General features: G+C 42.6%; 3 protein-coding genes across 7 annotated transcripts in view; all 3 read right to left on the minus strand.

Annotated features, from left to right (window-relative positions):
• Window positions 1-4,830: 4,830 nt before the first annotated feature.
• On the minus strand, window positions 4,831-29,335 carry CRPPA (CDP-L-ribitol pyrophosphorylase A). Of its 5 annotated transcripts, none has more exons than XR_015057061.1 (11): window positions 29,058-29,334; window positions 24,047-24,311; window positions 23,619-23,768; window positions 23,339-23,443; window positions 22,302-22,347; window positions 20,408-20,586; window positions 19,068-19,133; window positions 18,607-18,702; window positions 15,259-15,384; window positions 10,854-12,389; window positions 4,831-4,951 (listed from the first exon to the last, which is right to left on the minus strand). XR_015057061.1 is itself a non-coding variant. In XM_085876947.1 (10 exons), exons 1-10 carry the CDS (start codon window positions 29,321-29,323, stop codon window positions 12,288-12,290), a joined length of 1,401 nt encoding a protein of 466 aa, XP_085733073.1. In that variant the 5' UTR covers window positions 29,324-29,334; the 3' UTR covers window positions 4,831-12,287. The 5 variants fall into 5 exon arrangements, 3 of the variants coding, with proteins under 3 accessions (XP_085733073.1, XP_085733074.1, XP_085733075.1); XR_015057060.1 differs by having other exon boundaries at window positions 5,264-12,389; XM_085876947.1 differs by having other exon boundaries at window positions 4,831-12,389.
• Window positions 29,336-38,400: 9,065 nt separating this feature from the next.
• Window positions 38,401-39,450, minus strand: SOSTDC1 (sclerostin domain containing 1). The gene is made up of 2 exons (XM_085876477.1): window positions 39,212-39,450; window positions 38,401-38,965 (listed from the first exon to the last, which is right to left on the minus strand). The coding sequence occupies exons 1-2, from the start codon at window positions 39,396-39,398 to the stop codon at window positions 38,625-38,627; spliced, it is 528 nt and encodes a 175-aa protein (XP_085732603.1). The 5' UTR covers window positions 39,399-39,450; the 3' UTR covers window positions 38,401-38,624.
• A 23,549-nt stretch (window positions 39,451-62,999) lies between these two features.
• LOC147027488 (pyruvate dehydrogenase (acetyl-transferring) kinase isozyme 1, mitochondrial-like) overlaps window positions 63,000-72,089 on the minus strand; it is a 31,008-nt gene continuing 21,918 nt past the window's right edge. Inside the window, exons 9-11 of the mRNA XM_085876950.1 lie at window positions 67,394-67,504; window positions 66,838-66,951; window positions 63,000-64,823 (exon numbers count right to left, since the gene is read on the minus strand). Of these exons, the coding sequence (XP_085733076.1) occupies window positions 64,680-64,823; window positions 66,838-66,951; window positions 67,394-67,504 (369 nt within the window). The 3' untranslated portion in view covers window positions 63,000-64,679. The remainder of the gene's footprint in view (window positions 64,824-66,837; window positions 66,952-67,393; window positions 67,505-72,089) is intronic.

Consider the following 72,089-nt stretch of genomic DNA (forward strand, 5'->3'; position numbering starts at 1 on the left):
ACTATTCTATTCAATGCTAAATTCCCAATTAAATTCCTCCATCTACCCCCACAACCGAAACAGGATATAATAAAGCAGGAGTGTGTGTCTGTCTGTCTGTCCATCCAATCCTGAACTACTCTCTTAGTTTTGGGGCTAGCCCCGTCAAACCTTCTGTGGAAAGTTTTGGAGTCCCAGCCGGTGTCCTATGGTGGGTGGGAGGTTTCATAAATATCTCAATTCAATGATTTTGACTTTTGGTCTGAACGAAACTGCTCCCGATCCGGATGTAACGGCAGGATGGTGTTTATCTTCGCTGACCTCACGAGTGTTTGTAACATTGCATTTTGCTATTTTAATGGTATAGTATTAATTTGTCATTGGAAAAAAAATGGAGAGGTTGAGTTTAAAGCAGAATCAGGAAATTATGTGAGGGGTTCCATGGTCGTGGATTCGACATTTGTAGTTTCACCATTTTTTGCTAAAGTCCTTCACAAACCAGCTATCTAGCCCCTCCCATGCACAGTGTGGGTACACACACACACACACACACACACACACACACACACACACACACACACACACACACACACATTGTTGCGAGCCAGGGGTCGGGTGAGAAGACCACCTCTCTCGGGGGAGAAGCTATCTCGGGTTCCCACCAGACTCCCCGGAATTGCAGGCCGTCGCACATGGATAATTCCATGATGCGACGGGTCGCTAAGGCCTAGGTCACATTTGCCACAGCGGCCGTGGGGTCTCCAAAATCTACGGCCACTAGCAATTATACGGCGGCCGCAGTATTTCCACGGTCACACAATGTAGCAGTCACATATGTTTTTATTTTTCGGGGAGCTGCACGGCGTATTTATAAACTGTGGAGACCGAAAAAGTGGGGTTGCCGTACGGTCTTTGATTTGATGTCACATGGTGACCTTAGGGCGTTCCTGCGGCGGCCATAGAATTTTCAAGGCAGACGCAAGGTGCCCACAAGGCGACCGCAGGGGGCCCCGAAGGCGAACGTGCGGCCAGACGGATGGTAACGAATGGCTTATTTTTTTTTTTTTGGCTTGTCAAATTGCTACGGCGAATGTAGAAATGAAAAAAAGTTATAACTCCGCGTTATAATTCCACGGCAACCCTATGGCCTGTAAAATATAGCCAAACGGCGTAGGGCCACCCTGAGGCAACCTCAGAAACTCTGCGGCCGTCGCACGCTTCTGTCAATTCAGAGGGCGTACGGCCGCCGTATCCTCGCCGTAGAACAAATGTGACTTAGGCCTTAGGTCTTAGAAATTGTGGAGACCGAAAACGTGGGGTTGCCGTACGGTCTTTGATTTGATGTCACACGGTGACCTTAATATGGCCCCCGGCGGCCATAGAATTTTCAAGGCAGACGCAAGGTAGCCTCAAGGTGCCCGCAGGGGGCCCTAAGGCGAACGTGCGGCCAGACGGACGGTAACGAGTGGGTCAATTTTTTTTTACCATTTCTTTTGTTTCGGCTTGTCGAATTGCTTCAGCGAACGTAGAAATGAAAAAAGTTATAACTCTGTGTTATAATTCCACGGCGACCTTACGGCCTGTAAAATATAGCCAAATGGCGTAGGGCCACCCTGAGGCCACCGCAGAAACTCTGCGGCCGCCGCACGTTTCTGTCAATTCAGAGGGCGTACGGCCGCCGTATCCTCACCGTAGAGCAAATGTGACTTAGGCCTAACCGACCTTGAACGCCAATAGCTCAACCACGTGACCGAGGGTCCTCTGTCTAATTTATCCGGTTACCTACAAAAATAACCACGTGATGTAACTACCAGGGGACACGCCCTTGGTGTGTCTTGTCTGAACCGGATCAGATGCAGCCGAGCGACACTGCCAAGGACGTACCGGCTAAAAGGAACGGATCGTTGGGAATAAAGTCCCAGCTAGGTTTGGATACGGACCATGCTGGATCAATTGAAGAAAAGACAAAAACGAGCTGGGAACATTTCCAATAATAATTTATTAACAGGCAGGGGAGGAAGGGTATGTGGCACAATGAATATAGCTTTTATTGTTGTGTGTGAGCATGGAAAGGAAGAAAAGTGAGGTGCGGCAATAATACAAGCAACTTACAAAAACAGACACAGAGCAGACTTATCCTGATATAATTCTTGCACAATCTTAACTTAAATGAGGACAGGCACCATGACACACACACACACACACACACACACACACACACACACACACACACACACACACACACACACACACACACACACACACACACACACACACACACACACAATGAAGAGGAGTTAATGAGAAGAAAGAGGAGGAGATGAGGTTAACGGTCTCTCAATACCTTGCACGATTGCCCGATCGCGCCACCAATACGTTTTGGGGGGGATGCACCGCTAGGCGATACCTCCCTGACAGCTTGCACGTCGTCTCCTGCTTCGTGGCACTTGGATCAGCTAAGCGTCGATCCAGGGAATTGGCGTGCCCAACAGGCGTGAAGGAAGTTCTTTGGGCGGAGTCAGAAGCCAGCGGTGGAGGAAGGCGGAGTTCGGAGCAGTGGATGGATGGGTTTGAGTTAGTGGCAAGGAGGTGAAGAAGGGGCAGAGCCAGCAGGAGAATGGGTGGGTTGGCAATCCCAGGCCAGGACGGGCAGGACGAGCCGACAGGAATGAGTAGACAGGAGCGGTGTGCAGGAACGACACTCTCGACCGCCCCGCGACTCATCCTTTTATAGATCCTGTAGTGCGGGCAGGGGTGATGACCCGAAGCGATGTCGTCATCCGAATCGAGTGCTCTGATTGGGCCTCGGCCAGAATAGGGGCCAGCCGCCATGACCGGAAGCTGCTTCACTTTACTTCCGTCCAGATGGTTCCAAGCTGCATAATCGTCTCCGAGCACCATGACGCGAATTGCCCTGCACTGAACTCCCGGGCCATCCACGGTGACTGGCGGTCAGCACTGGTCAATGCACTGCCTGTCTGTAAGCCATGAGGCCCAAGCCATAAAGCGCGCCTCTGCCTGGCTGCAGCCTCGCCTGGTGGAGAGGCGAGAGGACGTTCGCCGTCCGCGGGAGACCGGCCACGGTGGTCAGCAAAGACCGACGGTAAGATGCTATGGTAGAAGATGCGCAGACCTGAACATGATGTGTGCCATTCGTGCCTGCTCCATGTGCGATAATAAATTATCCCGGGACTGCAAGTGGGTCTGCCGCCATTAAGCACGTGGCCAGTTATCAAAGGGGGTGTCAGCCCTGATCTGTGTCAGGGAATTGAGGGAAAAGCTTGGATATAATTATTAGATGGAGATTCGGATTGAGAAGAGGACAGATATAATTATTAATTTCAGAAATGGGTTGAAAAGAGTGCGCCACGCGCGCACTGTAATTTGTTAGCACTTGGTGTGCCACTCCATCTACTTCCTCAGGGCGGCATTCCTGCAGTGCGCTGTTGGGTTGATCATCCTTCCTATCGCAAAGAAACAAAGAGTTCTACACACACAATATGTATTTGGTCATTCTTCCTATCGCCAAGAAACAAAACAAAGAGTTCATATATTTGAATGAAACAAAGAGTGATACAACCATCAATCTTTTTCTACCATGGTTCATATTTATTTATCACCATAATCATCGCTACGGTCCACACATTTCAACCAACATTCAAGTAGTTTTGTGATGCAGCCACGATAAAACTGTGCATTCTGCTGACTTAGCCAGCACTTCACAGGGGGCCTTGACATCAGTTGGAAGAAAAATTTTCTCCATTAAGGTGTTTCTTAAGTTTGGGGAAGAGATGAAAATCTGATGGAGCCAAGTCGGAGCTGGTGACCCTTTGTGGTGGTACTCCATTGATCATCTCTTACTCTCAAGATCGTAATGGTGCACTCACCTCTCATCACAAGTCATCTCATCTCCAGTCAGTCATCCCAACTCTCATCTCCAATGCTTCACATCAATGTTGTTGTTGTGCTGCCCTCTGCCATCTTGATCAACATAGCTCTGAGACATTGAGTGTCAGAATCATGCAACTTCACACCCAGTGGCAGGAAGAACGAATGTGCAAACTACATTTTGGTTTCGTTTGAATATCTTTACCTGGTTTGGAGAAAACGAATAGGAGGCATTACTTTTCAACATGCCCTCGAAATATACAAGGTGCCCACAGTTGCCATAGGACTACACTGAGTGTAAGTAGTCATCGCATGATCTTGTATGACCTCAACCAAGGAAATAAGGCTATTTGGCCCATCATTGTCACGGTGCACTCCCAGGTTAATTTTTGCTCCATCTCGAAACATCAACCTTCTTGATGGTTCACTAAAGTTTAAATAACACGATTTTGATCAGGTGTCCCAACTTGTACTTGTTCAAGCTGCTCAGGGAGGAAAGATTTCCAGCTGCAAAGCAATCGGCCAAATGGAAGGCACATTTAGAGTGTAAAAGGCCGAGTGAAATGCGATGGTGTGCGCGCACCGCAAGAATGCAGCAGCTTGGGGGTAAAATGCCAACAAAACAAGGTATTTTTATTGGCCAGTTGGGGGAGGTGGGGTTTGGAGAATAACAGGTGTTCTGGTCATATATTTACGAAGAGGATCTCATTTCAAAACGAACCGTATCAATCTGCCGTTAACGATACACAAGGGTAACCACAATGCTCTCAGATACACGTGGTAAAGGTAAAAAGCCCTCTTTGTGACTTGTATGCAAATGCTCTCCAATAATGAATGAAAGCTCGTTTAATTAAACATCGTATACATGAATTTCTGAACAAATCTTGCATGCAGGTATTTTAATAGGTAATAATTGTGCTCGTAACATGAGCTGTGCGAATAAGGGGAATGCAGTTTGGCTGCTTGTTTGAAATATTTTAATGAGATTTTTATTTTGGTATTTTTAATACAGCTGCCTTCAGGAAACTTTCACCAAACATGCCAACTTGAAAATGCGCCTTCATGCTCTAACGATGGAGTCGGTCTGTGAAATACACATTCGCGCAAAAAAAATATGAGGGTATGAGCACTTTGATCATGAACCGTGGGAGGCAGGCACTCTTCGTGGCTCCTCACTTGTCATGTTATATCATGAGACCTTTGTTATACAATGGCATAAATCATATTTCAAAGCAAAACTTTTGCAACGTCAAGAAAGTGGAAAATGATAAACACAAAGTTTCAGACTATACTACAACTACTATTACTACAACTACGACTACATTTAACAACCCCAATTATTTATTCCAAGAAAGAAATTGAAAATGTATATTTAGAGTAATTCACATGCACACACATGCCATATTCTCGGTTGGTCGGGGAACGTTTTTGGCCCAAGTCCTTCACGAACAGGCTGGCCAGGCTTAACGCTCCACTGTCGGCAATTTCTGCAGGGACGTTTCAATTATTTTCAGGGCGATACGCCTACTCTTCACGACAGACATCACAGAATCTTTAAAATTGACCAATTAATGTCAACATACCGGAAACCAGGCTAAATGTCCCTCCGAGGTTTGATGCACTTTATGATGCATCTGCCTGCAAAGCACCAATATGACAGTTTATAGATGGGCCAGGAATAAAACTCAAAGGTAAGTGTGTTACCTTTGCCCCAATCCACATTACATTTCAAAATTGAACTTCATTGAATTTGCTTTTCAAACCACTAGACCCCTTAATGGAGGGAAATGCAGTTAAAATACCAGTGGAATCATTTACTGATAGCTTTTATCAACCGAAAGTTGATAATGTAATGCTGTAAAAGGCACATGCCTGGTGTTGGCTTAATGGTTCGGGTGGTGGGCTTGGGATTCTATGATCCTGAGTTCAAAACCAACTCGGCTGTTGAATTTATACCAGGTGGGGTTGACTCTGCCTGTCATCCTTCCGAGGTCGGCAAAATGAGTGTCAGCTTGCTGGTATCCTGTGTCGGAGTGGCGACCCATCCAGGATTGTGTCCAATAGCCGAGGAGTCTGCTTCGGCAGCACCAAAGGCTCCACACAGAGTGTGGTCCTAATGGATGGATGGATGGATGGAACAGGCATGGGAAACGAAGTAAAGCTGACGTTTTGGGTGTTAGTCCTTTGAGGCAGGGCTCTCTTGCTCCAACGAAGGGTTAATGCCCGAAACATCAGCTTTACTTTACTTCCCATGGCAGTTAGCATGACCTTTGTCAACTCTTAGTTGATAAAATCTTTCATCATATTCAGACTGACAGGAGCCTTGACAACATCTACAGTATTTCTCAAAATAATTTAACAACTTCATGTTACACTTATAAAGCAGTTATATACATACGTAGTTACAGAGAACTGAATAATCCCTTTGAGTGAACTATACGTCGTTCTTCTTCATTTGTATGGAGCACAACACTCTAGGGTAGCATCATTAGCTGAGGTTGCGGCTGTGCCATTGATGCAATGCCCTCTTCTGGTTAGGGCAGGAATTTTGGAATTTGTTTATGGTGCTGGCAATAGCTCACCTCCTCTTCACGAAGGACACCATGGGATATTTCATGTCCACCAACTAATGCCGGCAGACGAGACACCAGTTTAACATCTATCCGAGGGACGACACGCACATTGATGAATCACCTTGCCTGTGAAGCACCGGGATGACATTTTATCGCTGGGTCGGGATTCAAACCAAGGCTAGACGGCTTTTAGGCGAGTGTGCGTACTTCTAGGCCATCTTATTAGCCATATACGGAGTTTATGGGATGTAAATGATTGCATTACATGGGTCGTAATTTCCTCTAACATTTATACATGTTAGGATCTCCTGGTATCTCACAAAGAGTCGTTATTGCCGCTCTCAATTAATGTCCACTAGTTATCAAGAATACCATGTAATTTCAATCAGAATTCCAACCATTCAGTAGATTTGCTGGTCACCTTCAAAACCTCCACCATGAATGATGTATATACAGACATTGTACAATATGTGTTTCATTGCTATTATAGATTTTACGTCAAAATTAAGTGTATGATTAGTTTTCGAAAAGCCGAACCCTAACTCGAATGCCTTAGCTATAAATGAGTTGAAGTGAGCTCACGGTTCTTAGCAATACTCTTAATAATACTCGTCATATTTACCTTCGCATTCTGCGAAAGGTTATGTTTTGGTCGGCGTGTATTTATTTATTACCTTCGCATTCTGCGAAAGGTTATGTTTTGGTCGGCGTGTATGTATTTATTTATTTGTAATCTTGTGATTCGTATAACTCAAAAGGTATTAAACCGAATTGCATGAAATTTGGTGGGATGATTGGTTATTAGCCAGGAAGCATTCGATTAGATTTTGGGATCGTTCGGGTCAAAGGTCAAGGTCAAGGTCACGAAAAGGTCAAAATCGTCTTTTTATGATAACACGGTCAATTTTTATTCAATTTGCATGCAACTAACGCCAAAATGTTCAGAATTCAACGCCTCATCTTGTGATATGCAATATGACACAATGACGCCCATACTCTTGTTACCGGTTAGGGGTCAAAGGTCAGGGGGGTCACGACCTTGAAAACGAGATTACCTTCTCTTGTTGAAACGTTGTATTCACCGAGCTTGCGAGTGAAAACTTGCCAAAACGACGTGAGTTGATTGTTGTTTAGTCCGTAGCCCCCGAAAGTCGGGGGGGGGGTCATGACATTATAGATATGTGGTTTGTGTCATAAGACCATTCATATGAAACCAGTTCCCCACACTCATAACAAGAACAAAAAAAGTAGTGGCGGCGAAGGTATGCACTCTATGAGTGCTCGTTCTAGTTTATTTATTTATTTATTTGTAATCTTGTGATTCGTATCACTCAAAAAGTATTAAACTGAATTGCATGAAATTTGGTGGGATGATTGGTTATTAGCCAGGAAGCATTCGATTAGATTTTGGGATCGTTCGGGTCAAAGGTCAAGGTCACGAAAAGGTCAAAATCGTCTTTTTACGATAACACGGTCAATTTTTATTCAATTTGCATGCAACTAACGCAAAATGTTCAGAATTCAACGCCTCATCTTGTGATATGCAATATGACACAATGACGCCCATACTCTTGTTACCGGTTAGGGGTCAAAGGTCAGGGGGGTCACGACCTTGAAAAATATGCAGTTTTTGTCATAACGCGGTCAATTCTTGTCCGCTTCACATGAACCCAGCACCAAAATGTTCAGAATATAATGCCCAATCTTGTAACACAATGACGTCATAACACATGTCACCGGTTGGGGTAAAATGTCGGGGGGGGGGTCACGCCCTTGAAAAATATGCGGTTTTCGGCATAACTCAGTCAATTCTTATTCGATTTGCATGAAACCAGCATCAAACGAGATTACCTTCTCTTGTTGAAACGTTATATTCACCGAGCTTGCGAGTGAAGACTCGCCAAAACGACGTGAGTTGATTGTTGTTTAGTCCGTAGCCCCCGAAAGTCGGGGGGGGGGTCATGACATTATAGATATGTGGTTTGTGTCATAAGACCATTCATATGAAACCAGTTCCCCACACTCATACCAAGAACAAAAAAGTAGTGGCGGCGAAGGTATGCGCTGCTCTATGAGTGCCCGTTCTAGTCTTACATGGAATGAATGGCGCTTTTCCACTGGCACGTGTTTCGTTCATGCTCTAGAACCGTATAACAAAAGATGCAGCGTTCAAGTATCTACTGCAATTTAAATAAAAGAATGATTTTAAAGTTGATAAAAGTTTTTTTTCAGAAGTTTAGCACGATTGAAGCAGTCTAATACATCACCCTTATTTAACCTATCCAAGAACTGCGAAACAGGTTTCTCAAGGTGACAAGGAGGTGACTTGTGTTCTGCAGTGTTCAAGTACATATATAAATCAATTTAAATTAAGTAAAGATTATTAAATAAATAAATAAATATATATATATATATATATATATATTAATTCCAGAATGTACTGTTGTTTTACAACAGTTGATTTGGTGTCTTACACCACCCATTCAAACATGTTAAATTAGTTATTCATGCTTGTTGTTTATGTCCTTTATTGGTTCACGAAAAAATATTTTCACGAAAAAAATAAGTGACCACTATATTCGTTATTGGTGTCTGTCTGTCTGTCTGTCCTGAGCATAGCTCCATGGGTTTTGATCCGATCCTGATGAAATTTTGGTGGGAGGTTTAGATCATGATCTAGTTGTGTTTTCCTGAGAATGGGCATGGTGCGCCCATTATGGGTGGAGCCACGACCCAAAAACGTGTTTTTAGGGGGTAGCCGATTTCAATTTGCATCTTCTCCTCGGGGTGTGTCGAATCTGACAGGGGTTTTGGTATTTGGTTAGCCCAATGGCACCTGCATAGCCCCACGTAGCTCAATTTTTCATTTTTGTCCCAAGGTCAAGGTCACAAGGTCACAAACTTAGAAAATTGCGAATTGTGTTTTTAGGGGGTAGCCGATTTCAATTTGCATCTTCTCCTAGGAGGTTTGTCGAATCTGGCAGGGGTTTCGGTATTTGGTTAGCCCAATGGCACCTGCATAGCCCCACAGAGCTCGATTCTTCATTTTCGTCCCAAGGTCAAGGTCACAAGGTCACGAACTTAGAAAATTGCGAATTTTGACAAAAATCATATGACCGCCCAAACTTTGAGAGCTCGGATGAGAATATTTTTTTATGCATAATCTTGAGGTCATTCCCCACCTAAAGTCTTGAAACCATTTTGCTCTATCTCGAACACCTTGCGCGTGGCGCCCCCTTCAAGTTTGTTTTTACGCTGATTTCATCAAAGTATGGATAATCCGAGGAGTGCGAAATGCCATATAGCCTATATGACGTTGTATTGTTCCTGGAATGTTCCAGAGGAAATTTTGCACCAAAGGTCATAATCCTTGACCTTTGACCTTTAAAGTTCACAAAGGTCAAATTTTCAAAGTTATGGGAATCGAACCGGGTTTTCGACCTTCTTCGACAAACTAATTCCAATAAGCTATAGTACGTATCCTGTTTACTTATTTTAATGTCCACAACATTGTTTTGTGACCTTTAAAGGTTATGCAAAGGTCTAATTTTTAAAGTTGTTGAACGAAACTGGGTTTTCGACATTTTGCAGCTCATAACCTGTCACTTGTACCACATCATGTTGATCATTTTTATAACTTGGTCAAACATTATCACATTGTCTCATCCTTGACTTCTGAAACAATCTACATTGTCAAATACCGCTAGTGAACCATCATCGTCTTCAGACTTGTGTTATCTTTAAAAACAGTAAATTTCCTGTTTGGAATGATTTTCAATTTTGTTTCATTGCCAGGCAGGCAGACAGAGTAAAAAAATGATCTCACCTTCTCTACGCATGTGTGATCAGGATGAATTCAGAGCCAAAGTACTGTTAAACAGCAGACTTGTCTTCCTATTCATGTTCCAAATATAACATATGATTTAAATATGCTGTTCCTCGATTATAAAGTGACGTTTTTAAACAGACAGAACGGACGGACATGAACCATTTGCTTAACCAAGCTGTTCGATTTGCATACGTGGAGTAATGATTTACACCGCTCTATAACTATCACCACCAAAAATACATATGCATTGCTTTCAGTGAGACGAATAAGAAACAAGCTATTTTACTCTAAATATACATTTACAATTTCTTTCTTCGAATAAAGTTTATGGCAAACCCTCACCAATCCCTTCAAAGGGGCTGCGGAGCCACTTGGTCGACAATCGGGCCAGGCGGACCTCAGGCACACACTCGCGCTCCCCGTGATAATCTCAATAACCATTTAAACACATCAAGTCATCGCCATTTTACGGGAAGAGAGCAAAAGACTTGCGGCTCATTCTTCCCAAAGTGATAGCAATGACTTAGGCGGACTGTGACGAGCTCAAATTTCACCATCGCAAGCCGTATTCGACCTTTCCTTACCTGCCGCATGTGATTAGGCACTCCACCTGTCCATCGTCACAGCGAGTGGGCAGGTGTCCGGGTCAGGTGAGGGTTCCTGTTTAGATGAAATTTGGGAACTGGAAATCTGGAAGAACAACGAGACCCGCAGGGATTTGCTCGAGCCCTCAACTGCCCTTACGAGGGCACATGTGTAAAGGCGTTGGGAAAGTGAGGAAAAGTTACAGCCTCAGCAACAAAAAACTTTATCACATTATCCCCTCCCTATCCCCAAAGTGAAAATAATGAATCGCATAATAATGCCAAAATGTGCAAAGACAAATATAGTCGACCAATAAAAAAAACAAAAACACATGAAACCTAAATCATCCATAACATTTGAATTCACGAGCTTCATATAGTTTTACACAACAGCAAGGAAGGGGGTTCACACCCACAGCTGTGTGTCATAAAAAACATTCTTTAAACGCACTTCAATTTTCTCCGAACTGAGAAGAGTATTACAGAAGCAGGTTCGGCAAACTTTCCTGCCACTAACTACCCAACCGGTAACTACCCCTTCAACTAAATGTATCGGTGAGCTGAAGCTGGGAAGAGGAATGATTTTGTACATCCCAGGACCACGATATTGCTCTATGTGGAGATCCACAGATGTGAAACAAACCAGCTTTAGGCTTTCTCAACTACTTGAGGAACTTGGACTCACGATTCAGTCAGGTATATGCAACGCATGGCCATTGGTTGCAGAATTTATCGAAGCGTTGCTGTGTTTCTGATGCAGTGCCCCTCAAAGATTGGGGGAAGGAACTTCAGAATGTAACTGTGGCAGGGTGATACAGTGGCCTACTCTTTTCAAAAAGGCAACCCAGGGATCCTTAACATCCACTGGCAAATGCTAACAGAAGGGACAGCAGAAATAACATCCCCCTCTGAAGGACAGCAACTCAGATATCACTGGGAAATATAATCCTTGTGCTTGACAAGGAGTGAAAACAGAACATTTTATTCACAGGGCTTTTAAAAATAATCTTTACACAAAAGGCAATCCCATTAAGTTCTGCATCGTCATGGTAGAGATTTCCAGAGGGAGGATCGAAGAATACTTAGCAGGTGTTAATCTGTCGAAGTCAAAGGGATTGCTTTACTCAACAGGTTTGCTCACAGAGTGAGCAATAAGCCATTAACAAATCTGACATGCGTGAAAACGGAAGAAGCTGTGGCAAAGAGGGCATTCAACAGGTTAAAATCCAGTGGATCTATAGAGCGTTTGAAAACATGCACCACAGTCGCCAACTCTTCGTTGACGTGAGCTGCAGAAGCCATCATCGGCTCAGGTGGACAAACAAACCGCATGGGCTCCTCGAATCTCACGATTGGGCTTTGGGGAGACGAGTCACTCGGCACCTAGCACCTGCAAAAGGCCTCGGAGCCTGGACCGAGAGCAGAAACATCATCTCATGAACTGAAGAGCTGTCCAACGAGGCGGCTGTCCCTGCTTTCAACCAGCGATTCCACGACTCCCATGGCCCGGCTTACCACTTCCTGCCCCGTCTCACCCTGAGGATGATACGATGGTAAAAATTGATTGACCAATGCCACGCCATTATTTATTTGTGTTGCATTTTACATTGCGATACATCATATATCTATCAGTCATGTTTTAAAATCAAAGCAATAATAAGAGCAGCTTCCAAAAATGAGTGCTCTGTAAATGGGTATGAAGTTACCACTTAGTCCTGAAAAAGTAATTTGATGTTTGAGGTGAATAGTGATACAGTCGTAATGCTCAGCAACTTCACAAATCCCCTCCCACCGCCTTCCCGTATCTCTTTTCCTGACTCTTCGAGGTTGTTGTGTTTTGGAAATCTATCGAGAAATGACTCTTTAGTCACCCTGTTGTACTTGATTTGCTCTGAACAAGCATGTGATCGTGCGTTTTGTAAACTAGGCCTGTCAGGGTTACTGCATTCAAAGACCACCCAGAGGGACTATATGAAGAACATTAAGCAGTGCCTTCCATCCATTTGAACAGACAGAGTGCACGCACGCACTATGTCACAGCTGGGAACCTGCTGGTCTGCTAATTAGGGCACAGAGGAAGGGAGTAAACTCTCAACCCCTGGTGCTACAACACCCCAATTGGAATGGTTCCTCGGTGGCTCAAATAAAAGTACCCACTTGGCCTCAAACTAAATATAACAGCATGAACGGGTAAAGTAGATGATGATGATGATGACGATGACAATGATGATTCCATGGTAGCCTCAGCTCATGAAACAAAATTTTGAATAATTATGAATTTATATACGATGAACTAATGCCAAAAATGGCAACATGGTGTAGCAGCTAGCATGGGCCTCTTTGGAGATTAAATGGGATTAGGAAACAAAAACATTACACAATGACTACAGGAGGGTTGTGTGGGGAAGGGATGTTGGATAAGAGGGAAAAGAGTGATATTTGAGGGATTTGTCGATTCTACATTTGTTGTCAATAAGCTTTTGTGCTGGATCAAGAACATTTGGGAAAAATGGGTCGAGCATGAAGCAGGTTTGCATGAGAGAGAGTTGAAAACATCGGACCGTCTGTCCTGACGCTCACCTGGATCAGGAGCAAGTCACTGACACCCCCCCCCCCCCACAGACCTCCTTAAACCCTGAATTTTTTTTGATGCCATGAACAAACACGGGTGATGAAGGTTGTGGTCAAGTTTCATTGAAATTGTGTGTGTAGTTTGGAGAAGAGAGCAAATACCTATTTGGGGAGGTCAAAAACTCTCCCGTAAACCCCCTTAATGAGTGCAGATTTTGATGCGGTCAATAAACCTTGGTACGTCATGGGTGATGAAGGTTGGAGTCAAGTTTCATTAAAATTGTGCGTGTCGTTTCTGAGAAGAGAGCAAATACTTATTTTGTCAGGTCAATCACCATCCTACCCCACCCTCACCAATAGACAGCTTGGTCAATGAGCGCAGATTTTGATGTGGTTGATAAACTTTGGTACATGATTGGCAATTAAGGTTGTGGTGAAGTTTCATCAAAATGTTGTTTGTTGTTCAGAGAAGAGAGCAAATACCTCTTTTGGTGTGTGTGTGTGGGGGGGGGGGTGGAGTCAAAACATCCCCGTAGACCCCATCAATGAGCAGATGTTGTTGTGTTCGATACACTTTGGTCCATCACAGGTGATGAATGTTGTGGTCAAGTTTAATCAAAATCGTGTGTGTAGTTTTGGAGGAGACAAGAAATACATATTTTGGGGAGGAAAACCGCCCCCCCCACCTGTAGACCCCCTAAATGAGTGCAGATGTTGATGTGGTCGATGATACACTTTGGTCCATCACAGGTGATGAATGTTGTGGTCAAGTTTCATCAAAATTGTGCGTGTAGTTTCGGAGAAGAGAGCAAATACCTATTTTGAGGGGGGGGGGGTCCAAAACCATCTGTTGACCCCCTTCATGAGTGTATATTTTGATGTGGTCAAAACACTTTCATTAGGCATCAGATATGAAGCTTGTAGCTAAGTTTCATAAAAATCATGTAGTTCAAGCGATAATGACTAAAATGTTTACGGACTGACTGACACTGCTCGATCGCATGAGCTCCCTGGATCTACGTTCCAGGTGAGCTAAAAATGAAGCATAGTGAGTTGGAGTCTGTTGGACGCCATCATGTGTGGTCACGTGACTGCAACATACAAATGGTGAGACCCACCCTGAGTGACTCCTATGTGCAAGATTAACCGTAGACCACTTCTGACCAGAATGACTGCACTGTGGTAACAACGTGTGACAAAATCCGGTAACGGGCCGATTCGGAAACGCGCATTTAATGCGCTATTAAAAGATCAACTCGACACTTCTCATCCATGTCAGCCTCCGCCACGGTTTTATCAGAACCACGGTTATATTCGTCGCATGGTCAGGATTGTTTAACCTCAACATGGGGCCGTTCAAAAATTTCGTAACACCATTTTTTTTTTTAGGGAGGAGGGTACCGTGTGTGCTGACAAACAGACGGGGGTAGCCTCCGTCAACCCTCAGTGGTGGAGGTAATAATTGTACACTGAAGACATGTGGAAGCATTCACTCTGATGGGGGCCCCATAATGTTTATGGTACAGCCAGGTATAAATCCTGTGTGTACATGTGTGCTCAATCCCAGAGAATACCTACTTTTCACACACAAGCTTAGTCATGACTACAAACAAAGAGCCAGGGCAAATTTGAAGTACCCTTGCAATTACATCCAATAAGTCGGAGTTCAAAAAGGTCAAACCACAATTTCAGATGCTATTCTAAAATATTGACAATAGCTTCGTTCCTATTAAAGACGTGTTTAAGTCGTGCGAGATCATAGTGAACAAGATATTGACACAGGGCCGCGTTGCCCTCATGAGGAATGCAAGTTGTTATGATCGAGATGACCAACCTCTGAAGAGTTGACCAGCAGGCCGTACACCAGCACGCCCTTCTCTTGAGCAGACAGAGCCAAGCTTCTATCACAGGGGAAGGCCCCGTGCAGTTCGGAAAGCAATGAAGGATGTGCAAACAACACCTGAAACCAATGCCAAAAAGGTATTTCTTCATAATATAAGAGCACACTAAAGATTTGATTGCCAACAATATATGTATATAATGGAGCAAGTGTACCTATTATCCAGCCACCAACGGCACCTTTTATGACGTAATAAACAAACAACGTTTATCCTTGTTGATTGTGTTCCTGTGAGAGCATAATGAAATAAATTGCATCCGTGTTGGTCGTACCCAGGATCAGGTCATGGGCACAACCCCTAAATTAATCAGCAGCAAAAATAATGACTGGTGAGCTGAAAAAGATTAAAAGTTGGACAATTTGGACCCTTAACACCAGCGTAGTGAAGATCTCGAAGAGATCATCTTTGCTGGACTAGCCACACGTCTAAATTATTTTCCGAATCTGGACAGACTGTCTATTAGTCCTTCCTCGAATGAAGATATACCTTCATGTGCGGATCTCAGTTGTTGACTTCCCTCCTTGCACTCAAGGCGATTGTCCATCAACACCTCAGCTATGATTGTTTGTGATATTCTTTGGTTCAGTGCCCTAAATTGATTCTCGATCCACACAACCTCATTAATGTCTTAAGGGGAGAGTGGGGCAAGATGGTCCCTCTTTTGGTTTTGTCCGTTTTGCCGTCAGATGATTTGCCAGCCAAACACCATTCGTTAGTCCATCTATCGCCCCAAGTAACTGCCCAATTTCGAGAATATTAGAGATCATTGAATGTCTATAAAAGCCAATTCAAAATTTGTGGTCAAAATGCTCAACTTGCTCCACCCCTGGGGCAAGTCGATCATCACTATGGGGAAAGATTATCATGGTCCTAAGGAAACACGAGGACAGTCTAAATAAGCGATGTGTTAGAATTTTAATGAACGGAAAAGAATTCTTCATTTATATATATATCCATCGAGGATACCAACATAATATTTCCAAAACATTGTCCCGTACACAACCGGATACGAACGTCCATTTTCATGTCATTTATCTTTGTGTTCCAGTCTTAATGTCTAAATTCGCAACTCCCACTGACCGAGATCAATTTTGAATACCAGTTCCTTTGATTTTCTCTGGCTTCCCTTTAAAAATTTGGGTGGAGCTAGTTTTTTTAACGATGTCCTCCTTGGAAAAAGTCCCATAATCTGTCTCGTCCATGATGAACGTAGGTCGATCGAAGTTCACATGAGAAGGTACTTTGCGGAGAAAGACTCCCTCATATCCAACGTCGTCGATTGCCTCTATACTACACGCGCTATGCACAGAATTGATCGCGCTTTTTTCCCCATCTATTTTTGTAATTACAGTCTCCTTCAATAATATCATTATCCTCAACTGGCTCTGAATTTTCGTCTAGAATCTGGAAATCACCAGCATCAGCATCATCCGATGATTCACTGTCTAACTGTAGGCCTACACGTTTTCGTGATTTCGTTTCCTTGAACAGCTTTTTAGGTTTCGTCTGGGCAGATTTGGCGGCTCTACGGGCCTTGGAATCGCTCTTTTTCTGCTCTAGTTGTTTTCTGGCTTCCATCTCGGCTGCGATTGCATTTCTCACGGGTGTATCCGTGAGAATCCTGGTCATGCCTTTCTTTCTTCCACCTTTCGTTTTCCTGGGAGCTGCTTACGGAAATGGAATAATATCGGATGGCGAGACATACGCATTGTTACCCTGGCTACTGTTTGAACCAGATGCTGTTGGTGTTGGTTCCGACGTTGAAGTTCTGTCTGGAGAATCCTGTACCTCATCGGCTCCAGTGTTTTGTACAGCTGTATTGTCGGTATTCACCGTATCGGTGGGGTTTGGCCTGTCTGTTACGTTCGAAGGTGCAAAATCTATATCAAAGAATAGATTTCGATTGAACGGATATATCCCAGTGCTGGCGATCACCTGATCAACTTGCCCCACAACCAAGTGATCATCGTGCCCCACCGCCGCCATTTTTACAAAATTGTCTGGCATTCATAAATTACAGCAATGAGCAAGGCAAATCATACACGCAATATGGGCATATAAGCTACATATCTACCTATGTACAGATACCATTCCTACTACACTTATTCATAGAGATAATACGTACTCACCGATGATTCGAAAATTTTCTTTTTCAGGAGGAAAATGATGTTTTTCTGATAAAACGAACGCAGCATTTTTTCTCGTCATGCGCCTTCCACAGTGGAATTATAGTTATTCGATCTATCGTTGAGTGGCACCACTGTCCAATGTGAGCTTTATTGGAGTCGTGAGAGGGGGTGATCATCATGCCCCAAGGATCATCTTGCCCCACTCTCCCTCCTACTCGTCTCGTACCACTTGTCCTTTGACCGTCTCACTAGTTCAGGCTCGATGACTTGATTTGAGGACAGAAATAATCGATGGTGTCTCTATCATCTGATTATAATTCACTTGTCATGCACTCGCATATGACCAAGTGCATACACTTCATCAATAAAACAAGGAGAACATCATCAGTGATGTCTCAAGAGGTGTTCGGTTCATGGACCGTGTGAGCATCTCACAAGTACATTTGCTTTTAATTCAAGATGTAGGTTCATGGAAGAGCTCGGTAGGAGAGGATAAAAAGGCAGGACAGGAAGGGAGGGGATCAATGAACAGGAAGAAAATAAAGGAGAGGAAGCACAATAACCCGCAAGCACGAGGATTGGGTTGAATAAGTTTGTGGTTCCTGGAATCACATTTTCTGTGAAACACCAAATCGGTATTTATTCACACTCGGGGAAACGTTTCAAAATGATAATCAGATGGATTCTTATTAACGGCGTTTGTGTTTCGGCTTTTTCAGGTTCGCATCAGTCCTCGCAGGGACATGGCAGTGCCGCTGATGCAGTGCCCCCTGTAGGTTAGAGGAAGAATTCGTAATTAGTTCAGGGTGTCGGCGATAGCTCGTTTCCTCTTCGCGAAGGACACCGTGGGATCTTTAACATCGACCGACTAATACCGGCAGACGGGACGCGGTTTAACGTCCTTTTGAGGTACGGCACAGACATCGATGCCTGCCTTCCCATGCCACACAGCTATCGTGTTACAAACTGGAGAAAGGAGAGAGTGATGGACGGACCATCGATGTGCTAAAAAAACTACACTGGGTTGGGCAGGAGGAACACCGCATTAAATCAATCTGGTTGATCTCATTGGCTTTCGTTGATAGTTTTGGCTTGGATGCTAATACTGCAGGACAGAGCTCACGACGAACAACAAAAAGTTCACTTTCTTACCAATATTAGCACGACTGGAAGATGTCGCCATTGCTTGTGTTCAAGAACCTTGTTCAGCAGGGCAGCACTCTCTAGATCCTGCTTCTGATCAGCAAACTGGTGCAAAGTAGGGATGTAACAGTGACACTAGGACAAGTAGGTATTCAAAAATATATATATATTTTTTTAACATGGTCTACTGGAACATCACGTAAAGACCAGAAATCGTGAAATTGGGACACAAAACAAAATGGCCATTCACCCAAGGTAGTCTTGTTTAAATGATGTGACACACACAGGATTGCATGTTGGTCAACCAGTCAACACTTCTCCTGAAGGACAGTGTAACAAACACTGCTGTATGCACATAATACCTCCAGCATCAGGGATTAAAAGGAATGTTGAAACATAAAGAGTTAGCGTTTGTGAAACATGCCACCGGATCGATGCTGTCATGGCCGATGTACAGAAGATGTACTCACCTGCACGCAAATGAAGTTGAAGATATTGGTCTGTTCGGACATAAAGGTGGAATTTCTGGCTTCATTCTGAAGATGAAAAGACAATCCAAACTAAACTTTAATAAATGCATTGTATTCCACAGGTATTGCCACTTAAGGGTTAATCACGTGCAAACAGAACCAACACTCCGCACCCCCCACCTCATCTCACCCTTTCAGGTTTATCCAGTAACCATCCAAACCCTAAGATCTTTGCTGAATTACATTCCTCAACCCACCATCCGCCCTCACCCCCCAGAAACAACCCAGCAAACTCATCCGCTCATATACCCTCTCCCCAGAACCTCCAGGTTTCCTTTTTCTCTCAATTCCTGTCCATTTGTTTCTCCTCACGTCCATCCGTGCTCCTTGCTTTGTACGTCCAAGACATCTCCATGAACTTTGATTTTGAGTCAAGGTTATTATTTATCGATATGCAGCCTGTGGCTGCTTGGCTGCATCATTTTCTAGGGGCGAGGCTGTGCCGCTGATGCAAGGCCCCCCGTTACCAGCACGCTGGTACTCATTTTGCCGACCTCGGAAGGATGACAGGCTGAGTTAATCCTACCTAGTGTTAATTCAACGGCATGACAGGGGCTTGAACTAAAGTCCCCAAGATCTTAAGCCAAGCACCTTAACCGTGAAGCCAACACCAGGCCTTTTGAGTCAAAGTGAACATTAGAGTACATACACCCAGTTTATTGCTGCTCACACAATGTCAATGGTGGCTCATACAATATATTTCTTACTCTGTACACCATACCTCCTATCCACAGGAATGTGTGCACGCACACACACACACCAACATAATTGACTATAAACGTGTCACAAAGTGTAGTGAATCTATAATAACAAAGCTACTACCCAATGGAAGTTGTACAATCAGTACAATAACGCTGCCATTTCACCACAATGGTGGAATTTCCTTTTTCCTTTAACTTCACGATAAATGGGCCTTCAATTCAATTCTTAATTGACGAAACAAGTTGATAAATCATGTTTTCGTTAAGCTGCCAAATTATTTATTTCACATGAAATGATCAAGTCAAACCAAGGCTCGTGCTGGAGTTCCTTTCAAAATCCGTCTGACTCGTCTGGAAGCATTTACAAAACCTTCAAACCTTGATATGGTTTATATTGGTCTTATCCTTGTGAGTGCTGGCACATGACTGGCATTATGGGAGTAGATATTAATCTTTTAAATCTCTGATTTAAAAAAAAAAAAAATTCTTCTCCACGTTATCATCCTTTCCCTTTTACAGTGTTCTCAAGGCATAAGAAAGAGCCAGTTCTGCTCAGGAGAATTGTGGTGGAAGATGTACCATGTGAAAGTTACACTGCACAGTGCGGTGAGCCGCGGTTATCGGGTCAGCCGAGATGTCAGGAATGGCTTTGAGCCTCACCAGAGCAAAACGTCTTCCCAGAGCACTCTTCAGCTCTGCAGCAGGTCCGCAGAGACGATCCTCTTGGCATAGCCAGCACATGTCCTTAGCAAGGGCATCTGCACGTCGGTAAACCACCGTGTGTGTATCGGTACACAGTACAGTGAAATGAATCGGTAAATTGTTTATGCTCATTCCGTATATAGTAAGCAAGTATTACCTAACCCGTAAGTCAAATACACAATATTCTCAGAAGCATAAAATTTGCAAAATTTTTCTTTCACTTTCATGAGAGGAAGCAGTACATCTTTGTAAGGAAAACACAAACGGCAAACTGTTGTGATAAATCCAACACTGTCTGACTTTCTGCAAAAGGATTTGTTGGTCCAAGTGCAGCACGTTTGTTCACCGGTCTCGCATCGAGCAAAGCTGATACAAACACAAAGCTGCCTTTATTGTCAGTGCGCTCCATTTTTCTGTTTGTCTTCTCTTTCTGTTCCATTATATCTTCGACATCTTGAGAATGGAACATGATATAGCCACAAAACTTGGCAGACAATATGGGGACCCATGGGGAGTGTTATTTGGTGGGGGGAATTGGAGGTTCTTTATATCGGGGTCTGACTGTGAATATCGGTCAGCCCTATGGGGGGGGGCATTGAGGATTTATCGTTAAAAAATTGTCTTTATATTTTATAAAATGTTCAATTGAGGGAGGATTTGGAATAGTGGTGAGGAGAGAATCTCTGTAACAACTTGAGTGAGTGATCACCGCCAAACTTGGTAGGGATAGTGCAGGCCCCAATGGGGTTTAATGATGAAAAAGTGAAATTATTAGCTTTAATCGATTTTGAGATTTATTGGGGAAAGGGGGGGGGCAGGGGTGAGTGGGGAAGAAAGATGGGGGTGGGATTTGGAATAGAGGGAATTTAACAACTTTAATTGGTGGTGAACAAACTTTTCCAGGATAGTGTGGGCCAAATGGGGAGTATAATTATGGGGGGGGGGGGGGATTTGGAAAGGGATAGAGGTTAGTTATGTTTGCTGTCTTGAGAACAGTGGGGGCGTAGCACGTGGACCCCCCTAGTGTTTGGAACTTGTTGATTTCACTTTCCTGGCGCACTGCCATTTTTAACGATACCTCGTCCCTCCTTAATAGTGCTTTTTTATGCAGTAACCCACATATGGGGTCCTTACATACACATCCGAACGTTAAAGAAATCTCTATCCATCTCAATCTTAATCCCTACCCAATACATGATGAATCTTTAACGGCCACAATTATTCCTACATCGTGGGGTTGGTCAGGGAGAGCCCTTGGCCTAAAACTTTCACGAACCAGCTACGCGGCCTGACGTTTGACTGAGTCGGTTGGAACAGGGATTCGGAATTTGTTCAGGGTGCGGGCGACAGATATTCGTGAAAGATTTAACATCCACCAACTGATGGCAGCAGATGGAACGTCCAGTTAAAAATCCATCCTGAGATGGCACACACATTCATGTCTCACCCTGCCTGCGAAACACCGGGATGACAGTTAATAGCTGGATCGACTGGGTCGAGATTCTAACACAGGTGAGTGTGCATACCTCTAGGCTATAGTGTTAGCCGCCTCCCCATACATGTAAATTAAACAGCAACATGTATATCGATTTTGACTCAAAGAAAGCTTCGCTTAAATGTTCTTTTCTTCCTGGAGGTACAATTTCAGGAAAAAGTAACAAGTCATCAATAAACAACAGGTTATGAACAAGGCTGAGCAAGGCATGTGATCCAAATATAAAATACTGCTGTAATGAATTACCCGTTACTTCCGGGAACCCCCCCCCCCCACCTTTCATCAAACCTTCTGCAGCATGCAAATCTTTTTTATATGTAACCTGCGGCACAAAAGAGAATTATTATTCATGAATGAAGAGTTTTAAAAAGTTGGATATTATTACTTATGAGAATAGATTCAGAGAAATCTCCAAAAGCAAAACTGCGAATGTGAACCTGAACTTTATGTCACACACGTAGCTCAAGCGATATTTTTGTACTCGGAAAAATTCACAATCTTCACTAAGATTCAAAAAATTGACCTGACCAATCCTTAGACATTTTTTTTAAAGCATTTAGAGACATCAGGACAAACAGGGGGTGGGGAGAGAGAAGGTAAGTGAGAGGGTTGGGAGGCGGGTTGGGGTTTGGAGTGAGATGGTGGTTGGGGTGAGGGGTGGTGGGAAGCGGGAGTATGTGAAATGACAATATCTCTGTCTTTTGATTAAACCCACAAGCGAAGCGATTGTTGTTATTGTGCAACGCATTCCACACAGACGAGGACGCAAAACATTCAAATTTCACAAACCTTGATGCAACCGAGTTTGAATCAACCTTAGCGAAATCAATCAACTGCGAAAAGTGAAAACAGAATTTAAGTTGAACTTTAGTAAAAAAAAAAAAAACAATTTGAAAACCCCTCCCATTGAGTCAAACGTCAGGGTCGCATGGGCTGAGCAGACCAATCACAGCAATGACATAAGTGTGAGGAGAATGAGGAGGAGAAAACAATTTGAAAAGCCCTCCTATTGACAGAGTCAAACGTCGGGGTAGTAAACTACAGCGAAGTCGATGAGCCGCTATCGCAAATCCCCACACTTCCCACCTGAAGCAAAGTTGAAAGACAGCATAGAGAGTTCCACCAGGAATGACCCAATTTCAAATTGTGCTATAAAAGTTTTTGTTTTTTTCCCCCCATTTTGATCCCATAACCCAAAGTATTTTCAAATTACAACGAGCACTTTGTAGAGGTGAAAGATCAGAATTGGGTTCAAAAATTAGTGACATAACCGCACGATTTCAGAAACGATTCCTGTGGAATCTGGTCCATGCCTTCCAGAGGTCTGGAGAGCCAGGTAGCAGGCGGCTCCGGGTACCAGCATACTTCAATGCCACATGGAGGCATTCCGTGCCAAAGTCGAGTTCGTACTCTGAGCACTGCAAGGACAGCACACCAGATGCTCAGTAATGTACCCATGCTGACTTACAAGCTGCAGGAAATGGCTCATCGGTCACTACCATTAAAGTAAAAAGCTCATCCAATGAGTCATTTTGTTGTGATATCAAAATGAACAGCGGCAGAGAAACAGACATTGTCTGCAAGCTCACTCACCTTCAGGTATGCACCGTGAATGACAGTGAAACGAAAAGCTTGGGGCATCTCACTGGCACGATATTTGGATCGCTCTAGAGAGTCTTCCAGGAGACCTTCACCGTCGACTTTGACCACAGTAGAAACCAGTGGTCTCACAACCCCTGCTGCCTGAATGTAGAACAAACATCAAACTTGGGTAAAATATTGAGTGAAAAGGTAATCATGAAAATTGGCAAAAGTTATGATGAAAATGTTTTAGCTACTGGGGAAAACAACAAAATAAACATACAATACAGTGTGTGTGTGTGTGTGTGTGTGTGTGTGTGTGTGTGTGTGTGTGTGTGTGTGTGTGTGTGTGTGTGTGTGTGTGTGTGTGTGTGTGTGTGTGTGTGTGTGTGTGTGTGTGTGTGTGTGTGTGTGTACACATCCTCAAGGTTCAAACTCACCCCACACTCCATTGCTGCGTTCACTACGGCCATCATAGTCTCAGTTTCTACAAAGGGCCGGACGGCATCATGAATGATCACAATGTCGGGTGGTCCTGACGCTCTTTTAGAGAGCAGATCGAGACCACTGAGGATAGAACGATGGCGACTGGACCCTGCTTGGGCAAGGGTCACCTTGGTGTACCTGGAGCTTTTCAAAATGGAGCGTGCCTCGTTGGTGTGCTCCGCTGTAACCACCACAACCACTTCTTCGATCCAGGGCACACTGAGCAGAAGATGGAACTCAAACTATAATCCATACAATAACTGCTTTAACAAAACATTGTACACATCAGAATGGCAATTTGGTGTTTTCTAATTCTGTAATCTCACATGATCTCATTCATTTTGCTGACATCATCAATACAAGAAAAATCCTCAAACTGTTTTTTTGCATTAATTTACAATACACATGCGCTCCCCAGGGGAGCAACCAGGGGGTGAGGGAACTGTTTTTCCATTGAACAAAGTGAGGTTTTAAAAGCAATTGGTTCACTCTCTGTCTGTCTGTCTGTCTGTCTTCAGATGTCAATCTATGATAGAGGAACTACTTAATTTAAACAACATATTATATTTTGAACATTTGAGAACATGAATCGAAGCACGAATCGGAACATGAACCTGCAGTTTAGTGGTACTTTGGTTCTGAATTTGGTAAATTGTATGGAATCTCATCCCGAGTGTGCATGCACAGAGGAGTAAGGTAAGTGTTTTAATCCGGCAGTCAAACAAAATTGAAAATCATTCCAAACAGGAAACTTACTGTGTTTAGGGATGTCATAGGGGACACAAACAACAGGCATGATTAACTAATTTAACATGTCAAATAAAGTGATGTAAAGGACGGTGCAACAAAGGTGGTAAACTTCTGAAAAACAGCCTTTAAAGTTTTTGTTTTTTTTCTCCAAAGCCTATAAAACTTTTATTTTATTTCAATTGATTATATATTTGAACACTAGCCTGGTGTTGGCTTAGTGGTTAGGGTGGTGGCTTGGGATCCCAGGGTCCTGAGTTCAAGCCCCGTTGTCTGCTGAATTAACACCAGGGGGTTGACTCAGCCTGTCATCCTTCCTAGGTCGGCGAAATGAGTGCCAGTGTACTGGTCCCGGTGTATGCCCCGGTTAGAATAGGTGTACCATATCCCTGTGTGTCGTAAGAGGCGACCAGGGTTGGCGTCAGGAAGGGCATCCGGCCATAAAACATTGCCTCAAGAAAAAGCCAAACCCCAGCACAGCAGGGAAAAATGGCTGTAAAAACGGTCATTATATATTTGAACACTGTGTAGCACAAATCACCTTCTTGGCACTTCCAAAAAGCTCCAGTTTGGTAAGACTTGGGAAAAAGATTACGTCATTTTACACTATCTCAACCAATCAAATTTGTCACTCAGGCTCTTAGCGTCGGGGAATATCGAGATTCAGACAAAATTGTGGCTCACAGGAAATATAGATTGTGCTCAGAGACTCAAAGCAAGAGTTGAAAAGACCCTTCTCATGTCCTTTTTCTCAAGACCGTGGAGTATGGTGTTCTATGAACTCTCGTTATTGTTAATGCTATTATTAATATTATTATTTTGTCATAATGTTAACATTATTATTATCCATTGCCAGCGGACAGAATTGATTAATTTATGGTGTAATTTTTACTTCCCGTAGATGTGAGGACCAGCGACTCTTAGCCTATACATTGCCCATATGTTGGTATACACTATACATGTATATGTCCAATTTTCACAAGTATTAAAACAATGCTACCAACCATGAGGAATGAGGTTATGCATTGAATACAGCTCACAATCGGGCATTAAAGATGTAGGGGGCAATGCTGCATGTCACACTTGAAGCCATGCCTGGGAGAAATCAAATACGAGGCCCCCAAGATATGTTATAAACAATCTATATACAATTCATATTTAACATTCTTATGGTGATATTTTTTTATAAAAAAATCTAACATATTTCTAACCACTGACTCACTGACTGACTGAATGACAGATATTAAAGATTGGTACCTTCCGGGTGACGCAGATAGCTGAAATTTTGCGTGCTCATTGACAATTTAAAAAAAAAAAAAAAAAAAAAAAAAAATCAGAATTGTAACAAAGCAACCGTCAATGAAAATATAAATAAATGAAAATAAATAAATGGAAAAAAAGAACAAAAAAAAAAAACTAGAGGGGGAGCACTCGGGAGAGTGCAAAACCTCCGCTGCCAATACTGCTGGGTCACTCAAGTGAACCTTATATCTTATTCATTAAATATGATGTCAACAGTGCTGACAGAGTTATAGTTCTTTTCTGCAACATTTTTTTTTTGGGGGGGGGGTTGGAAATCACTTAAAACATGTAGAAATGCAAAAAAAAGAAATCAAAATTTTGTTGAACAAGAAGTTTCAAAAAAAAAATTTTTCTCTAACAATTTTTTTTTGGGGGGGGGGGAGGTTGGAAAACACTTAAAATATGTAGAAATGCAAAAAACATTTTCTTCTCGAAATTTTTTTTGGTGGGGGGGGGGTTGAAATTCACTTAAAACGTAGAAATGCAAAAAAAATATTTTTTTCTCTAACAATTTTTTTGGGGGAGGGGGGGGTGGAAATCACTTAAAACACGTAGAAATGCAATAAAAAAAATTTCTCTAACTATTTTTTTTTGGGGGGGGGGGACGAAGTCCAAAATTTAATGGCATGATCCTTGGACCATACCTAACCCCCCCCCCACCAAGTTTCGTCGAAATCCGTCGCGGAGTTTTTCCGTAATACTGTTCAAAAACAAACAAACAAACAGAAAGGGGTGAAAACAGTAACCTCCATCCATCTTCGAAGATGGCGGAGGTTAACAAATGCAGGTGAGTGACCCAAGACAATGGGGAAGCATAGTTTGTTATTGCTTACAAGGTGTAAGCATACCCCGTTAGTTTACATATATATATAGTTTTATGAATATCAATTTATTGTTATACTTTAATAGAGTTGGGGTGTTCTCACATGATTTTGGGGAGGCAATCAGAGCATCTTAACATTTACAAACACTTACATTGCCGGTGTCACGTTAACAAGAAGAAGGGTACTCGGCAGAGCGCATACCTCCGCCACATAATGTCTGATCCACGAGAACATATCGGGCCAATTACATGTTTGAAATATCATGCTATACAGGACTATATCATTTTTGGCCCGATCTCTCAATGGTGAAGGATCACTTTAAAAATTAAATAATTATCGTATCCAGATCCGGATTTGGATCTTCACCAAAATCTAATCAGTTCGTCCTTGTCACACACCTAACGTGTCCACCAAGTTTCATCCGGATCCGTCTACAACTTTTTGAGATATCCTGTACACAGACAAACAAATAAAGACAGACAGACAGACAGGGGGTGAAAACATAATCTCCTTCACCTTCGGTGGTGGAGGTAACAAGACGTTGAAGCTGTGTGTGCATCATGACAACACTAAAACGATCTGACATGACACTGGGCAGTGTGTTTTTCCCATTTCAATCACCAACGGCAGTTCCTGTTCTGAGTGGACCTCTCCATCAGGTAAGCATGTACCACGTGCCACGGTCCACATCACGAACACCAGACGTCATGTACACGTCATGACGTCACGCATGTACGCACTTTAAAATACCGAGTTGATGCATTTCCTCCTTGGGTTGTCCTTACAATATTCTTTTTATTTATCTAGATCATCAAATGGAACCATCGACTCGGACCTCGAAAGACGAAGGATGTATTAGGAAGAGGAAAGAAATGGAACGGGGAAAGAAAACTTGAGGGAGGAAAGGGAAAGAAAGAAAGAAAACATGAGGGGGGAAAGGGAATGAAATAATGAAAACTTGAGGGGGGAAAGGGAAAGAAATAATGAAAACTTGAGGGGGGAAAGGGAATGAAATAATGAAAACTTGAGGGGGAAAGGGAATGAAATAATGAAAACTTGAGGGGGAAAGGGAATGAAATAATGAAAACTTGAGGGGGAAAGGGAATGAAATAATGAATACTTGTGGGGGGAAAAGGAAAGAAATAATGAAAACTTGAGGGGGGAAAGAAAGAAAGAAAGAAAACTTGAGGGGGGAAAGAAAGAAAGAAAGAAAACTTGAGGGGGGAAAGGGAATGAAATAATGAAAACTTGAGGGGGGAAAGAAAGAAAGAAAGAAAGAAAACTTGAGGGGGGAAAGGGAATGAAATAATGAAAACTTGAGGGGGAAAGAAAGAAAGAAAGAAAACTTGAGGGGGAAAGAAAGAAAGAAAGAAAGAACTCTTGAGGGGGAAAGGGAATGAAATAATGAAAACTTGAGGGGGAAAGAAAGAAAGAAAGAAAACTTGAGGGGGAAAGAAAGAAAGAAAGAAAGAAAGAAAGAAAGAAAGAAAGAAAGAAAGAACTCTTGAGGGGGAAAGGGAATGAAATAATGAAAACTTGAGGGGAAAGAAAGAAAGAAAGAAAACTTGAGGGGGAAAGAAAGAAAGAAAGAAAGAACTCTTGAGGGGGAAAGGGAATGAAATAATGAAAACTTGAGGGGGAAAGAAAGAAAGAAAGAAAACTTGAGGGGGAAAGAAAGAAAGAAAGAAAACTTGAGGGGGGAAAGGGAATGAAATAATGAAAACTTGAGGGGGGAAAGAGAAAGAAAGAAAGAAAACTTGAGGGGGGAAAGAGAAAAGGGAAAGAAAGAAAACTTGAGGAATACGGTGAAGGAATGAAAATAAGTTGAGGAATTTGGCGAAGGGGAAGGTAAAGGAGAAATAAAACGAAATTAGACGAAGGAAGAATGAATCGACGATGGAACAAAATAGAAGGAATAATTATAGGGATGGAAAATCCAAGGAAGAGAAAAGAAAAGGATGAATCCGGGAAGAATAAGAAGAAAGATAAGTAATTAAAAGAATAACCAACAGAGTTTAAATGAAGAGGAAGAAGAGGATATAGATTGAGAATGTTCAAAGTGAAGGACAAAGGAGTGGGGCGGCAGCGGCACCTGTCGAAAACAATCAGAGTGTGCGAGAACAAGGCTCGGCCGAGCAGAGAGCAAAACTGTTTGGGTTTGGGTGCTCGGAGACGCTCGCCGCAACCACCAGCGGGGAGAACAGCGGAAACTCGAACCCCGAGTGGGGTCCCGTCCATTGTGAGGCGTCTGTCTGGAATGCCTGCCCTGAGGGCAGTCTGTCCAACATGTCCGCCCTGAGGGCTCTTTCTCCCCGTCTCTCCTGCTGCCCCCCAGCGGGATCGGCTCCAGTTGTTCATTTCCTCTTGATAATAATATGAAGTTGTTGTGTTGTTGTTTTTTTTGGCGGTGGGGTGTGGCTGTCCTTGGATGGACGTGTGACGTGATTGCGTTACGTTGACGCAAACTTCGGCCGAAATAAACACAGTCACGAACTACATTGTCATGAGTGTCACAAAATGGATGAAGAATAATGAAGGCAATCCCTGGGTGTCGTCAACTCGCCTTTTGGCAATAAAATTTTCATGGCATCAAAATTAGGGTTGGATCCAGAACATGTTGAAGGGTAACGTGATGAACGAGACGAGGATAATTGATCTCACTCCTTGTGACCAAAGAGAGCATCCACCACATAGTGTGAAGTAGAGAGTTGGATCAAACGCTCAACTGGTAACGCCCCCTCCTTCCTCCCTCCTCCATCCTCCCTCCCCCATCCTCCCTCCTCCATCCTCCTGACCGGATTTCATTGGGAGTTGAGACTAGAGTTTCACTGCAGTCCTGGTGGAGTAATTAAATCGGAGATCTCTAATGGAGCATGACCACACATCACAACCCAAAGGGAGCATTTACAGGTGTTTCCATGGATTTGTAAAAGTTTATATCAACACCAGTCTTGAACAGCTCTGATTATTCCTTCAGGCTTCGTCAGCAACACGAGAGTGGTTTGTCCAAGCTTTGAGCTTCTGTTCTTGTGTATGGCAGCTCGGCTGCCGGGGTAGTAGCTATCATTTCTTGGAAGCGCGGCTGTACCGTTGATGCTGTGCCCCTCCACCAGTACACTGGTACTCATTTCGCCGACTTCGAAAGGATGACTGGCTGTCAACCCCACCTGCTGTTAATTCAGCAGCCAACGGGGCTCGAACTCGGGACTCGACGATCCTCAACCAATCACTGTCGCCGCGAAGCCAACACTGCGCTTAAGCTTTTAGAAAATAAGAAACTTCCTGCAGCCAAAGGTAAAACAAAGATAGTATAATAATATGAATATCTATCTATAATTCCAGCAGTGTGTGTGTGTGTGTGTGTGTGTGTGTGTGTGTGTGTGTGTGTGTGTGTGTGTGTGTGTGTGTGTGTGTCTGTGTGTGTCTGTGTGTGTGTGTCTGTGTGTGTGTCTGTCTGTGTGTCTGTGTCTGTGTGTCTGTGTGTGTGTCTCTGTGTGTGTGTGTGTCTGTGTGTGTCTGTTTGAGTGTGTCTGTTTGTGTGTGTCTGTTTGTGTGTGTCTGTGTGTGTGTCTGTGTGTGTGTCTGTGTGTGTGTGTCTGTGTGTGTGTCTGTGTGTGTCTGTGTGTGTCTGTGTGTGTGTGTGTCTGTGTGTGTGTGTGTCTGTGTCTGTGTGTGTGTGTGTCTGTGAGTGTCTGTGTGTGTCTGTGTGTGTCTGTGTCTGTGTGTGTGTGTGTGTCCGTGTGTGTGTGTCCGTGTGTGTGTGTCTGTGTGTGTGTCTGTGTGTGTGTCTGTGTGTGTGTCTGTGTGTGTGTCTGTGTGTGTGTCTGTGTGTGTCTGTCTGTGACCGCTGTTTCTCGACAACCACTGGTCAGATGTAATTGAAACTTGCCAGGTATAGTGCTGGGGACCTGAGGATGTGCCTTTTCAAGGTTTGATGTTAATCGGGCAAGTGCTTCCCAAGTTATGGCCATTTATTTACCAACCAATGACAGGACACGTTGTTGCGTGGGCGTGGCCGATGGGGGAAGGGAAGCACAGCCGCGTTCCCCATTACAGGTTACAACGTACGGGTTTCCGGAGAGTGATGACTTCGTGTATTCTAATAATTTCTCGATTTCTTATGCGCTTTTATAGATAAACACAATGCCCCAAGTTATGATCGTTTTCATATTAGACGGTGCATAAATTTCGGTAACATCAGAGTGAGCTGGTATGCTCCGAACCAGGAAGTAATTTTTTTTCTCTCTTCTCTTCTTTTTTTTGTTTTTCCTTGCGACGACATTGCGAAAAGGTAAAATACGTTGGCGCTAATTGAAGGATTGGCCATTAAAACCTAAATTGCGAATCATCGTAACTGTGATATGCGAACTTCCGCGCCACGCACGTACGGACACGCGAGAGCGAAGAAACGGCCTGTGTGGTTGTTGTTTCTTGCTCGCGGTTGGAATATTTATTTATTCTTTTTTATTATTATTATTTATTTTTTACGGGCACGTACTAGTAATTAAAACGATCACAACCCTTGGATATACCGGGTGTGTGTTCCATGACCTATAGGCCTTATTCAGATGACGTCACCGGTCACGTGACTGTGGCAGCTCCGCCATATTGAATGGCAAGAAAGTATTACCGCGTCCATAACAACCGATATTCTCCACTTCAACCACACCGTTATTTCCAAGCAAGCGATTTTTTTTTCCTGCAAATGTACTCAGCGATATACTAAAGGCTCTGGAGTGCAGTTTTACCGCTTTCCCGCCGAAGTAGACGACGAAATCTTTAGATATCGGTTCTGAGAAGAGAAAAATGGCGACCTGGCGAACAAGACTGGTTGTGCGGCCTTCATTTTGTCTCCGGTATGTAACGAATTTCTGATACGTTTTTTCAGTAGTTTGTATTTAATAGCCGGTGGTTACAAAATATTGTCTGATTTGTATCATTAAAATGCATTAAATCCCTTGTTTTATTGACAGAATGAGATAGGCCCGATCGCCTTTCTAACAGCTGTCGAACGCGCACAGTTCTGAGTTGTTTCACCACAGAAAGTCACATCGATATGTATATATAATACATAAAAAAATCATCACTTGGAAACATCCACAGCAGCGTGTGTAGCATTACACCGGATGTTTGTCATGGAAAAAAAATATAATGTCTCTGTCAGGAAACTGAAGAACGAAGATTTTCTACAAACTCAGCATTTAGACAAGAGCTTCACTTGAAATTTTAACTTGCGGCAGCAGTCAGGTTAAAAAAAAGTGACGCTGGTTACTGAACAAAACGAGCAACAACGATAATACAATAATGGTGAAATGAAAGAAAACAGGCTTACTACCTTTACCTCACCATAATACAGTTCTTGTCAGCTTTCGTCGAGATTATGTCACTAACTAACCCGGCGACATAATACGAGTTAGCGTCCATACTCGTGAAGGATTTCAGGCTGGCTTGAGTGTGAGGACTCGGCGTTTCAACAAGGTGAACATAGATATGAGGGAAAACGATTTGAGGCCAACATTTTCTTTCTGTTGTCCATTTATCCTTTGATAATAATATAAGGATCTTCACTAAGACCACACAGCTTCAGTTTTTCGCACTACCTCTTCTTAGAAATGTCATCTAATCCATGGAAATAGCCCAGAAGTTCGTGTGACGCGTGCGTGGAAGCCATGATTTTTGTGCCACTCAATATGGCGGAGCCTTACCTTCCGCTGTGACGTCACTCGCTTAGTGCATAGGGTCAATTAGCTTGTTATCGCTTGCCAAGCTGGCTGTTCCTTATCGCTTGTTTCGTTGGAGTGCTTGCTCGAGTGCTTAAGCCACTTAGCGAGTACTCCATAAGCTGATCGGTAATGGAACACACACACACACACACACACACACACACACACACACACACACACACACACACACACACACACACACACACACACACACACACACACACACACACACACACCAGGCCCAACACATGGGGTGGATTCGATGAATTCACACAGAAGGATGGATTCACAATGAAGGATGAAATCGCATTGATGAATGAATTGTTATTGCACGATGAAGTCATACTGAAAGATGAATTTACATTGAAGAATGAAATCAAACCGAAGGATGAGGTCATATTGAAGAATTAACTAACATTGAAGGATGAGGTCATATTGAAGGATGAAGTCAAATTGAAGGATAAATTAACATTGAAGGATGAAGTCGTATTGAAGGATGAAGTCATATTGAAAGATGAATTAGCATTGAAGGATGAAGTCATATTAAAGGATAAGTTAACATTGAAGGATGAAGTCATATTGAAGGATGAATTAACATTGAAGGATGAAGTCGTATTGAAAGATGAATTAACATTGAAGGATGAAGTCATATTGAAGAATAAATTATCATTGAAGGATGAAGTTGTATTGAAAGATGAATTAGCATTGAAGGATGAGGTCATATTGAAGGATAAAGTCATATTGAAGAATAAATTAACATTGAAGGATGAAGTCATCTTGAAGGATGAAGTCATCTTGAAGAATAAATTATCATTGAAGGATGAAGTTGTATTGAAAGATGAATTAGCATTGAAGGATGAGGTCATATTGAAGGATAAAGTCATATTGAAGAATAAATTAACATTGAAGGATGAAGTCATCTTGAAGAATAAATTATCATTGAAGGATGAAGTCATATTGAAAGATGAATTAACATTGAAGGATGAAGTCATATTGAAGAATAAATTATCATTGAAGGATGAAGTCAGATTGAAGGATAAATTAACATTGAAGGATGAAGTCATATTGAAGGATGAATTAACATTGAAGGATGAGGTCATATTGAAGGATAAAGTCATATTGAAGAATGAATTAACATTGAAGGATGAAGTCATCTTGAAGGATGAAGTCATCTTGAAGAATAAATTATCATTGAAGGATGAAGTCATATTGAAAGATGAATTAGCATTGAAGGATAAATTAACATTGAAGGATGAAGTCATATTGAAGGATGAATTAACATTGAAGGATGAAGTCATATTGAAGGATAAATTAACATTGAAGGATGAAGTCATATTGAAGGATAAATTAACATTGAAGGATGAAGTCATATTGAAGGATGAATTAACATTGAAGGATGAAGTCATATTGAAGGATAAATTAACATTGAAGGATGAAGTCATATTGAAGAATAAATTATCATTGAAGGATGAAGTCGTATTGAAAGATGAATTTGCATTGAAGGATGAAGTCATATTGAAGGATGAAGTCATATTGAAGGATAAATTGACATTGAAGGATGAAGTCATATTGAAGGATAAATTTACATTGAAGGATGAAGTCATATTGACCGTTTTTACAGCCATTTTTCCCTGCTGTGCAGGGGTTTGGCTTTTTCTTGAGGCAATGTTTTACGCCGGATGCCCTTCCTGACGCCAACCCTGGTCGCCTCTTACGACACACAGGGATATGGTACACCTATTCTAACCGGGGCGTACACCGGGACCAGTACACTGGCACTCATTTCGCCGACCTCGGAAGGATGACAGGCTGAGTCAACCTCCTGGTGTTAATTCAGCAGCCAACGGGGCTTGAACTCAGGACCCTGGGATCCCAAGCCACCACCCCAACCACTAAGCCAACACCAGGCTTGGATGAAGTCATATTGAAGGATAAATTAACATTGAAGGATGAAGTCATATTGAAGGATGAGGTCATATTGAAGGATGAAGTCATATTGAAGAATAAATTAACATTGAAGGATGAAGTCATATTGAAGAATAAATTAACATTGAAGGATGAAGTCATATTGAAGAATAAATTAACATTGAAGGATGAATTAATATTGAAGGATAAATTAACATTGAAGGATGATTTCAAAGTGGAGAAACCACGATGAAAATGATCTCCACAAGGTATTGTCATGGTCTACACCCCAATAAAGGTGCAGTGTGCACTGGTGGGTCCCGTGGATTGGTAAAAGTTGATACCCACAACAAGTGAAGGTTGTGAACTGAGGAGGGTTTTGAAAGTGTAGAATCCTTCTCAACAATCCATCATCTTCTTTGGTCGAAGGATCTTCAAAACGAAAATCATTGAAGAAAGGTCAGCGTTTTAATTCTTCATCATGTGAGGATGTACACCAATGATTGGGAAATACTTTTTCCTGCTAATCATATGCACAGTACTTGTGTACTAAGGAATGAAGGAGAAACGTTAACTCTTGGACTACCGTGACCTGTGAGCATTTTGTTGAACACCCCACGAAGGGAGGACTTTGTTTTAGAAACTTAGCGAACATAACGAACTGAATGGCTGGCTCAGCCATTTGCGAAGGTATTCAATTCCACCATCGTTATGCTTCTTTTTCGTCCTTCTTCCTCCTCCTCCTCCTCCTCCTCTTCTGTCAAGGTAAAGTCTTTCAAGAACCGACTGGGCAGGCCTGACGTTTGACCGAAGGTGGCAATAATTGAGAATTCTGCCAGGGTGTCAGTGATAACTGCCCCACTATTGTGTAAAATCTTTAACTTCCACCCACTACCTGTTGCTGGCAGATGTCCTACAGCTTAACGTCCATCTGACGGACGGTGCATACATTGATGTATCAACTTGCATGCAAAGGATTTAGGGGTGACAATTAATAGGTGGGTCGAGATTTGAACAGGGTCATACCCTACCAGCCCTTAATGCTACCCTGTAAATGATGCTGAGAAAGCCCTCCATGACGACAAATGGAATAGTCCAGTGTGTCTTGTACTGAAAGAGTGAAAGTGAAACGACCACCCAGAAAGCCTTGGGTTCATGCTTGTGGACCTGTTTAGAATCTCGTCACGTTTGGGTCATTACCCGTGACCCCGCATGCACAATATGGCTTTACAGGAAGCATCACACCAGGGAGAGTAACAAAGAACTTACAAAAAATTTATATATTTTTTAATGTAAAGGTATAAATGGTATATCATAACCATCAACATCTCCTGCGCCACCGGCAATAGGCAATTGACGCACCAGGAGAATAAATGTGATGCTGGGTGCAGATCTCGAGAGAAAAGGACTGATCGGTGCTTGATTTATTCATGGCTGTGAAGAACCTTTTTGACTCCTTCATAGATTGGGTCAACCCTTCCAACGGACGGAATTCAAGAGGCAGGACCCACTGTCAACATCGCGTGATAACACACTCTTGTGGTTGGATCCTAATCCACAGCATGGGCGAATCCCAGATTTTTTTGAAAGGGGGGTGGTGGTAGTGGTGGGGGTCCAGAAATCAAGGGAATGGGTACATACGTGCCCAGGTGCTGTGAGAACGAAATCATTAAGGCGTGGGGTTGAGGGCCCATTGAAGGGCGGAAGCTTTGGGATTTTAGATGCTCTCAGGTGCACTCTGAACATCCATTGAGCACATTGACTGTGTGATTGGAGGGGAGGGGTGTACTTGTGGTTCCTTAATTTACCCACTTCATTCACAGTGCCTTAACTTGCCCATTGACGACTTTTCAACCCCAATAGCTGCTGTGTTGCAGGGAATTCCGAGAAAATTATGGGAAATTGATTTGGGATTCCTGCCTTTTCCCTTTTTTTATTTTTAGGTTTGGGCTTGGAAAATTTGTGCTCAAACCATTCCTAGTGGCAAGTGTAGATGTGCTTGCACTTGTGCAGTGTGCTCTGTGCACCTCCTTTCCCAACACGAAGGAAAGGCTCATCAAGTTGTATTTCATGTTTTCAAAGCCATCTCACAACCTAGTTGACTAAATAAAATAGTGTGTACAATGGTAAAACAGGTTCACACAAATTTCTATGATGATTGTATGGAAAATGCGGCCGGCGTTCCCCAAAAAATCGGTTTTCTGCAGGAATGGGTTGTCCAGGGTGTTTCAGTAACACGAAATAAATGGTCTCGACGTTGCTCCGCTCCACCTCGGCCGAATAATGATCCATAATGATTGTGATAATAAATAATGATCACAATAATGGTACATAATTGTAATGATAATAATGCCAATGGTTCATAATGATAATATCACATAATGATGAGAATGATCATGATAATGGTACATAATGATACATTACGATAATGATAACAATAATGATCCATAGTGATTATGATAAATAATGATCACAATAATGGTACATAATGACAACAATAATGGTACATAATTATAATGATAGCGTATGATAATATCACATAATGATGATAATGATAAAAAATAATGATATTGATAATAGCATATAATGACAATAATAATGATAATGGTACAAAATGATAATGATTATAATGGCACACAATGAGAATGATTATAATAATGATTGTCCATAATGATGATGATAATGATACATGAGTATGCCTATTAATTATGTACTCCTGTATTGGAACGTGAGTACAGAACATCTATTAATTACGTTGGAATGCAATTCCAGTACGACGTCTCGTAATTACCTTCCACTGGAATGTGAGTATGTCTAATTATGTACTATTGAAATGTCAGTCTGTCTACTAATTCATACTGTTTTAATGTGAGTACGTCTATTAATTACATACTTTTAGACCCTTTAATACCCCTCATATTCATTGGACTTTTTTATTTTTATTTTTTAGACTTTTTAAGACCATTTCGACTTTTTCAGACCTTTTTGAACTTTTGACTTGTACACCTTTTCAGACCTTTGTCCTTGAGATCATTAGACCTTTCATTTGCAATCAATGAGCTTTCATTGAGTAAATTTTTCCATTTAATTGCCAAATAAAATACACCACACAAAACAAGTCCTGACGAGGGTCTGCAATTGCATATTATAGTTGTTCTCTCCAACATAACCTGGGAGTTATCCAGATATACTTTGGAATGACCTTTCTCGATAAGAATAATGAAGCATCAGTAGAGTTGCCATGGAGATAATATGACACTTTTTGATGGAAATTATATCACTTAAAAAAACAAAAAGTCCACAAGTTTTTTTTTTTTGGGGGGGGGGGGGACAGGGTGAAACAGAAGATCTAGATATATTTATGTGCCATAACTTTGTCACATCAATAATAAGCATTTATTTTAATTGAAAAGCTTTTTTTTAAAATAGAATTTATGTTTAAATGAAATGTTGTTCCATGATTTTCTACACAATATGAAGCCAGTTTTATGTTATTCTGATGTGAAATAAAAAGTTGCAACAAAATATAAATATCTAGTCCTTTCTGTTTCACCCTGTTTATGTCTGTCTGTCTATCTATCTATGTATATATATCATATATATATATATATATATATATATATATATATATATATATATATATATATATATATATATATATATTGATAGTAGGGACAGGAATAGAGGGTGGTGCATGATGATGACACATGCACAAAATTCCCCAATGCATTATGTGAGCTCCACTGATACAAAAGTGGTGGCAGTGAATATTTAAATAATTTTCAGGAATGCATCAGGACTCCCATGTAAGTCTTCAGACGTTTATTTGACACCAACGCATGGCATCGACAACCAGTAGGTTAAACATCCTCAAACAGCTGTGCGATCAATGCATACATCGCGCAACTAGTGGACCAACTTTGGCTTCATTCATAATTACTCATTATCAGGGAGGGGTGGGCGGGGGGCAGGAGGAACCATTAAAATATAAAGTAAAAACACACTCATATCTGCATCTTTGAGTTAAATCCTCATGACAAACGGATGAAGGGGTGAGGGGCTGACAGGTTGACATCACGCTCCATCCGTCTGCAAGCGCAGCCTGTGGCCATGTATACGCGGTGCATGCGCTCACGACCGTCTGCGCAGCGCAAGCGCACACGCTGCACGTGGGACAGCACGCTCGTGCAGCGCCACTCGACCGCATGCCTCCGGCGCCAGAAGTTTTGCGAGCCTGTCCAGTTGTGCAGAAGTTGAGCGGGAAGGCATTGACCCGTGCACAGGTGCTCCTTCAGGGGCCGGGCACTCACGCAGTCCCCGTCGCGCACGTAGCGGACCCTGCGCTGTGCTTGACAGGCCACTTGGCTCTCGTCTGTAGTGTGAACCCACACATAAGCAAATTCTTATATTCATGTGTAGTACAGCTGCCCACAAAACAATAAATTAATGCATGAGGCATTATGACATCAGTCACTTGATTCGCCTCGTACGGATTTATATTATTTCACAAACGTTCAGCTCAGGCCAATTGTCAGTTCGGAATATTGAAAGCATCTCACATATTTTACCTCGTGTAATATGTACTTATTGTATCGTACACAGCAAGTACTAGACAAACCGTAAAGTTCCTGCAGGTGACCCCTCCCGCCGTTGTTCGCTTGGTTTCCTGCCGCACTGGGTGATCCTGTATCTGACCATCCAACTGGACTTTGATCCAGCTCAGTAGGTCCGTTAGCGACGAGCGTTGGTTCCACCACCGTGAAGACACCCTGTGTGACCAAAGCGACGAGGAGAGACCACATCATCTCCACGGCCAGCCCCCTCGCCAATCGACGGCAAGCTTCCCCACTCTCAGCCTTTTATGGAGTCCCTGTCCATTGAGGTGTGGGAAACGTTTAATAACATCCCCGCCTGCGTAATAACATCCCACGTATGAAATGACATCCATGTGCGTGTGTCATTACAATTGAAATTGCACAACAACATTCTATTGACTTGCGTCCCTGCAGACACGACCAAACACGAATACCTAATTTCCGTTGTATCAAATCACCGGCATTATTAAGCACTCCCCTATAGGATATGGGGAGGTTTATACCTGTTATAAGGTTTGTTTCTACATTTAGTGCCCCCAATTTTTAATGGTCCTTCAGAGTTTCTGAGACTGCGAGAGCAAGGAGGACAAGACTACCATTTAGGTTTTTGTCCTTCCTGTTTTTTTTCTGCCAATATCCAAGCTGTATCTCAGAGCCGGCTTGCACTTTCAGAATGAAATTTTGCATCTGCAATGGTAATACAAAACATGCAGGGTTGGCACAATTTGTTTTGACTTTGACCTAATTTTAAAGACATGACCTAATTATAGACATTTAAATGTTTCTCCATATCTCGACTGTTTATCTGATCGGAATTGAAATTATCCTCACTAGGTATGGTAGAGCAAAGCGCATTTATGCTTAATTTACATCATACCCCTGTGGGTTAAAGGTCAAGGTCAAATGGCAGTCTGAAAAAATAACGCTTTTTTTTGTCATCGCTCAATTTTGCCAATGCGGAATATTAAAGGTTGCTTGGCCTTCCAAGATGCTCTTGCATTATAATGGTGGACCTGCACTGAAGTGGTGGACCTGATATTTCAACAGTGTCCTTGATCTACTTTTTTTCGGATTCTGACCTATTTTTTTATATACCAAGTCGAGGCTCGTGTAATAGCGAATACACAGAAACTTATAACAAGGCAGGAGACAAGAAGGGTGGGAGAGGGAAGCACAAAATAGTGGGGAACAGAGACAATTGGATATCTGTGGAAGGGAGAGGGATGGGATGGGGAACACAGGGCAAATAAGATGGTACTACAGGAACTTTCAGGAAGGAAAACAGGGAATTTTAAGGAAATGGGTTTGGGGTGGATTAACGGTGGGAGTAAAGATCAAGATTTTGGATGGGGGAAGATATGAAATGGATGGTGGCGAACAGTTGTTTTGAAGACCTGGAGGCAGGAGGGGGATTTGATAGAGTGTGAGAGTTTGTTCCAGAGGTGGGGAAAAAGGTGGGAATGAAAGCATGAAGGTGACCATTGATTCTTGATTTTGGCAGTTTTGCCAGAATGGTGTTTTTGGGCGACCTGGAGCACCCTGAGGAAATATAGAGGGGGAGGGGCAGATTACAGAGAGAGAAGGGGGGGGAGGGCAAGGCTGGAAAGGTGGCAGTAGAAAACAGAAAGGCCACTGACCTGCCTCTGGTGAGAGAGTGAAAGACCCAAAGACGGAGGTACATCGCGGGAGATACCAACGATCCTAAAAGCCTTGGTTTCCACAGCGTGGAGTTGAGCTAGGTGTCAGGCAGGAACACTACTCCAGAGGGGGGAGCAGTACTCCATCAGACTGCAGATGAAAGCTTTGTAAGTGGTTATAAGCTCAGGTGGGCCAAGGAAGGACTTTGCATGACGTAGGATGCCCAGTCAGCAACTGGCTTTGGAGGCCAGCTTGGAGATGTGGCTTTCCCAGGAAAGATCGTGGCAGATAGTGAGACCGAAAAGCTTCAATGAAAGGACTTCTTCAAGGTGATTGTTGAGAAAGTAGAATTGGGGGGAGGGGGTGAGGGGGGTTTCCAGATGGTCCTTTTGGAGAGACATGGTGAGGGTTTGAGATTTGTCAGGATTGAAAGACATATTTCAAGTGTGTGATCAGCTTGTGATTTCATCCAGGTCTGCAGAGAGTAAAGAGGCTGCTGCTTGCCAATCAGAGAGATGGGGGATGGTACGGCAGAGGGTGGAGTCATCAGCAAAGAGATAAAGAAGATTTTCCAGGGAATCTGAGAGATCGTTGATGACAACCAGAAAAAGAACAGGGCCCAGAACACTGCCTTGAGGAACTCCAGCCTGCATGGGAAGAGGAGATGAGAGAATTCCATTTTGAGCCACACGTTGACTGCGATAGGAGACGAAGTCCGTGAGCCATGAGTGGAGATTGCCTTGGATACCATAAGAAGAGAGTTTGGTGAGCAGAACGGGGTGCCAGACCATATTGAAAGCTTGCGACATGTCTAGGGAGATGACTCTGATCTCATGTTTGGCATTCAGGACCTCCATCCATTGTTGCGAAAGCAGAAGTAGCATGTCCAGAGTTGAGTGACCTGGTCTAAATCCAAATTGATGGTTGGAAGTCAAGCCATTGGAGAAGAGGAAGGATTTGATGTCGGAAGCGATGAAGGATTGCATGATCTTGCTGATGATTGGAAGCAGGCTGGTTGGTCTGCAGTTGCAAGGATCAGTTTTTGCACCTTTTTTGTGCAAAGCAGTAATGTTTGCTGATTTCCAAGCAGATGGCAGATGACCTTGAGTAAATGAGAGGGTGAATTCTTCCTTGTCACACATCCAACATGCCTGCCAAGTTTCTTCCGAATCCGTCTGCAACTCTTTGAGACATCCTGCACACAGACAGACAAACAGACAGAGAGGGGAGAAAACATAACGTCCTTCACCTTCGGTGACAGGTAACCAGATGCCACCAGGATTTGGAGGAGGGTGACAGGTTTGACAGTTCAGACTTGAGATTAGAAAGATGTTGTTTTCTGGCTCTCCTGAGGGGAGACACTCACTTGTTCTGAGCTTTGTGGAAGGAACTGAGATTGCTTTCAGTTGGATTTGCCTTCCATGAGGCGAAGGCAAGTTGTTTCAGGTCAACTGCCTCGCCACACGCTTCAGTGTACCATGGGCGGGAGGAAGGGTAGGACAACTGAAGACGAGATGAGATAAATCTGTGCATGAGAGAGAGAGAGCAAGTTTCTTTGAAAATAATCCCAGGATAAGTTGATGTCGGAGAAGGTAGAAACGGGCGATCATTCTTGAAGTTGATGGCTGCTTGAAGACCCTGCCAGTTGGCCTGAATGAAATGCGAGACTCGTCGGCACTGAGGTGGTCTTCTCATCACAGCCAGAGAGATGACCACTTTAACAAGCATATGGTCAGATGAACTGATTAGAGCAGAAGAACAGCAGACATTTTCTGGGAAATTGGTCAAATCACATCCAGAAGAGATGGAGTACCATTGGCTGAGATCCGGTTCAGAAGTTGACAGATTGAGTCAGTCCCAATGAGTTGCAGAAGTCCTTTGCTGAAGTGCCATGGCAGGTGAGAGAGGTACCCACACCCAGCCAACTGGAATGGTGGCAATTGAAGTCACTGCATATGAGGAAGAGAGAGTTTGGATGAGAGGATATAAGTTGGTCCATATTTTTGGAGAGCGAGATGGAAATGGAGTCATCACTTTTTGGTGAACAGTACAACACACATATAAACATGAGGTGGGAGTGGAGGGGAAGCTGTAGCCAGATATATACCTTGTGGTATGGAGAGTGAGGAATAGAGTTTTTGATAAAGAGAGCAACTTCGCCACCAGGACGAAGCTCAAGTCTGTTATGCGGGAGGAAGGAGTAATCAGGAAGACAAACTAAGGAGTCAGAGATGTCTTGAAGGAGGAAAGTTTCTTTTAAGCAGATTGTGTCTGGTTTGTCAGTGGCAAGCTGTATGGAGAGATCAGTGAGGTTAGAGTGAAGGCCCCAGATGTTTGAGGTCCACACTGTTAAGGAAGAGTGAGGGGAAGAGGCTTTGGGTGAAGGGGAGGGGAGGTGGAGGGTAGTGAGAGGGAGGAAGAGGTGGAGGTAGTGAGAGTTGTTGACAGTTGATGACAGGTTGTAGTAGAGCTAGTGGAGAGGGTCGGATGAGGAGGTGGACAATGGGACAGGTGGTGAAGGGATGAGTAGCAGTGGGGAGTAATAAGAGAGGGGGAAAAGGGAAGTGGGAGATTGGAGAAGGTGGAGGAATGAGCTGGAAGAGAGAGGTTGGGGGAAAGAGGCCGCATTGTTGATGTGAAGGGGGCCAGCTTTGAGAAGGGGGAGTGAGGGGAGAAATTTGAAAGGGAGGGGTGACGAAGGAGAATTGTGGGGGAAGAATTGAGCGAGAAAGGTGTGTGGGAGAGGGGAGACATTGAGAGCAGGGACGGCCATGGTATGGGATGGAGAAGGGAGGGTGGGGAGAGGGAAGGTTAAGACTGGGTAGTATTGTGTAGATGGGAGTGGGTGGCGGGGGGGGACAAAAATTGAGGAGTTGGGAAGAGGGAGAGGTGTGATGAGAATTGAGGAGGTGTAAAGAGGGGGAGGCAGCTTTGAGAAGGGTGAGTGGAGACGGAGATTTAATGGGGAGGTGTGAGGGGGGACATTTGGGGGAGACTGGTGAGAGGGGAGAATTGAGGGAGAAGGGTGAGGGGGAAGAGAGTGTAGCTTGCTTTGAAGAGGGAGGAGGTGGCTGAATTGAGAGGGAGGGGTGAGAGGGAGGAAAGATGACGAGAGCAGGCACGGTCATGGAAGAGGAGGGAGGAGGGAGAAGAGAGGGGTGGAGTGAGGATGAGACTAGGTCGTGGTATGGTTGATGTGGGAGCGGGTGGGAGGAGGAACAACATTTGAGGGGGTGGGAGGAGGGGGAGATGTGATGAGAGGAAAGAGAGAGCGTGATTGAGATATTTTGGAGTGTGCTGAATGATAGTGTGAGATATTTGAAAACCATGCAGTTTGGGATAACAGTGGGGGAACTGTTAATAAGGCAGAGGACAGTAGAGAAATGCTTAGATGGGGGGCAAAATGGGAGGGGTAAGGAGGTGGTATAACGGGGAGGAGTTAGGAGGAGGTATATTTAAGGAGGTGGGATGAATTTGCACTGAAGTTGGAAAGCAAGAACGATTCATAATGGAAGATGAACAAGTATTGCAAAATATGATTTTAAAAAATGAACAAAAAACACTTTTTTGATCAGAACTTGGACAATTTTCCTTTGATTTTTCATGATGTTGAACTTCATTGATAGATTGAAGATTGGGACTCATCTATCTATAATTCCAGCAATGTGTGTCTGTGTGTGTGTGTGTGTGTGTGTGTGTGTGTGTGTGTGCGTGTGTGTGTGTGTGTGTGTGTGTGTGTGTGTGTGTGTGTGTGTGTGTGTGTGTGTGTGTGTGTGTGTGTGTGTGTGTGTGTGTGTGTGTGTGTGTGTGTGTGTGTGTGTGTGTGTGTGTGTGTGTGTGTGTGTGTGTGTGACCGCTGTTTCTCGACAACCACTGGTCCGATCTAATTGAAACTTGCCAGGTATATTGCTGGGGACCTGAGGATGTGCCTTTTCAAGGTTTGATATTAATCAGACAAGTGCTTCGCAAGTTATGGCCATTTATTTACCAAACCAATGGCAAGACACGTTGCGTGGGCGTGGCTGATGGTGAAGGGAAGCACAGCCACGTTCCCCATTACAGGTTACAACGTACGGGCTTCCGGAGAGAGATGACTTCGTGTATTCTAATAATTTTTTTTTTTTTTTTGCGCATTTATAGATAAACACAATGGCCCAAGTTATGATCGTTTTCCTATTAGACGGTGTATAAATTTCGGTAAGATCAGATTTACCAGGAAGTAAATTATTTTTTTGCACGTTTTTTTTTCGTGTATTCTATTAATTTCTCGATTTCTTATGCGCATTTATAGATAAACACAATGACCCAAGTTATGATCGTTTTCATATTAGACGGTGCATAAATTTGGGGAACATCAGAGTTAGCTGGTATGCTCCGAAGCAGGAAGTAAATTATTTTTTGCACGTTTTTTTTCTCCTCTTTCCTCTTCTCTTTGTGTTTTTCCTTGCGATGACATTGGGAAACGGTGAAATACGTTGGTGCTAATTGAATAATTGGCCATTAAGAATAAATTGCGAATAATCGTAACTGCCTAATGCGAACTTCCGGACAGTGAGGACTTCACTTCCGGAGAGTGACGATTACTGTATTCTTTCTCGATTCTTTCTTTCTCGATTTCTGTACTTTCTCGATTTCTTTCTCGATTTTCTTAAACCCAATACCCCAATCCAGTCAGTAACGATTACTGTATTCTTTCTCAATTTTTTTTTCTTGATTTATCGACTTACTGTATTCTTTCTTTCTCGATTTTGGTACTTTCTCGATTTCTCTCTCGATTTTCTTAAACCCAATACCCCAATCCAGTCAGTGACGATTACTGTATTCTTTCTCAATTTTTTTTTCTTGATTTATCGACTTACTGTATTCTTTCTTTTTCGATTTCTGTACTTTCTCGATTTTATTAAACACAATGCCCCAATCCAATCGTCGTTTACGACAGCGAAGGAACGAAGCTGCGCGTCGTGCACGCGCAATGGAATCTGACGAAGCACGAGCTGCTCGCTTGACACGCAACGCGCATGACAAGGCGTCGTGCAGCTCAAACGGATGAAGAACGAACTGCTCGCTTGGCAGACAACACTAAACGCGTGGCAAGGCGTCGTGCAGAAGAAACGGATGAAGAATGAACTGCTCGCTTGGCAGACAACACTGAACGCGAGGCAAGGCGCCGTGCAGAGGAAACGGATGAAGAACGAACTGCTCACATAGCAGACAATACGGAACGCGAGGCAAGGCGTTGTGCAGCTCAAACGGATGAAGAACGAACTGCTCGCTTGACAGACAACACTGAACGCGAGGCAAGGCGTCGTGCAGCTGAAACGGATGAAGAACGAACTGCTCGCTTGGCAGACAACACTGAACGCGAGGCAAGGCGTCGTGCAGAAGAAACGGATGAAGAACGAGCTGCTCGCTTGACACGCGACGCTACGCGCGTGACAAGGTGTCGTGCAGCTGAAACGGATGAAGAACGAACTGCTCGCTTGGCAGACAACACTGGATGCGAGGCAAGGCGTCGTGCAGAAGAAATCCCTCACCAGCGAGAAGACCGGCAAGTAAGGGATGCACTGCGCCATCAGGACATACACCGTGCGAGACTAGAGCAGGCTCACCGTGAGAATTGCAACCTTGCTCGATACGATGATACAGATTTCTTCCGAGAGCAACTTCATGTTGAGTACAGGCACGCGTTAAGCAGGACCTCATTATTTCAATGCACTAAATGCTCACATTGTGATGCTTTTGTGTGGACTGAGGAGAGAAGAGGATTTTGCTGCAACCACGGAAAGGTCGACCTTAAGCATGATCCTACGAATCCAAAACCCGGTTCAATTCCATCACAACCTCCAGATGCTATTAAAAACCTTTTCCTTAACCAGGACTTTGTGAAGCGCGCGAAACAGTATAACAACGCGCTGGCAATGGCAAGTATCGGTGTCCGAGAGATAGGTATGCCTGGCTTCAATCCTGGAGTGCGCATACAAGGTAAGGTTTACCATTACATTGGTGCTCCTCTTGCCGATCTGGGTTGTAGCCCATGCTTTTCTCAAATCTACTTTCACGATCCAGCCCATGAGCTGGAGTTTTGTCGTGCCCACACCTCGAACAGTAGCCTGAATGAGCATTTTTTGCTAAGAGCACAACAGGCCATTCATGAGTGCAACCCATACGTCCAGCAATTCAAATCAGCCATTGAGTTTGTGGTTCATAATGATAGCGCAAATGAACTGAAAATTGTGTTAACAGGTCGCACGCGGCGCCGAGACCTTCATCATGGTACCGTCAACCTTCCCTCACCAGACAGCGATGTGGCTGTCATTGCTCCAGGGGCAATGACAACAGAGCAGTTTGGAAGGCTGGCAATCGGTGTTCACCTCAGAGGAGGAGGTTTACAGACAATAGACGCCATGCATCCAGCGTATGACCCTCTATCATACATACTTCTGCTACCCTGCGGCTCCCAGGGGTACCACACTGAGTTATCAGGGATAACGCCAACATCTTTCTACCGCTACCATCTCCAAGTACGTGATCCTACTCACTACTTCGTGGTGGAAAGTTGACACAGCAGTACGTATGCGACATGATGGCAAAAATTGAGTCGCACCGTCTCAATTGGATTCGCTGCAACCAGAAGTCAATTAAGGCAGAAAAGTATAAGATCATCGTTGATGCGTTGAACAGTGACGCTGAGGTGCTACCTGGACGCCTCACCATTCTGCCGCCATCAATTTATGGGTCACCACGTTGGTATGCCAAAGAGTTTCAGGATGCAATGGCTTTGGTCCGAGTCAAGGGAAAACCTGACTTTTTCCGAACATTCACCTGCAACCCAAAGTGGCCAGAAATTAAACAATCACTTTTTGAGGGTCAGTCAGCCAATGAAAGACCTGATATCATCGCCCGGGTGTTTCATATGAAGGTGGAAGCACTCAAAGCAGACCTCCTCAAGAATGACATCTTGGGGCATGTGGACGCTTATGTGATGGTGAAGGAAACGCAAAAGCGTCACCTTTCCCATATACACATGCTCCTGACCGTGGTACCTCGCGACAAGCCCAGAACACCAGCAGATGTCGATCGCGTGGTCTCTGCTGAGATTCCTGACAAACGCACAAATCCGGAACTACACCGTATCGTGACATCACACATGATTCACGGTCCATGTGGGGAATGGAACATCTCGAGCCCTTGCATGGCAGACCGGAAGTGCACAAAGGACTATCCCAAAGCCCGACGAGAAACGACAAGCTTCTCTGATGACTCCTATCCCCTGTACAGAAGACGGTTCTGGCATGCGGTTTGAAAGTTTTTTGTTTTGTTTTGTTTGCACCTACGGGCACGCACCTACGGGCACGCACCTACGGGCACGCACCTACGGGCACGCACCTACGGGCACGCACCTACGGGCACGCACCTACGGGCACGCACCTACGGGCATGCACCTACGGGCATGCACTAGTTTTTCTAATTTTACAGTCTTCCCGAAATATTGAAGGTCAAGATCATATGGCGTTCCGAAAACAATATAGCCATCATTGGATCGTGGTTGTCAGGGGAGGCTTACTCTTGGCGATCGCTTTGTGATCTCACATATCTAGTTATTATTCATTATCTACATAATACTACGCTTGTTCATGCGTGTGTGTTTCTGTAACAATCCTTCCCACCGATTGGTTCAACACCTGGCCTGATTCCACCCACAATTGCAACTTAACATAGATCCAATGTCTCGCTATTTGGATCGATGCGTATATAAGATGCTTCACAAAGAAGATAATTGATTTACGATCATTTATTCACACAATAAGGCAACTCATAATCACTTTAGAGTTGAAATGACTGACTGACCAAAATATACCATGAGTTCTTGGACATTCAATTCCAGTTTTGATCACGCTTTCTGTGAAGTCATTATTATGGCAAAAATAATGAAATATTTCACTGAAGAAATGTGTATTATGTCGATATAACAATTTACCCTTTTACGTTGAAGAACGGGAATATAGGAGTGGGAGGCGGTATTACATAAGAAGAAGATATAGGCCGGGTGCCAGTGGGACCTACCTTGCACCCCCCCCCCTGCGACAATTTTTCACTGATACCACAGTGTTCATATATATCCCAAGTATCAGAAAAAATATGTTCCCAGGAAAATAACTCATTTGCACTATGCTTTATTAAGCTGTTTCCATGGCAACCAATCAAAAAAATAGACGAATCTCACAAAGATCGACAAAATGTCAATATCTCTGTCAAATGTAAACATAAAATCACAAAATTGGTGTTAAATTAAAGCTTATGCATTTATGTATTAAAATATATTTTGTTTATGCTGATTAGCTCATTTGCATATGAATTAAATTTCACTTAAAGACAATAATTCCCACAAAAAATGCAAGAATTCCCATTTTCTTTCCTTGTAATTACCACACATGTCAGTTTTTTGTCAAAAAAACATTACTTAAGTGTTGCCAGATACAAGCCAGGTTGGCAAAAAATATATTAAAAATTTTGAATTTTTTTAAGTAGGCTAATTAGCATAAAATACAAAGCACAATGAATCGTTCGAAAATCATGCGAAATCAGATTAATCAATGGAATTAATTACCTGGGCCTGATATCTACTATATAAATGGCAGTCCTTCTGTCTGTCTGTCTGTTTGTTTGTAACCAATAAGCTCCTAGACCAGTGAACCGATCTTGATGAAACTTTACACACATGTAGACCTAACATTCAGCTCCAGGATGCGCTGAGTGGCTTTCCATAAAAATGAAAAAAATATATGTATTTAAAAAAAAAAAATTCCATAAAAAAAAAAAGGCTATCGAATCGTGCGCCGGCGTATTAATCATAACAAAAGACATAACAAAAAAAATCATAACAAATCATAACATAACAAAAAATCATAGCAAAAAAAAATTAATCAAAAAAAAAATGTATTTTTTGAAATACAAAATGTTTGTATTCATTGACTTTTTAAACATACACATTCTCCTCCTGTTATTTGAATTCTCAAAACTGCACGCGCACTGCAACAACTAACTGCTGATCGATCTGCTCATGAGAGAGAGAGACACAGAGAGACACAGAGAGACACAGAGAGACACAGAGAGACACAGAGAGACACAGAGAGACACAGAGAGACACAGAGAGACACAGAGAGACACAGAGAGATACAGAGAGACAGAGAGACAGACACGTCTTGCTGCTGATATATCTGCTCATGAACGAGCCAGGCAAGCAGAGTCAGCTGCAGAGAGAGAGCGTCGCCTAACTGCAAATAGAGCATCACACCGACGGGCGAGAGAAGCACAAAACTCACGTTTCAGCTTTCTCGGTCTGGGTTTTGGCAGAACATCAACGACAGTTGCCACTGCTGCTAGAAACATTGAGTGGCTCATGGCCGCCTTGAACTATGACCTCTCTGAGGATTACGGCAGCATAAAGCCTTCCTTCCATAAATCTGAGGAATAAAAGAAGCCTTCTTAATTTTCTCCATACAACTAATGCTTCAGTCTAACTAGCGTGAGGAGAATAGGGCAAATTTCCCGGGTATTACCGGGTACTTCAGCTAGTAATACATAACTGTGACTTATTATGTCTGTTGGTGTTTAAGGGAAACATAACTATTTTCTGTTTGAGTAAAAGTAGTGGAAATAATTTTAAATGCATTGATATGCTAATTAGGATCCGCCATTATGGAAATTCTCATTTTCGTAAATATCTCAACTTCTGGTACATGGAAATTTGTAAATGAGGAATCTACACATATGTTTGGAGGGTCAAGTAGTGGAGTGAACATATTTCCTTTGCTGTCAGAGATGTAGAATAATGTTTGGATAGCTTAATTACATGCAAAAATGGAAACAGCTAAATAAAGCATAGTGCAAATGAGTTATTTTTCTGGGGACATCTTTTTTCTGCTACTTGGGATATATATGAACACTGTGGTATCAGTGAAAAATTGTTGAGGATGGGGTGCAAGGTAGGTCCCACTGGCCCCTGGCCTAATAGCAGGGACCGTGGAATTTGCTATCTTCATAAATAGGTGTGTGTGTGTGTGTGTGTGTGTGTGTGTGTGTGTGTGTGTGTGTGTGTGTGTGTGTGTGTGTGTGTGTGTGTGTGTGTGTGTGTGTGTGTGTGTGTGTGTGTGTGTGTGTGTGTGAGTGTTCGTGCTGCACAGCATTATGATTGAAATTATACGCCACATGACACTGGACATTACGCAGAATTTCCATGGGTTCCTGCAAGTTACCTCTAAAAACATAACCTCGGTGGAAGGATATTATGTTTTCACCCCTTTCTGTATGTTTGTCTGTTTGTCTGTTTGTTTGTTACTTGCAAAATTGAAGATTTTTCAAGGATATCGGTTCGTCGATTTTGTTATTCTGTTTGTCTGTCAATCGCCTGCAGGTCACAATTTTAAACCGATCTTCACGAAGCTTCACCACATGGTCGAGTTTTTCATAAGGAAGAAGCCTATTGTTTTTGAGGTCAAAAGGTCAACATAGGCCGGAGGTCAACAAATTTGTCAAATTTCTAAAATCCTCAATTTTCATACGATTTACTAGAGATTTGAAAATGATTTTCATACGAGCTAACTGAATTCAACCACCAGTTATTTTTGAGGTCAACATCGGCCAGATTTCTAAAATTGTCAGTTTTCATTCGATTGACTTGAAATTTGAAGAGGATTTACATATTTGGTCATTGAACTCAACCAGCAATTATTTTTGAGGTCAAATTTGTTTAATGGATTTTGCAAGTATTGTGCTCTACACTACGTCTTTTTTTCTTGTTTGTTTGTCTGTCTGTCTTTTTGTGTGCAGGATATCTCAAAAAGTTGTCGACGGATTCGGATGAAATTTGGCGGACAGGTTGGGTGTGTGACAAGGATGAACTGATTATACTTTGGTGAAGATCCGGATCTGGCTACTTAATTTTTTTTAACTGATTCTTTACCCTTGAGAGATCGGGCCAAAAATGATATATAGCATGATATCTGAAAAAGTTGTGGCGGATTCGAACAAAACTTGGTGGACACGGGTGTGTGACAAGAAAGAATTGATTAAATTTTGGTGAAGATCTGAATCCGGATCTGGATCTGATAATTTTTTAAGTGTTTCTTCACCATTTAGCAATGGGGCCAAAAATGATATGTAGCATGATGTTTTAAAATTGTATTGGGCTCGATATATTCTTGTGGATCAGGCATTGTGTGTCGGAGGTATGTGCTCTACTGAGTGCCCTTCTAGTTATTATTATTATTATTATTATTATTATTATTATTATTATTAGCAGTAGTAGTAGTAGTAGTAGTAGTACAATGTTGATACTGTAAACCAAGTGTTGAAAGCACTGAATGGTATTACATAGTGTAATTAAAAATCAACTATATTAAACATATTATTAAAACATGTTGTATACACAGAGTATTCTTTCTGATTCTGATGTACCAAACTATGTTACAGAGTGTCGGTGCTGCCGAAGCAGTTTCGTGGCAAAGATTATATTGCCACGTGGTTTGCCATTGCCTTCCCAGCAGAAGGTGAGGTAGGTATTTTTAATTTGCTCATGGTGTCAGTGATAGCTCGCCTTCTCTTTGCAAAGTACACTATGGGATCTTTAACATCCACCAATTAATGCAAGTAAATGGAACGCCTGTTTCACGTCTATTCAAGGGACGGCATAGACATTGATGGATCACCGTCTGTGAAACACCGGGATGACAGGTATCGGAGTCAGTATGATTACTCTTACCCAGACCCAGCTATTATATTAATTGTAGCTGGGTCTGGGTAAGAGTATTCATATTGCCTCCGTTACCTGGCCATGCTTTATTTTTTTATCATCCTCACTGACCTTTCCCCCTCCACACAGTTACGCAACTTCCTCTTGCTCTATTTACCCTGTCTTCCAGCTGTAATCTCTACTTGTGTTCCCCTCAACAACCTGTCTTTTTGTCCTTAATGTTCCACAAATGTATCTCATAAAACTACAAAGCTGATAAATGTATGTTTACCACCATTGGAGCTGGAGTAGCATCTGACGTTTCGAGTGCGAACCCTTCATCAGAGCGAAAGAGGGTAATAAATGTGGGTGGCAAGAGCGTTTATATGTAGTGTTGGACGTGGATCAAAGGTCGAAAGGACACTAATCTCACCAGACAATTCATTATTGTACCAGTCTATCTGTGTCCCTGTGCCCAGTTGTCTGCCCGTTCCTGTCTGCTCCATTTTCAGTGCATTGGTCTCTCACCCAGTCTGTTTGTCTACCTTTTTTAATGAGCCTTGACCTTTGTATGAGTAAAACAAAGCATATACTCCTGAGTTGCTTTGTATGAATGTGGATTTATTTGATTTTTAAAAATGTATTTTATTTTTCATGTTAAACGTCATGTGACATTGTATACTTTGTACACATTTTGTGTCTCAATCACAATGTAGGAGGATATAGTATCTTAAGAATGATAAATTGGAGGAATTTATGTTATTTCGAGCTTTTCACCGATTATATCCCGTGTTAACGTTGCACGTTTCTCAACACGAGATACATACCACGACTAGTTATTTCATATGTAATTGTTGTTTTGTCGTAACATATCTTAACATCATCGGGTGAAAAGCATAAGATACTCGTATAAATCATTGTCGAAAACGCAGACACTTCGACGCCGTTTGGCAGAAAGAAGAAAAAAGAAGAAGATATTAATCCGAACGTGATCTGTTCAGGATTTCCTGCTCAAATCCGGGTAGATATCATTTAACAACGACTTCAAAAGAACAAGCAGTTATGCAAGACCACTCGATGGGCTCTTTGAATAGGGAATTCCTGTCTGTAGGTAGTATGTACAGGTGTCACAAAGAAATATAAGGAACAAAAGAACGCGCTCGATTGTAGTCCCCAAGAGGGTCTTCTTTGCTCCATTTCCGCCCATCGTGTCCGGTCTGCGGGTGTCCGGGTCACGGCGTCTGCAGACGCGCTCACGGGTTTTTGCCGACAGAGTTTTATCTTTGTGTGCTGCCTGTCACAACGAATATAAGCTTTCAGTGTGTGTGGAACTGGCAGGAAATCCCTCAGACCGAAGCCTTAAGGAGTTGACGACCGTTTGTTGGCATCTAAAGAGGTCACCATTATGGCGTGAAAAGTGCAACCGTGAGATAAAGGGGACAATGCGTTGCCTCTCGTTGAAACTTTTCAAGACTAAAATTTATTTGAAAGCTTTAACTTGTCCATAAACCTTCTGGAGACGTCTGTTCACTCAATGTTTTGAAAGTGGACCTTTCACTAACACATTTGCAATGTGTTCGTTCGCTTCGATGAGACAAATTATATTAGACGATGTTAATTTGTAAACGCCCATGTATACACCTGTTGCGGATATGGTGGAGTATTTCGATGCATCGAGACGAGTGTATTTTGCCAAATTGACTTCAGGACGTTGAAGATGTTGAGGGATGAGTCCAAAGAAGACAGGGTCACAGTTACCGTGGTTTCATAAACCAAAAAAGCAATCATCAGCCTCATTTAGGTGAAGTGTGTTGTGCGAATAGATCCCACAGTGGTCTGCACATTTGTGTAAAACCCACATATATCCATCCCGAACGAGTTTAAATTAAGAACTTTGAAGATGTTTAATTGACTTAAGGATGTTGAAGTGCCTGCAAGATTACTCGAACGAGACAGGTACCATGGTTTAATAAATCAAAACCAATGCTCACCCCAATTTCAGTGAAGTTATCTGTGGCGCAAACAGATCCCATTGATCTTCACATTCTCTTCAAATCCGCCAAACTCTTCTCAAACAACGAGTTTAAATTAATAGGAAAGTCATTGTCCCGCGTCAATGCGCGGTGCATTTCCATAGCCAGGCCTGCAGCTCGATGCTTTCTGAGCACTGACAGCTTCATGACAAGCCGCCCCCTGTCCCCTTTTATCCCCCGGCACAATGCCTTTCGCTTTGGCGCCATTAATGCACCAACACCCTTTCACCGGGCCGCGCTCGGGTGTCGCTGGCGTGGATCGTCTCGAACGTTGGGTGGATTTGTACAGAAACGGCGCGATGAGAACTGGACTCGCTGCCTCCGGGCACAGCCGAGAACCAAGATTGAAGAGAACTTTGACCCTTGTTACAAACCAACTTTCCTTAAAGGTCAAAAAAGTTCCCTGCAGACTGACGTCCCTTTCATCCCCAGGGTCGTCTGCCTTCGCACCACGGAACTGCATCGAGATTAACATTGGTCCATGTCTCTAACTCAAAGGCGAACAAAGACCGGAGAATGTTGTATAGTCGGTCGTGACCTCAACCTAGTTGCACCACAACATCCATTCTTTTCGTGGCTTATAACTTGTCCTGTTTATTTATTGTTTGTTTTTTTTTTAATTTGTGTTTTTGCTTTTTCCTCTCACTTGTTCTTTTGTGGTGGTGGCACTTCATGAAGGTGCTTTTGTGCACGCGTATCTTCTATTATTTGAGCTTGTTTGTCCTTGTATAAGAGCATTAGGTTGACTCAATTTTGAGTTTTGATTTATTAAAAAGTGGGAGTAAAATATAACCATCAAAATTAGTGCTTTAATTTGATGGTTTTATTACCTCCACCACCAAATATGGATGGAGATTATGTTTCACCCCTGTTTGTCTGTTTGTGAGCATGATATCTCAAAAAGTTGCAGACGGATTTGGACGAAACTTGGTGGATAGGTTGGGTGTGGCACAAGGACGAATTGATTCAATTTTGGTGAAGATCCGAAACCTGATCCGGATACGATAATTTTTTAATTTGTTAAGTGATTCGTCACCATTGAGAGATAGGGCCAAAAACAATATCCATCCATCCATAAATTGGGACCATACTCCGTGCAGAGTGTTGGTGCTGTCTAAGCAGTCTCCTGGGCTATTGGGTACAATCCTGGATAGGTCGCCACTCCGACACAGGATACCAGCAAGCTGGCACTCATTTTGACAACCTCAGAAGGATGACAGGCAGAGTCAACCCTACCTGGTATAAATGCAACAGCCGAGTGGGATTTGAACTCAGGATCCTATGATCCCAAGCCCACCACTCTCGCCATTAAGCCATCATCAGGCACGATATCATCAAACGATATATAATAACACGATATTTGAAAAAGTTGCGGATTGTGACAAAACTAGGTGGATGAGTTGATTTGGTGACAAGAACAAGCTGATTATATTTTGGTTCGAGTCTGGATCCAGATCCAGACATCAGTGGCATACAAAACGTAAACTGTTCAGCCTGGCGGAGGTATGCGCTCCACAGAGTACCGTTCTAGTTCTTCATTTAATAGCCAAGTGCGTGCGGTGATTTACTCTGGCATTTGACTCGCTTGGCCAACAAGGCCAAGTCCAGTCAGTGCAATGATTGCAAAATGGAAATGATTCGTTCAACTAAAAACAATTATGAGTGAGGGTTCGAATGAAGACTTTCTGATCAAAGTTTATGTCTCATTTGAATGAGTAAAATTTTCCTGCAATGCCATACGTTTTTTTTTCATTTACAATATTTATAAAATGTCAATGCCAGACAAACATACATACATATACATACATACATACTGGTACGATTGCTGGATTCAGACCAGTATACCGATCCCAATACTGACAAATCAATATTATGATAGCATAATCACCAATTTAGGGACAGATTGTTAAAAGAGACCATATGCCATCCGCCGGGAAAGCTGAATAAAACTTTGCTTCGGTTGTCGGCGTACAAATAGCTCCAACGAGAATCTGACCCTCTGTCCAGATCATCGATTAAAATGAGAAGGAAGCCCAAGTGGTTGGTTGGATGATCCAGCAGTGGTTTTCTTCTCAGCCTCCTGTTAGGAGGAGAGGAGATTGCGACCATATTCTGTGCAGAGCGTTGGTGCTGCCTAAGCAGACTCCTTGGCTATCGGGCACAATCCTGGACGGGTCGCCACTCCGACACAGTATACCAGCATGCTGGCACTCGTTTTGCCGACCTCGGAAGGATGACAGGTCGAGTTAACCCCACATTGTATTTATTCAACAACTGAGCAGGATTTGAACTCAGGACCTTAGGATCCAAAGCCCACCACCCAAACCATTAAGCCAACACCAGGCATGTGAGGTGATGACACCAATTTCCCATTATCGTGTTTTTTTAACCACGCTGGGGTTAACAGCCAAATGACGGATTCGGACGAAACTTTGTGGAGCAGACAAAAGCGAATGGAAGTAATCAGATTTAATAAATGGGGAGGTTGGGAGAGAGAAAAGCACAGGCAATGCCTTCAGAAAGTAGTCACAGCCCTTGAATTTTTTTCACATTTTGTTGTGGTTACGGCCTGAATTTAAAATGGATGAAATTGAGATTTTTTTGTCACTGATCTACACAAAATACCCCATAATGTGAAAGTAGATTTTTTTTTTTGAGAATATTTTTTTACAAATTAATTAAAAACTGAAATGTCTTGAGTCAATAAGTATTCCACCCCTTTACTATGACACTCCAAATTGAGCTCAGGTGCATCCAATTTCGTTTGTTCATCCTTGAGACGTCTCTCCAACTTGATTGAAGTACACCGGTGGCCAATTCAATTGATTGGACATGATTTAGAAAGAAATGCACCTTTCTCTTTGAGGTCCCACAGTTGACACTGCATGTCAGAACAGAAACTCCACCATGAAGTCCAAGGAACTCTCCGTAGAACTCCAAATAGAATTGTGAGGGGGCTAAGATCTGGGGAAGAGTATAAAACAATTTCTAGAGTGTGGAAAGTTCCCAAGAGAACAGTGAGCTCCATCATTAGGAAATGGACAGAATATGGAACTACCTAGACTCTTCCTAGAACTGGCCGTCCGACCAAACTGATCAGCCGGGTAAGAAGGACCTTCATAGGGAAGGTGACCAAGAACCCATGACCACTCTGACAAAACTAGAGTTCCTTGGCTGAGATGGGAGAACCTGCTGGAAGGCCAACAATCTCTGCAGCACTTCACAAATCTTGACTTTTATGGGAGAGTGGCCAGAAGGAAACCACTCCTGAGAAAAAGGCACATGGCAGCACACCTGGAGTTTGTAAAAAAAAAAAAAAGGCACATGAAGGACTGAGAGCAAGAGGCAAAATATCCTGTGGTCTGATGAGATGGAAATTTAACTCTTTGGGCTGAATGTAAAGTGCTACGTCTGGTAGAAACCGAGCACAGCTCATCACCCATCGAACAGCATCCCTACCGTGAAGTGTGTTGGTGGCAGCATTATGCTATGGGGATACTTTTCGGCAGGAGAGATGGGGAGACTCGTAAGGACAGAGGGAACAATGAATGGAGCAAAATACAGACAAATCCTTGAGGAGAACCTGCTTCAGAGTGCAAAAGACCTGAGAATGCAGCAAAGATTTACATTCCAACAGGACAATGACCCCAAGCTTACAGCCAAAGCAACACTGAAATGGCTTGAGAACAACAACGTGAAAGTCCTTGAGTGGCCCAGCTGAAGCCCAGACTTGAATCTCATTGGGAATCAATGGAAAGACTTGAAGATTGCTGTTCACCAAGGCTCCCCATCCAACTTGACAGAGATTGAGCAAATACGCAAGGAAGAATGGGAGAAAATCCACAAATCCAGATGTGCAAAGCTGATACAGACATACTCAAGAGGATTTGAAGCTGCAATCGCTGCCAAAGGCACTTCTACAAAGTATTGATTCAGGGTTCTGAATACTTATGTAAACTAGAAGACCACTCGGTGGAGCTCATACCTCCGCCACAAAATGCCTGATCCACGAGAACATATCTGGCCCAATACATTTTTGAAACATCATGCTATATCTCGTTTTTGGCCAAATCTCTCAATGGTGAAGAATCGCTTTAATAATTAAATAATTCGCGTATCAAGATCCGGTTTCGGATCCTCACCAAAATCGAATCAATTTGTCCGTGTAACACACCCAACGTGTCCACCATGCACTAAGTTTCATCTGAATCCGTCCACAACTTTTTGACATACCATGTTATATCAGTTTAGCCCTATCTCTCAATGGTGAAGAATCACTTAAAATATTATCAGATCCTGATCCACATTTGGATTTTCACCAAAATTGAATCAATTCTTCCTTGTCAAACGCTTCATGGCCACAAAGATTCGTCCGAATCTGTCCACAACTTTTTGAGATATCGTGCTATATATAGTTTTCGGCCGATCTTTCAATGGTGAAGAATCACTTGAAATATTCTAGTTGTCGGATCCGGATCTGGATCTACACCAAAATCTAATCAGTTTGTCCTTTTCACACACTGAACCTGTCCACCAAGTTTAATCCTGATCCGTCAACAACTGTTTGAGATATCCTGCACAAACACAAACAGACAGAAAGGGAAACAAACACAAACACAAACAAACAAACAAACAAACAAACATTACCTCCTTCTCCTTCAGTATTAGAGGTAATTAGATATTTCTGTATTTCATTTTCAAAAAATTTGAAAAACATGTTTTCACATTGTCATTATGTGGTATTTTGTATAGATCAGTGATAAAAAAATTAAATTTAATCAATTTTAAAATCAAGCTGCAACACAACAAAATGTGAAAAAGTCAAGGGGTGTGACTTTCTGAAGGCACTGTCTCAACAGCATTTACAGAATCAATGTACATTACTGTACTATATCAATTTATTAGATACAATTATGATTCCCCCGGAACAACGATAACTCGCTCTGCTTAACCGTTTACCTTTCCATCCATTCACTTTGACAAATACCATGACAAAGTGGTGAATTCACAAACAAAGATGATCAGCAAACCCATAGGTAGAGCCTGGCAAAGTGGCTTGAGGCAGTTCGAGTCCCTTCCAGGGGGATGGTGGGGGGCGACTGATACTGCATACCAACTGAAGAAGGAACAAGGGACGCAGCTTCTTCGGCGAGGTGTGACACAGTAGCGCTCTCTGCTGGCTCGGCGCATCCGGCACCGCCAAGGCGAAAGCAAAACTCTTCGGACTCCACAGAGCAATGAGCACCTGCCTTTTTCAATCACTCCTCTCAACCACATCTGCCGGCATTCTCCAGCTCTTTATCATTTGCTGATCTTTTGTTCTTTTTACTCGGTTGTTCTTTAAGCTCTTATCATCTGCCGATCTTAGATTATTTTTTTCTCAGTCATTAGATAACACCCCCAGCATGCTCAACCAGCCCAATTCACAAACCATCATGGTTTTTCCACCTCCTCCGGTGATACTAATTTCCGGCTTAGCAGCCTCAATATATTGTATGACTTTAAAAGAAACATTTAACGAAGAGATAACAGAGGATGGAAGGATCACAATTAAATCTGTCTGTACATACTGCACTTCCAACACGTCATGATCTTTGGACACAAATACCATACTCTTATGCCGAACAGTTAATAATGAAATAACTATACTAGGTTACCCCCTTCAACACCCATCTCATCCCCCCAACAATACATACAATTGCTAATTTTTGTAAGATTTGGTTTGGTCCTAAATTTTCCTTTATATTTCATTATGTTGTAACATATTCAGTAACAGGTGTGGATGAACTGCGGTCATGCTGAGCGAGATCTCACCCCAAGATTAAAACGGAGCGGCCGTTTAAAATTTTGAATGAGAATTTTGTGAAATGGCCTCGACGCTCACGCGCGATCAACGGTGCTTTCTAAACTGGCTTTCCCGCTCAGACGACAGGGCAAGACGGCAGGCTCACAAACTGCCTCAAACAATTTAATAACGATTTTAGTTATAAATATTTCCACACTCAGGCACAAGATGCAAAACTGTGGGAACTTCATCTTCATCGTACAGCAGACATAAAAACACAAGCACCTAATAACTCTATTTATATTGCCACAGATCTTGATACAACAAAGGGAAGAATGTGGAAGTAGGAAAACCAAAACAAGAAAGCCAAATCGCTGTAAGGTAATAAATAAAATTAAAGCACTCGTGCTCTCTTTTATAGGGAAAATGGCATTGCCTAGTGTGCTCCAAGGCCGGAAGATCGGGCCTGAGCTCCCAGTCATCACTCCATGGGGCTGGTGCCGGTCTGGAAGAGATACCAGCTGCCTTTGCACAAATTTGAATTGCACTCAGTTCTGGTCTCTTATGGCCATTGTCCCCCCCCCCCCCCCCACACCGCTGACTTAAAGGGGCAGGTCAAAGCACTGCACATCCAGCCGAACAAGCGTCCGCAGCTTCTGTGACTACATGGCTTATATCACTATGCAGTCTCTCAAGGTTGATGTTTGCCCTGCGGTTAATGTTGGATAGCCTTTTAATGAATATAAACCTATTTATGAATAAATAACTAGAGAGTTCATAGAACACTAAACCCTTGAGTAAGAGGACACGGGAAGGGTCTTTTAAACTCTTGCTTTGTGTTTCTGGGCATGATCTATATTTCTGACGAGCTGTGTTTTTTGTCTGAATCTCGATATTCCCCAATGCTAAGAGAGCGGGCGGCAAGTTTGATTGGCCGAGATGGCGTAAAATGGCTTAATATTTTATCCAAGTACTGCTAAAATGGAGGTTTTTGGAAGTGCCGAGGAGTTTTGCATTCGACAGTTCACAAGTATATAATTCAATTGAAATATGATAAAGGTTTTAAAAGCTGAAGGAAAAATTTTTTTTGCAAGTTTTCTGCCACAGTTATTTATTAACATGTTGAATTAATGATTTGTGTTTGTTGTTTGTGTCCTTTATGACCTCGTTAGAAACATTTAAGTTTCCTGTTTTGGATGATTTTCAATTTTGTTTGACTGCCAGACAGGCAGGAAGAGTAAAAGAAATTGCCTTACTACTCTATGCATGCCTAAGCGGGGCAAGATTCTGTACAATGTGCCAAATTCAGAGCCAAGGTACTGCAAAAGCCGCAGGTTCGTGTTCCAATTCATGTTCCCATTCGCGTTCTACTGTGTCCAAAATATAACATTCATTTGAAATGAAGTGGTTCCTCGATCATAGACACGTTTGTAGACAGGCAGACAGACAGACAGACAGAGTGAACCAATAATTGTTTAATCCCGTTTCTATACGCCCGATATATATATATATATATATATATATATATATATATATATATATATATATATATATATATATATATATATATATATATATATATATATATATATATATATATATATATATCTTCTTCTTCTTCTCCTTTCGGCTGCTCCCGTTAGGGGTCGCCACAGCGGATCATCCGTTTGATCCGCATAGTGATTTGGCACATGTTTTACGCCGGATGCCATTCCTGACACAACCCTGGTCGCCTCTTACGACACAGGGATATGGTACACCTATTTTAACCGGGGTATACACCGGCCCAGTACACTGGTACTCATTTCGCCGACCTCGGAAGGATGACAGGCTGAGTCAACCCCCTGGTGTATTAATTCAGTGGCCCAACGGGGCTTGAACTTAGGACCTTTTGGATCCCAAGCCGCTGCCCTTACCACTGCGCCAACACACCAGGCTATATATATATATATATATATATATATATATATATATATATATATACACACATATATATATATATATATATATATATATATATATATATATATATATATATATATATATATATATATATATATATATATATATATATATACACATACATCGGGGCGTATTATGTGATACCGGTCGTCCGTCCGTCCGTTCTTGTCCGCACTCTAACTCCCAAAGTTTTCAACTTTCACGTTTCGTATTTGGTACATAGGTACAGACTGTGGAGACGGTGTGTCGCGACATACGTTCGTCATCTAAAGTGGTTGCCATGGTAACCAGGATGCTGTTTTCCATGTCGTAGCACAATTCTGTATATACCTTCTTGTTCTTCATAAATTGACGTGTTTGAATATATAATTGTGTGTGTGTGTGTGTGTGTGTGTGTGTGTGTGTGTGTGTGTGTGTGTGTGTGTGTGTGTGTGTGTCATAGAGACTTTTTTGGGCGTTCATTGCGCTCTTGTTCACTTCTTGCGCAGGGTAAAAATAATCTTAACATCGCAACACATTTGTGTTTCATTTTAAGTTCCCGGCTTATCCGAATAACTTTTTCAAAAGTCCATGTTATACCACAGAGATATCATGACACTGTTTCAATATATTTACAACCACTGTAAGTTGAAGTTCAAAAAAATTAACAATAATTATAAAAATAATAATAAAATCAATTTATTGTATTGACAAATCAATGACACGTGAACCAAATTCATATAATTTATAATTTGTCAACTGAGTGAAATTACAATGTATATATATCTTACACAAGTACGTTATCCATTCATCGATTACTGACATTTTGCCTCGGTTCCAGTTGGGAGTGAAACACTTAAATCTGAAGCACAATTTCCCTATTCTCTCAAAATCAACCTTGCTCCAATAATATCTGAGACTAGGATGTTAAAAAAAATAAAGGCAGATCATTTGCTTGTAAAAAGCCAAAGGTTTTGAGTTTTTGATACAAAAGTGACTTGTTCACAAAATGTAATTGACCTTTACGATTGCAGTTCTTGTTTGTCCTTGTATCCATGATACACCTGGTGTCTCCGAAAGTGTAAAATAATGATTGGCCTGTTATGGAGGAGGATGATGGCATTACTGATTGGCTACTAACTCAACCAAATTTCCAACGCTTGTTCACATAACTGAGGAATCATCATCGTCATTAATGTCGTATACTTTTAGCGAAGCGTTGGTGCTGCCGAAGCAGTATCTGAGAACAGGTTGTGCTGGGTGGTTTACCATTGCTTTCCCAGCAGTCAGTCAGGGGATGAAGTTATAATTTATTCAGCATGCCGGCTGTACCTCCCCTATTCTTCGGAAAAGGCACGCAGTGGGATCTTTAATGTCCACTAACAACCAGTGCCGGCAGACTGGTCTTCCGACTTAATGTCCATGCGAGGGACAGCACACATTGATGCCTCGCCCTGCACATGACACACCATGGTGGCAGTTTATAGCTGGGCCAGGATTCAGACCCGGGCTTGACGGCTTGAAGATGAGTGTACATACCTCTAGGTTATTCTACCACCCAATTTAGGACTAGTGTTTTTCAAAAAGGAAAGCGTTCAATAGCAGTATTATAATATTTGGAAGCAAATGAAAATGTACAAAATCAGTTATGTACAACCAAAAAGATTAAGAAAACGTTTGACCCTCTTTGTGTGGAATTGAGTCAGCTCTTTCAAGAGGCAACCTGTGTTGTGTGTAACAAACTGAAGGATCCACAATTTAGAACCGATTATGAAAATATACAATTCAAAATGAGAATAAAATTTGATATTCAGGTTGACGCTGTGTGCATGTTTTGCAAATTGTGCAATGAGAGATCAAATACCAACTGACTACGTAGCAGATCATATAAACCACACAAGTTAGGATATTAACCTAGTAAAATATTCAACATAAATTCAAATCTCATTAACTATTTGCTTACATGCAAATGGACTTCAACAGATGGCATTAAGTCAAGCTCACGTGGTTCCTGGTGGGAGAAAGGTTAGTGAACAATATGAAAGGTTACAAAATGACCCGATCAAACAGATAACAGGGACAAATACTTTCCCCCATTATAATAACCAATACTACCAAGGTAGGATGAGTGACATTTACAGGAGGTATAAAATTGCATTGTGATAATGCAGCAAAAATGTACAGCACAAATGCTGTTTAGTAACACGATGAAGAAATTGTATATGTGACGGGGTGACAATGTACGGTGTTGTCACGATGCAGGGAGAACCTGAATTGGTTGTGAAGAGATAATGTAGTGTCACAATGGATGTGAGGTTGTGAGGATTGTGTATCAAGGCGAGCTAATGCAGTAATTTGTCACATTAGCTGGGAAACTGTCCTGAAGCGAGGTTTCGTGGTCCTTTGCTTGGAATGCACCAGTCGTCAGCCTCTTGACTGCTCTGGTAGTGCTTGAAAACAGACTTGTTGAACACAGGAAGTCTCTCCACAGATTCACTTGATACTGCCTGCCGGGACGGATACAATGTAAAAAAAATCAGGTGCGAAATTGTGAAATCGAAGATATAAATAAAATCAAAGAAAAGAAAGAGGTAAAATTATGGGATGTTGGACGACCCACCTTCCTACAGTGAAAACGTTTTTGTTTTCAATTCATTCCACTTCAATTTTTTTTTAAGTGAATATGGTTGGGAATATCGACTCTCAGAGAATATTCTTTTAAATGAACAAGATAATCCATCAATCATGGCAACACGAACAAGGGTTGGCATGTAATAAGATGAATAGTTTTCATTATCGATGTTGTCGAGACGTGCTTTGCTGTGATGAACATTAAAGATCATATTAATATGTCGATGCTATAATGTGTTATGTCAATGATGTGCATTGGCCTGCCTTCCGAGCTGTCTTTGTCTGTCATTGATTTATCACCTGCAGCGGCATTTTAAAAATATAGTTCCATGTATTTAAGAAAAAAAAACAAAAAAAAACCTATCACACAAAGGTAACGGAGGTGAGTTGGGCCGAGTCCCAGGCCTCAGAATAATATGACTGTAGGAGCTCAATGGCCTAGTCAAGGCAAACTGATTCACCTATTCTAGGCAAAGCTGGAAAATAATCCCAAACATTATCTTAAAAGTTCGTTTTGGGCAAGGGCAGTGGTTCAGAAAAATAAAATAAATCATACTACCGTACATCATTAATGGCAAAAAAACATTGATAAAGTGTGTGTGTGTGTGTGTGTGTGTGTGTGTGTGTGTGTGTGTGTGTGTGTGTGTGTGTGTGTGTGTGTGTGTGTGTGTGTGTGTGTGTGTGTGTGTGTGTGTGTGTGTGTGTGTGTGTGTGTGTGTGTGTGTGTGTGTGTGTGTATATATATATTCTCCATCGGTCTGTCTGTCTGTCCGTTAAAAGAGGGGCTTCAAAATCAAATCTCCACCATTTTGTTTGCTCCGTGGGAGCCTCTTTTGTAAGGCTCGCACTTTCTTGCACTATCTTGTCTTTATCTTAACTGAAATTAAATATATCAGATTTCATTTTTCAAGATCACTAATATGGTTTAAGACTAGATTGCATATGTATATACATTATGATATATATGTATATGCATAACAAGACTCGTCCGGTAGATCCTCGCTCTGTTGGTTGGTTGAAAGCAGTAGATTTTAGACTGTGCCAGTGGAATGTCACCACCTCAGCTGTTTTTTTTTTTTTTTCATAGATGTTGCGCCAAACAAGGCATTAAGCCACTCGAGGTAAGAGGCTAAGAAAGAAAAATAAGAAGAGGAAAAACTGGCAAAACCTTCACCGAGCCCTGAAACAAGGAAACCTTTTCACACGCCCACTGTGCAGGAGGGGGTAACTCGGCCAGGTGGAAAAAAAATATTTTCCTACCCCCACTGTGTGTTTTTTTTAGGAGACACAATCTCTGTACTGGATGGCTGTTGGCTCCCAAAGGGAGCTCATCGGCCCTTTATCAGGTGTTGGTTTTTGTCCTGGCAGGGTGTCACAGTCACCCTCCCCACGAGCAAAGCCAGCGAGGGGTGTCGGTCTAGCCACCAAAACCCGACCATGTGGCAGGTAGAGGTGTACAGCTTTGACTGTATGTCATTAATGAGCTCCTACTGCTCCCTTGTTCTTCATTTAATTCATTTACTTATCTGCTTGCAAAATCTTTGAGATCTGTCACATTAAAATCGCAAAATTGGTGAGTACTGCAGTCATCCTGCAACCAATTGGATACTTTATTTCTGATGACAAAGACTCAGTTCTGTTGTTTTGATCGCAAGGTAGACTTCAAACAATTGTAATGTTAAAAAAGTTGCTCGTTTGCTATTGTCATGGCACCAGTGGTCAAAAAACTAACTTTATTCAGTTAAAATGTAATTCCAAATTTACGGCAAAATAAGTACAAGATCCACCAATTCGAGATACTCTGGAACATCTGCCTTTTTGAAAACCCATCTACCCATATGTCTTTCCATACCAGCTTCTCTCCAGGTATTGTTGCCCTTTTTTTGTTACCTTAATGAAGATGATTGCATCAGTGCCATATCCCTCCATAGAGTACAGCTGCAGGTCTCCTTGGAAGTAACGAGCATACAGCCGTGATATGGGCAGCCCGTAGCCAAAGCCAGCCTGCAAATAACGAGAATTAAACTGACGTGTACCACATTGACCTTCTTACTCATGAGGTTCAGAGGTAGCACAAAATCATCGACACTGTAAGGCCGCTCATTGGCATTGGTTTCACAATCACATGATTGCAGAAGCACAACGCTGTGCACACGTCATGCATTTAACCTGCACGCTCCTTTACAAAAAAAAATCCCGATGATTTCTCATGAGATGTGGTGGAAGTCTGACGTGAATCTCATCAGAGCTTTCATGAGAGATTTTTGTTATGGCTCTGTGCTCGACATCCTTCCGGTGGGATGGACTGGGAGGGAGAAAGGGCACCATGCTCCTTTTCTATCTCAGTTGTCCCATTTGATTTTGTCCACCTTGCCTTTTGGATCCTTGAGAAAACAAGTACACCGCACAATTACCTTCAAGTCAAATGATAAGCCGTAGAACCCACCAGAGGTGCAGCACGGGCAATATCCCCGAGTGGAGGAGGAGCTGTTGTATACATGTAGTTGAAAAGAAGATCAGTCTTTCTGTGTGGAACACCACCACCACGGTCACTGACCTGTATAACATGGAACCCACTAGTTTCAATGGATTGTACCCGATTATTTAACAAAAAATAATTATAATTAAAAAAAAAAACAACTAATAAAAGTAACAACATCAAACATGGAAAGTTTTCATCCACTGGCAATTCAATAAAATAAAAGGTTGCATCACATCCTTTTCACATCGGCATTAAACGTGTGACTTGAATTAGGCACAAAGGATAGTCTAAAAGAGAACAGCACAAGGTAAGTAGAGAACAAAGGGAAAAACAAATAAAAACAAACATGAAGTTTGTCCGAAGGGTCCTTGTCAACCTTCAACACCACGTTTCTCATACAAGGTACAAATTGAGGGAAGGTTTGTCCGTATTGCACACTGGGCAATCTTCCTGGTTCTTTCCAATTTCATGACATTCTCTTATGACGAATTATCAAATGTACATATCAAATTGAAAATAAGAATACTTTGAATCGAGGATATAAGAACCAAAATGCTATTATCGACGTGAAACTCTAAATTTCCTGAAAGAGCACAATCTTTGGTTTGCTTTACCAGCCAACGCTTGGGAATTCTTGCTCCATTTCATTTTGTGGTCAATCACCGTGTCCAAACACTTGTACTCAGAAACTTGTTCTATATTATTATCATGAACTAGCAGGGACCCACGGAACATCCTCACGATGTAAAAATGTAACTTCAAGTCCTCAACTTCCCTCCTCACAAACCACAAGTTACCAATCTCCCCTCCCAAACCCCATGTTCTTAACCTCCACCTCTCAACCTTGAGGCTTCAAACCCACTCCACACACACAATAACTCCTAAACCCCCCCTCCCCACCGAACACTGAAACTGCAATTGAAACAGCAACACCATTGCCCGTATATGTGATGGCTCATCAGGGATGCCTGTCCAGCTCACAATCCTGCGAGATAAGCAGAAACCCTGTGGAATTGCAACTCTCAAGTGACCCTATGAGCAGCATAATTGTTCCAATAAATTACCCTAAACCAATTATCTTCTTCCTGATGCATAAGTCACCAATTTATGTCGTCTATATTCCATCATTTCGATAAAACATCGTCAACACATTATGGGACAATAGTCGATTTAAGTCACGCTTGTCCGTTATAACATTGCTCAAGATTTTTTAATTACAGTGTGCTTCCGTTTGTCTGATATCCGGAGTGTGTGCACCTTTGTGACCAACCTGCATATATAAATGCTTTAGTGTCCTTTGTTCTCCCAACCAACTCACTTTTTAAATATGCACATGAAGTCACATGGTCTATAAATGATTTGAGTTGCTCCGATTGCAAACGGCTTTAGTTATTATTTGCTCGTTAAAGGACGGATTGGGTTTGGGATAATTCGCGGCTGAAGGGAGAGCATCCTTACATCCAGCACGGTGACCGCTCGAACTGCCGTTTTGATGCTGGGTGTGAGAGAGTCCCAGCACGTAGCTTAGCTGGCTCAGACATTCCATTGAAGCACAATAGCACTTGCCTCTCCATCCCTGTAGTCAGTCCCTCCACTCTCAACACACACAATTAAATTGTCTATTTGTGTACATACATTATTTCAATCCTGTTCTGTATTGATTTGTTTAATTTTTGTCTCAAATATGTACTTTCGTAAAGGTCAACTTCAGTTAAGGTGATAATTTTTTTTCTCCAGCAACACGTCCACCCATTACAACACCATTTACATGGTGTTTCAAAAAGAGTGATGCAACTTTAAATGTTTATTTACAAAGAAACAGAAACCTCAGGAATGTGAACCAAACATTTCTAGAAAGCTTATGACATGGTATTTTCGATCACTCATCACTATTACATTAAGTCACTGCAAGAGTTGGAGAGGCCAAGGTCTGAAATTGGCATTTTCGCAAAATCCTTGTAATTGACGTTCTCGATGTGTGCCCCTCCGCAGTTCAAACAGACATTGATCCTGACTCCAAAGTTCTGCCAATTTTCCTGTAGGTCTCATGTGGCACTGCCTGGAGGAAGTCTGACACATCCAGTGTGGCAGGGAGGTTGGTATCCATCCTGTCACTGAGCCATTTGCACATATCAAGTCTCCTTCTCATATCATCTTGACTCAGTTTATGCTTAATCAAGATGATGTGTGGGAAAAGCTTCAGTTCCTCAGTGAGGATATGCCAGACTGATGGTTTGATGCCTGGCTCCAAGGAGTGCCGGCGGTTGGACTTCTTGGGACTGTCCACTGCAGAATCCTGCATGGCGACGATGTTGGCTTGGCTATTGGTTAAGCATGAGTCACATTTGCTCTACGGCGAGGATACGGCAGCCTGAATTGACAGAATTGACCCCTGAATTGACAGAAACGTGCGGCGACCGCAGAGTTTCTGAGGTGGCCTCAGGATGGCCCTACGCCGTATGGCTATCTTTTACAGGCCTCCGTGGAATTAAAGCGCAGAGTTATAACTTTTTTCATTTCTAGGTTGGCCGTATCAATTTGACAAGCCGTAGCCATAACGTAGATGTGTTCCACGTCGACCGTACGTAGGGCGTACGGTGAGCTTGCGTTATTCGTGCGTTTTCCGTGGGCTCTTATCAATGAAAAATGAATTTTGCCAACCCCCAACAAATTACGGCGGCCGCACTATTTCCACGTTCGCCTTCGGGCCCCCCGGCGGTCCCCCTGCGGTCGCCTTGCGGTCACCTTGCGTCTGCCTTGAAAATTCTATGGCCACCGCAGGGACGCCCTGAGGTCACTGTGCGACATCAAATCAAAGACCGTACGGCACCCCCACGTTTTCAGTCTCCACAATTTCTAAATACCCCGTGCGGCTACCCAAAAAATAAAAACATATGTGACTGCTACATTGTGTGACCATGGAAATACTGCGGCCGCCCTATAATTTCTAGTGACCAAAGATTTTCTAGACCCTACGGCCGCCGAGCCAAATGTGACCGAAGCATTACTGATGCTGGCCTGCCACTGTTGTGCTTGCTCTGGTTGTGCACTATGCCTGGTGTGTTGGCTTAATGGCTAGACTGGTAGGCTTGGGATCCTAGGATCCTGAGTTCAAATCCCACTTGCTGTTGAATTAATATCAGGTGGGGTCGATTCAGCCTCTCATCCTTCCGAGGTCGGCAAAAATGAGTGCCAGCTTGCTGGTATCCTGTGTCGGAGTGGCGACCCGTCCAGGATTGTGCCCATTAGCCCAGGAGACTGCTTAGACAGCACCAATGCTCTGCACAGAGTATGGTCCCAATGGATGGATGGATGGTTGTGCACTGTACCCTTGTGATCAAAATGTTTCACAATATGTTGAATGGCACAACTTGTGGGTTCATCACGTGTTCTGAAGTCGTATTCCCGGCACAACCTCCGGCGGGTCTCCACACATGATTTAGTCTCTTACCACAGAGCCACCACTTTTGTCTTCTGCTTCAATGTCAATGGTATACTTGAGCTACGGAGCTAGAAATCCCAGGGAACAAATACCATAATAACACCACCAAACCCTGAAAAGGAAAATGGTAAAGGTCAAAAACACAAAGAAGTGGCAGGAAATCAGTCGTATCAATATTTTTGAAGCACCCTGTATATGGGAAAATTGTATCCGACTAGCGTCGTTTTGTATGACGTCGCAGTTTTTAGGAAAGCATCCCCGACATAAATTTGCTACTTGCTTTGTACACATCATTAAAAAATAAATAGTGACGGATGTTTTCTTTCACAATCTCAGAAGATTCCTGGAACTCCTTGGACGCAGACCTTTATAACGACTTGGGTTTAATGGTCCCTGGTTGAGTCATTTAAGAGAAAATAGTCAGAAACCGCTGCCTTGATCGCTATTGAACCTCTCCACCCCCACTCCATCCATCGGGACCATACTCTGGGCAGAGTGTTGGTGCTTCTGAAGCAGACTCCTTGGCTATTGGGCACAATCCTGGACAGGTCGCCACTCCGACACAGGATACCAGCAAGCTGGCACTCATTTTGACGACCTCAGAAAGATGACAGGCAGAGTCAACCCCACCTGCTATTAATTCAACAGACAAATGGGATTTGAACTCAGGATCATAGGATCCCAATCCCACCACCCTAACCATTGAGCCAACACCAGGCATATACCCCCCACTCCCCCCCGGTCTGAAGCAAAAACATGCCCAGTGCCGATGTGCATATACAATGTTGACATTGTGGTGATATTGCTTAGACAGATTCCAAATGCAATTATGCAAAGGCTAACACCAGAGGACTGAAGCACGAGGCCTATAATTACTGTGGCCTTCACAAGACCTGTGAGGCCTATCTGCTCCATCCTTTCGATATTTGATGATCCTTTTTACCAATCACTTTGGTCATTTTATACTGAAGAGAAAACTTATAGGGAGGGCATGGCATTTGTGAATATGAAAGCTCCAAAGATGTCTTTGGCTTCGAATAGCAACAACATGGCAGACGTATGATTTTTCAGGGGACAATTGTGATGGAGTCAAGCCAGCTGCCCAACCAATGGGTGAAAAGAAATGTTACACACAGACGGATGGACGGGCAAACAAGCATATTATGTGCATAATCAAAGGGCCATGGCCACCTGCTGAGCGGCGAGAATCAAAAATAA

Source organism: Eptatretus burgeri, chromosome 4 (assembly GCF_056783735.1).
Source record: "Eptatretus burgeri isolate ZD-2024b chromosome 4, Ebu_testis_v1, whole genome shotgun sequence".
Lineage (NCBI taxonomy): Eukaryota > Metazoa > Chordata > Myxini > Myxiniformes > Myxinidae > Eptatretus > Eptatretus burgeri.

Coding starts and splice junctions, on each gene's coding strand:
- SOSTDC1 (XM_085876477.1), bottom strand. CDS start 39,398: ATGATGTGGTCTCTCCTCGTCGCTTTGGTCACACAGGGTGTCTTCACG. Junction 38,966..39,211: donor TCACCTGCAGGAACTTTACG/GTTTGTCTAGTA, acceptor TTCACACTACAG/ACGAGAGCCAAGTGGCCTGT.
- CRPPA (XM_085876947.1), bottom strand. CDS start 29,323: ATGAACAACTGGAGCCGATCCCGCTGGGGGGCAGCAGGAGAGACGGGG. Junction 23,444..23,618: donor TTCACGGTGCATACCTGAAG/GTGAGTGAGCTT, acceptor CTGTCCTTGCAG/TGCTCAGAGTACGAACTCGA. Junction 18,703..19,067: donor TCAACTTCATTTGCGTGCAG/GTGAGTACATCT, acceptor ACTTTGCACCAG/TTTGCTGATCAGAAGCAGGA.